The 72,089-nt window shown below is 51.6% G+C and overlaps 1 protein-coding gene across 5 annotated transcripts; it reads left to right on the forward strand.

Moving 5' to 3' along the window:
* Nucleotides 1-11,689: 11,689 nt before the first annotated feature.
* Nucleotides 11,690-45,754, forward strand: LOC133358602 (smoothelin-like). 5 transcript variants are annotated; one of them, XM_061576980.1, is made up of 14 exons: nt 11,690-11,940; nt 16,115-16,184; nt 19,746-19,836; nt 22,527-22,611; nt 26,675-27,492; nt 30,216-30,300; nt 32,180-33,483; nt 35,352-35,439; nt 36,507-37,280; nt 39,067-39,205; nt 39,776-39,940; nt 40,392-40,512; nt 42,127-42,278; nt 42,664-45,754. In XM_061576980.1, exons 2-14 carry the CDS (start codon nt 16,120-16,122, stop codon nt 42,803-42,805), a joined length of 4,029 nt encoding a protein of 1,342 aa, XP_061432964.1. In that variant the 5' UTR covers nt 11,690-11,940; nt 16,115-16,119; the 3' UTR covers nt 42,806-45,754. The 5 variants fall into 5 exon arrangements, with proteins under 5 accessions (XP_061432964.1, XP_061432965.1, XP_061432966.1 ...); XM_061576981.1 differs by having other exon boundaries at nt 16,118-16,184; XM_061576982.1 differs by having other exon boundaries at nt 11,691-11,940; nt 36,507-36,908.
* The last annotated feature ends 26,335 nt before the right edge of the window (nt 45,755-72,089 follow it).

Consider the following 72,089-nt stretch of genomic DNA (forward strand, 5'->3'; position numbering starts at 1 on the left):
TAAAGTCACGTATAAAGAGAAAATAATAAATTGAATACTAGCATACGACGTTTCGATTGCAACACAAGCAATCATCAGGTATAAATGAAATAGAAACACAAATCTAGTATACTTAGAAATGTAATGTTATACAACACAAAGTGCTTGCCACAAATGAACCACCAATACCTCGCTGCTGATCTCGTCAAGGAGCATAAACCACCACGCAAACTCCGGTCATCCTCGCAACAGCAGCAGCAGCAGCGCCTTTTGGTGAGCGATCTACCATAGAAGGTGGTCACCGCACTGCGCAGCGCTTTGATATGCGCTTCTGCGGCCGTCTGGAACGCTCTTTCTTCCAATATTCGGAAGCTGCTGGAGCTACGCACTTTTAAATCATCATCTCGGTCGAAAACGTATTTCTTTCGAACTGCTTTTTGTTATTAGTTATTAGTTTGTTGCCCTTTGATTAGCATGGTTGGCTCGGTACAGTGCGACAGACGTTCACCATACACGTACATACGTATCATGTATGTTGATTACCCTATGCATAACCGAACCGTTAATGATGATCCTTTGTAATTTACATGAATTCATTAACCCCCCCTCTGGTCCTCGCACCTGATTGGCTCACAAGTGATGGCATCAGTATTCACCCCCCATCTATTTAAGACCCAAACAGGTGGAGGCTTTCTCCACAATCCTCTGGCTGTCGCCTGATGATGCTCGTTGTTGTTGTTGTATTTAACGGCGAAACGTCACGGTTACTCGAATTGTAAATGTTCTAGTGGGTTTAACTCTCCAACACACAACCGATGAGTGCTGTACAAGTGTAGTGTAATAATTCACAGACACTAGTAGGAGGTACTCTCTCTCTCTCTCTTTATTCCGGCCCTCACAGCCTTATACCGGGTCGGGACAGCCAACACGCTTCCAGACGCGCAACTTGAAGAAGATAACGACGACGACGGCACGACGAGTTCCGTTCCAGATGGCAGCAGCCCCGACTCCGAGTCGGATCTCGCCTTATATCCTGCCCAGGGTGGCCAGGCTCTGCCCTCGGCCCCGCACACCTCTGGATCCCCCAGAGGGCTCCGTACCTTGCCCACAGATCCAACAGGTAGATGGGCTGTTACCCCTAATGTCATTGTCTACCAATGTCCCAGCGGCACGCGCTACGGTGACTCGTTCAATGTTACTACACTAGAAACGAATCGGCCACGTTTTGTTTATGTAACAAGTCTGACTAATTGGCTGTTTCGGGTGGTGACCGGTTTAACGACACATTTATATTTACGAGATCTAACCCCCCCCCCCCCCAAAAAAAAAACCCCCTCTTATGGATATACGTACACACGTAGACGTCACCTTCCCATCACTCGTCAATTCAAACCGAAACGCTTCTATGCACAGACGTCTCTGTAATCCATGCGAGCAATTGTGCAACCGGTTGCTCCATAATAGAGACACGCGCAACTCTGTTTTGTTGTTGTTGCAAGGAACAAAATAAACTGGTCAAAGACCCCGGGGCCGGCCCAGGACACGCTGGCGGGATTACGTCGCTCGGCTGGCCTGGGAACGCCTAGAGTCTGTGTATCAGAGTGTTGTGTATAGTATTGTATAGTGTAGTGTGTAGTAGTTTGTTTAACATGTAGGCTTTCGTGACCAATGTCATCCATAATACAGGTTATTTGGGTTAGATCCCTTACTAATTGACACAGCCAATTAGTAAGGGTTGTCACGTAAACAGAACATACCAATTCATCACTAGTACAGCACTAGTGTATAGCGTAGTGTATAGTGTAGTGTAAAGTGTAGTGTATAGTGTAGTATACTAGTACAGCACACTGGTGTGTTGGAGAGCCAAGCCACGACATTTACAATCTGAGTACAACGTTTCGCCAGTAATTACAACTAGCTTCATCAGGCGACAGCCAGATTTGTGGAGAAGTCCACCTGTTTCGTTCCTTATATAGAGGCGGAGATGTGGTGACAACACTTGTGCACACTTCTTGCGCAAAGTGGGGGGAGGGGAGATTAATGAATCAACGTATTTAGTGTATAGTAGTGTATAGTGTTACTGTAGTGTATAGTGTATAATAGTGTATAGTAGTCTAGTAGTGTACAATACTGTAGTGCTGGAGTCTGCGTATAGTAGTATAGTGTATAGTAGTATAGTAGTGTATAGTGTTGTAGTGTATAATAGTCTAGTGTATAGTGTAGTGGTGTATAGTAGTGTATAGTGTAGTAGTGTATAGTGTAGTAGTGTATAGTAGTGTATAGTGTAGTAGTGTATAGTAGTGTATAGTGTAGTAGTGCATCGTAGTGTGTAGTAGTGTATAGTGTAGTAGTGTATAGTAGTGTATAGTGTAGTAGTGTATAGTGTAGTAGTGTATAGTCAAGTGGTGTATAGTGTAGTAGTGTATAGTAGTGTATAGTGTAGTAGTGTATAGTAGTGTATAGTGTAGGAGTGTATAGTAGTGTATAGTGTAGCGTATAGTGTATAGTAGTGTATAGTGTAATGTATAGTGTATGGTAGTGTATTGTATAGTGTATAGTGTAGTAGTGTATAGTAGTGTATAGTAGTGTATAGTGTATTAGTGTATAGTAGTATATAGTGTATAGTAGTGTATAGTGTAGTAGTGTATAGTAGTATATAGTGTAGTAGTGTATAGTGTATAGTAGTGTATAGTGTAGTAGTGTATAGTGTATAGTAGTGTATAGTGTGGTAGTGTATAGTGTATAGTAGTGTATAGTGTGGTAGTGCTGGAGTCTGTCGCCAGGGACAGGGAGGTGTGGACCGCCACCACTCAACGCGCTGCCGCCGCGACACTCGTCAGGACAAGCGGATTCGAACGAACGATTTCCCTCCACACGTCCCATATCTGTCTCGACGCGTCAAAAAGCGGCTATTTTTACCCGCCAAAATTTGGTTTAACACAAACAAAAACACAGGACTGGCTATAACATTGAATGTCGAAACTAATCATTGCCTGTACAAACGCGTTGTGTGAACACGCGTGAAGCCACGACTCACCATACTCAGATGCATCAGCATTGGTTCAACGCAAGGCTGCTCACTGCTGCTGCTGCTGATGAGACCCTGAATGTCGAAACCTCCCCACCCCCGGGGCTTACCTTGAGTTCAGGTTTCCACGTGTTCTCTCTTCACACCCCACGAGCTGCGCGAATTTTTTAAAATTTTATTTTGGTGCTAATTTCGCTGCCTTCGGTTCAGCATCGCTCAACTCCCAACGTCAAGGGGAGCTCGCGGCGGTGACAATCTCGAGTCGGTGATCTCGTGAGGTCATTGCTCGCCTGTGTTACGTTGATGGAACACACGAAACCAATTTCTATTCCGCTCGTCCGAATGGTGACAACAATCCACACGGCGCCTGCACGAGGAGCCGACTGCTTTCGCAGCAGCAGCAGCAGCATACATCTGTTCCGTAGCTTGATGCCAAGGCGGAGGAGGTCTGCTGCTGGCCACGACGAAGAGGGCTTCAGGCGCGAGAGAGGGAGGGAGAGTTCGCGTCGTTTTTCTCTTCGCGTCGTCGAAGGAGTGCCGACTTCACGGTGATTGTCCTCTACGGTCCATTGTTTGTGTCACGTGGCCACAATCGCACGACCGTGGATTGCATCTTGAATGCTCCGTTCGCGAAGGAGCTGCGTGACGTCCTGATGATGATGATGCGTTTAATGATTACACCACCAGCAGCAGCTGAGTGCCGAGCGCTCTGCGTGCTAAAGGCTCTCAGCAGGAGGATCAGCGCCATTATAATAATTGTGGTCTCTGCGTCACAGAGGGGCGAACGGACGACCATGAAGCCATTGTCTGCGAAGATAAAGCGCCACGTCGCGTGGGATGGAAGCTGTGTAGATCATTGGCACGCGTCACAAACAACTCCACTGCGTTCGGCCGGTGATACCGCGGGCGCCCCGGGTCAGAAGTGTAAAAACGATGACTTCCTGCTGCTCGACTGAGCAATGGAGCGAGGTATTGGTGCTCATGCTCATGCACCAATGCCGCTGTAGCGAGATGTTAACTCCATCGCGTGGTGGACAGGCTCCGTGGGTTCGATCCCCGACCCTGGCGTCTGCTGTAAATGTGGAGTTTGCATGTCTCTCTCTCTGTGGTGCCGTGGATTTTTCTCCGGGTCCTTGGGGTTTTCCCTCCGCAGCTTGGAAACACGCCTTTAGAGTATTTGGCTGCTATACATTTTCTCATGATAAGCCACTTTGTTGAGTTATCACCTGTGATAGCAAGGTCGCTTCTGAAAAGAGCCACATAGCTCAGTGAGGCCTTAGCTGATAAAATTGTTTTTAAATGATGTCTCGTTTACAGCCCTGCAGAGCCAGTGGTGGAAATTCTACATTGCTATAGCGGGGGAGGCAAGTCTATCCACAGGGCTACCACTGGTGACTTTCCCTTCCCACACACAGAGTGGCACTTGTTTATCGACCCCGAAGATAGGTGTTGATGATTGGCTGAGTCAACCCAAACCCCAAGCCGGATTTGAACTCACAACCTTACTATTGCGAGTCACTCGTTCTACTGCTGATCTTCTGGGGTGAATACAATGAATGCAGCACCACTTTGCGTGGAAGTCGCTGGTTGTCCTATGAATAAACACGCCCCCGCCATGACAATGTGGAAATTCCACCGTTGGTTCAGGGCTGTAAACGGGACATGAGCACCAATGTCTCGTGTCTCGTTTGAGCCAGAAATCACGGTGCCTTATTTTTAATTGTTCAACAATATTTATGGCCTGACTCGACTTTCTGGGTCTCATCAGCAAAGCGTGTCTGACGAGATGTATGTATGGGGAGAAGTAGTGGAGTAATCAAAGCACAAAGACATAGATCTCCCGTATGGCCTGAACAGACTGTTGGGACAAGTGCTGTTAGCGAGCACCTATGAAGGCCGGCACGGCACAAGAGGTGGTGGGTGGTCAACACCACGCCCAGTCGCCTTTATCTCCCCAGTGGCGATGTTTACACACCACACCAGGCACTAATTTAAGGCTGAGTCGACCTAGGGGAAGCCGGTGAACGGTTAAGATAATAGTTACTGGTGTTGGCCGTGAGCGGGTCGCCGGGTTCGTAGCGCAGCGTAGCGCTGACCGCTCCCCACGCAGTGATGAGGGCGCTGTGCTACGAACCTCCGGCGACCCGAGTTCGATTCCCGCTCACGACCAATAAAAAGTGAACCAGCCCTTGGCGACCTCCCCTCGGTAACCTTACATGAGTACCGGGTGCGGTGCGGAAAACATCAGCACTGGGGAGACAAAGGCGGCCGGTCGTGGTGTTTGCCACCTACCCCCTCGTGTGCCGTAGCCGGCCTTAAATAGGTACCACTCGCTAACAGCCACTTGCCTGAACAGTCTGTCAATAGGCTATAGGGGGGACCCCTTTGTCTTTGTGAAGGTGTAGGGGGGGGGGGAAGCCCTTCTCGTTCGTTGCCTTTCTGGCGTGGCACAATCGCGCAGGTGCCGCCCACTCGATCACAATCACGGAGACGCCGACTCGTCACAATGCAATTGCGGCAGCGCGCAATTGAGCTGCAGGGCATTGTCCACGCGGAACTTTGTGGTGGTGGTGTTGTTGATGGTGGTGTCGGTGGTGGTGTTGGTGTTGTTGTTGTTGATGGTGTTGTTGGTGGTGTCGGTGGTGTTGATGTTGTTGGTGGTGGTGTCGGTGTTGTTGGTGGTGGTGTTGGTGGGGTCGGTGGTGGCGTTGGTGGTGGCCCGGGTGTGCCACGGGGACTACGGTACCGAGATGCGGGCGTTGTGTGTGGGTCGGTGACGGGGCATCCAGCGGTCTCGCGTTTCACCGCCCACTCGTTTCAGAGGCTCGCGGTTCAATCCCAGCAGGCCGCCCCCGGTTAATACCGCGTGTGCATGTTTATCCCCTGTAAATATGCCGTGTCTGTTTCACTCGCGGCAAATGTTAAAGATGATCCGGCGGTCATTCGAAACGAGCTGGGCTAGTTGTGTGGTGTCTGCGTTACGGTCCACATTTTTTTTTAAATGCGACAATTTGTCCGCATGTCGATGATCCAGGAACATCACCAGGCCAATGCGCGCCATCTCCTTCGTGAACCAGAAACTCTGAAGAGGCAGGCCACGGTCGCACGACTGTGGCCGTGCAACCCAAACTAGAGGACCGAGCGCATCGTAAAAAAAACAATAACTGCGCTCCTTCGACAGAGGAGGAATTAGCGACACTCCGCGAACGAACTCCATCTCCTCTCTCTCGCCTGAAGTCCCTCTTCGTCGTGGCCAGCAGCTCACCTCCTCCACATTGGCATCGAGCTCCGGAACAGATTTATGCTGCTGCGGCGACCATCGTACGCACGAACGCAGTCCGTAGCTCCCTGTGCAGGCGCCGCGTGGATTGTGGCCCGCGGAGGCATCGCGGGGGGACCGCGAGAGATTCCGACAGCGTGGGCGGGTGTGGGTAAAGGCCTTCACCCAGCAGTGGATCGATCATGGCTGACGACGACAACTATGACAACGGGGCGATTATGGGATTTACTCGAGCTCAAGTCAACGTTGATTGTGGCCAGGGTGAGGCTCGCGCAGCCCGGGGCATTGACACCGATGTGATGAGCACTGCGTGCATTCATTGTCACTCAGCGGCGTCTCGTTCATTGTTCGCGTGTGTTGGAGAGCGATCCACTCGCGTTTTAACATTTGGGTAGTTCCGACGTCTCCGCTGGTAGTTACAGCCAGTGGTGGGAATGGGCCGGAACGCCGTGGTGGGCGTGAACATTTGAAATCATGTGACTGGGTTCTGGAAAGGAGTTAAGCATTCAACCTTTTTTTTATTATTTGTTTGACCACAGATCAACAGGACTCCCCTAGACTAACATAGAGACCCACAGACACGCTCTGAGATTCACGGACACCCTCAGAGACCCACAGACACACACAGAGACCCGCAGACACGCATAGAAACCGCGAGGCTTCGAATTCCGGGTGAATTACGGTTAGGGAAAGGGATCTGGAAGATGAACGTGAGTGTCTTAGCGGATGAGAAGGTGACAAGGGCTTTCATCAAATGCTACGAAGAATGGAGAAGCCTACAGTGCTGCTTTAGCACTATGGCGGAATGGTGGGAAATGGTCAAAAGCCGGACCAAGGGATTTTTTCAGGCACACAGCAAAAGGATGAGTGTCAGAAATGAGTTGAGGGGCCTGCATGATCAGCTAGAGAAGGTGTATCGGCTGCTGGAACTGGGTTTCCCAATGATGGACGAAGTAAGACATCTAAAGGATAAAATCTCCTTGTTGCTTGAAAGATGGGCGCCACAGCTCGTTTTAGGACACGGGTTAGGACAGTAGAGGAGGGGGAAAAGCGCACGCACTTCTTTTTTAAAAAGTGTAGAAAGCCGGAAAGCATAATCCATGAGCTAGCCAGCCCTAGTCTGGGCAGACTGACGCAGACAGAAGGCATCGTTGAGGTGGACCTGTATGGACATAAGACATCGGAGGCAGAAGTCCAGGATTTCCTTCTTGGAGAAATTAAACAGAAGGTCAGTGCTCCTGATGAGATGAATAAGCAAATTCAAATGGAGGAACTGGATGAGGCGGTGAGAGGTCTACGTTTGTACAAGACACGAGGGAATGACGGAATACCGGCCGATTTTTATGTTAAATTCCGGGACACCATCAAGCATGACTTGTTACAACTGTACAGGGAAATTTTGGCGGAGGGTCCAGTACCAGAGTCCAAAGTTTGGGGTAATATCTCTTATATAAGGGGAAGGGGGCCGAAGCGACCTTGGGAACTGGTGCCCAATCACCCTGCTAAATATGGACTGTAAGATATTAGCCAAATCCATCGCAGAACGACTAGGGAAAGTGGTAGAAGAACTAATACATGCAGACCAGACATGTGCGGTCCCAGGTAGGCATATTTCAGACAATCTTATCTTACTAAGGGAGGTCCTAGAGACCATGGTAGATGGGGGAAGACCACTGGGGCTCATTAGTTTAGACCAGGAGAAGGCTTTCGACCGCATATAGCATGATTATTTGTTTTCGGTGTCCGCACACATGGGGATAGGAGAGCGTTATGTGGGTGGGTGAAAGAGTGAAAAAGCTATAAAGTATCTCTCTAGCAGGTTTTTGATAAACGGGGTCCTTTCTGAAGAAATCCCAGTTAGATCGGACGTGAGACAGGGGTGCCCCATGTCGCCAGTCCTATTTGTCGAGTGCATGGAACCGTTTGCCCAGGTGGTCAGAGCCAATCAGAGAATTCTAGGAGTGCACATCCCGGGGTGTAAAGAACAGGCATAGAGCGCAATGTATATGGATGATGTTGTGGTGTTCTACAGGGATGTCTTCTCGGTTTGGGAGGTACTGGAACTTGCAAGACTTTTTCATTTGGCTTCAGGATCAAGGGTTAATCTGGGTAAAAGCGAGATGATGATTTTTGGAGACCCTAGGCTTTTTGAAGGTCGGCCCACACAACTGAGAGTGAAGGAAGGGATTAAGATCCTGGGGGTCACCTATCGACAGGAATCTGCAAAAAAGAACTAGAAGGAAAAAATAAAGGCAGTGAAGGGCAGGCTGGCCAGGTGGACGACCAGAAGCCTCACCATGGAAGGAAGGATATTGATGTTGAAGGTAGAAATGCTTCCTACGCTCAACTACCTGGCGCACATCTTCCCGCCAGGCGCAAAAATGTTGCATCATTTGAATATATTGTTTTTCGAGTTCATTTGGGGAGGCGGGATGGACCAGGTGAAGAGGGAGACCGTGCACAAACACCCTGCGAACTGTGGGAGGGGAGCCCCTAACGTCGTGCGTACCCTGACTACGTTTTTTGTTTGACGCTCCGCTTATTTTTTCAGATGGGTCCCAGGCAAAGGCCTAATTTTTTACAGTTTCGGCTGGCATGGCTCCTTCATAGATTAGGGATGGCTCCATTGCCTCGCGGAAAGCCCCTCACCTGGACGCAAGGGTGGCTATGTGCCGCGGTAAACAAGTATATTGCAGAATACACGCTGACCCTGGTAAGGGAGTCATGGCACCCACGGAGTGTCCTTGTCGAGATTGGCAAAAGGGAAACTTGCGCAGAGGTACCAGGCACACGGAGTGCCCTCCACCATCCAATATGGGAGAACGTGGCATCTGAGGCCTTAACGAAGACGCAAAGGGACATATCTTGGTTGGCGGCCTGGGACAGGTTGCCATGCAGGAAGTTTATGCATTCCCGCCATATGGCCCGCACCGCTAAATGCCCAAGGGGCTGTAATTCGGACGAGTACACGAGTCATCTTTTTGTGCGATGCCCCTTTGCGCTGGAGGTGTGGGAGCTATTCCAGCCTTTGCTAGCCCGGTTTTATCCGCTCAAGGTCACATTGCCAAATGTTATTTGGGGAGTTTTTCGGCGGAAAGCAGGAAGGGCTTGGGCCCAGGCATGTGCCGTTGTGGGAGCTATAAAAGAAGCCTTGTGGAAGGCGAGAGGTCTGATGCTCCAAGGTACCTACATGACGCCTACCGAGGTTTACTACCTGACCTGTATGGCTGATTTGCCGGGTGGTGGAGGTAGACAAGGCAAAAATAGGCTGGGACGCAGCAATAAAGCAATGGCAGTGGCCTCCGCCTCCATGTGGCACAGGTTGACACAAGCAGCACTAGGAAAAGTCCTCTGCCATAGGACCGGGAATTGAGGAACGAGACTAGGTCCGGCAACCGCGGACCTTCTTTTGAAATATAGTGGATGGGCCAGCAAAGTTTTCGTGATCGGTACACTCCATGGTTTAAGGTGTTGTAAAAGACCCTGTATTCGCAGCAATGTTCCTCGTGCTGGTTGTTGTTGTTGGTACTGTTCGGCAATTGTTCCATACAGTGGATCATACATAGTTGGAATAAAACTTTTAAATATGTTGTGATTTTCATCCTCTTGAAGCTGTGGGTTTGGCAGCATGTTGGCTGTCCAGACCGGCAGGTGGTTATCCCCTGAAGGCTGTGAAGGCCGGAATAAAAGAGAGAGTACCTCCTACTAGTGTCTGTGAATTAGTACACTACATTTGGTGTCAGCAGTGTTAACGATTTTTTTGTATATATATCTATAGTAGGGTTGTTAGGAATTTTCTTTTTTTCCTTTCGAATATATGGGGAATCCACGAAGAGGATGTTTTTCAATGGAACGTCCTCGAGCGAAGAGGACGACTGCAAGGAGAGTTCTCGGGCAGCCCTGGCTGTCGAGGCCCCAGCGGGGGGTCCCGGAGTGGCGGTGAAGGATGACGATCCCGCACCGCGGCCGGCTGGAGAAGGGCTGCAGGCACTCAGTGCGCGCATCGTGGAGCGATCACAGCACTAGTGGGGCAGCTGGGCAGGAAGACCCGGTGGAGGGGGCTGTGAATTGGGGGGAGCTGACTAAGGGCTGGTATCGAGTCCCGACGCAGCGGCTGCCATTTGTCAAAGAACTTCCAGCTGTGGGGGGTGATTGGGCGGCCTTCCGGTGGCGGTTCGCCGCCACTTGCGAGCTCGCAGGGCGGTCCGATGCGGAGGCGCTACGTATTCTTCCCACCGAGCTGGACGACACAGCCTTGGCAGCGTTTTTTTCCATTCCCGAGGCGGACAGAACGATAAATCAAGATTTGAAGCATGTTTTATTTTGGGGGGGGGGGGCAGAGCTTAGTGACGTCATATTAGAGGGGGGGGGGCAGAGCTTAGTGACGTCATATTAGAGGGGGGGGCAGAGCTTAGTGACGTCATATTAGAGGGGGGGGGCAGAGCTTAGTGACGTCATATTAGAGGGGGGGGGGTCTGACTTTTTGTGACGCCGTGTGACGATGGGGGGGGGGGGTCAAAATCGTCCAAAATCTTGTGACGTCATTTATAGACGGCCCCACGGGACAGAATCCATGGGTTGACCAACTGAGATGGCTGGCAGATGCACATCATCTGTGCTCCCTTTGCTGTGCCAACTTGCTGCGTTTTAACCGCTGGGCGCTCCGCTCTTTGATGCGAGCGTCGCTCATTCGCCCTCCGTTGTTGTTGGAGTGCGGACTGCCTCCAACTGCCCCAGTAGCAGCGTCCTTCACGAGCCTCCTGCATAGGCGTGGATGATTGCACCATCACCATCACCAAAATCACCACCACATCTGTGCCTTTGCGGAGACAAATGACGTCATAATTCTCTTGTCGAGAAGCCGCATGAGCCCGTGACGTTCCGTGGCGGGTGGAGGGGGGTGTCCCAGCTCTATGGTGACGTCACGGGACCACCAGCGCAACCGCTCGACGAGTTGACGTCACCCACAGAGGAATTAGGCGGGAAGCGAAGAGGGAGTGACGTCACGTGTGGGGGGAGGGGCACCCCCCAACGGTGAGTGATGCGGGGGACGTGCGGTGTGGAGACTGAGGGGGTGGGGGTTGGGAGGGGCTTGGGGGGGAGATTGGGTGGGGCTTGGGGGGCGGGGCTGTGTGTGCTGTATGGGGAGGGGGCGTTGGGCGGGGGTGCCCGTGCCGGTGAAGACCGTTGGGGGTGGGGGGTTGGAGGGGGGCTGGGAGGGGGGGGTGCTGTACGGGGGGTGGGGGCGGTGGGGGGTGGAGACAGGTTGGGAGTCGGGGGTGGGGTTTGGGGGGGTTGGGTGGGTCTTGGGGGCGGGGGGGGCGCGTTCTGGTGGAGACCGTTGGTGGTGGAGGGGCTGGGGGGGAGGGGCTTGAGGGGGGCTCGGGGGGAGGAGCTTGGGGGGGGCTGGGGGGGAGGGGCTTGGGGGGTGCGCGCGAGGCGGGCGACGGTTGGCTGTGGTTGTTGTTGTTGTTTTGTGTTTACGTTGACAGATTTGAATCCGGCCAATGGGGACGCGCGACTCCTCGTATCACTCGTCACGTGACCGCCGCCCGGGCGGGTCGAGATTTCAAAAAGTTCAGGCGGCGCTGGCGGCTCCGGCGGCGGCTTCGGTGGAGCCTGACGGGTCCCGAGCCGCGTGAAACGTTCCCAGGTGATTACAGACGCAGCCTGCAATGTCCCTCTCTTACCTTTGTCGCACAAATAACAAGTTCTGCCGTGCGTATCGCGGTCATTGCAACTGAGCTGAAGCGGCACGTTCGGCTGAGCAACAGACCTAACACAACTCGAACAGCAATGTGGTTGTTGTTGTTTATTACGCAGAGCACGTAAACTCGGCTTCCGTGATATTCTATCTCCCGGCGAAGCATCTTGAAAGGGATCTTAAATGCCCACGCCGCCTCTGTGCACCGGCTGTTTTAATAAAACGACTTTCGTCGATGGGGCAGCTCGCCGTATGTTGGGGGCTCAAATCGTGATTTTTTTTATTACGATCTAAGGAAACAAGACGATGCTCGGTGTAGTCCGGCACTTTGCTTCGTTCATCATTTAGTCTTTTTAGTTTTTTTCATGCTTTTCTTTATGTAACTTCCCCCTTTTAAATGAAATATTTCACAATAGATTTCACGCTCTGCTCTCACCTCTTCATACAAGCACGTACCGTGGAAGAGTAGGCCAAATGCCACGGCAGGGAGAGAGGGGGCATTCTCTGGAGCTCCCTCTGGTGGGTCTAAGGCGATGGGACGCAATTCCAAAGCTGGGCAGTGCCATCGGTTGGCAGAGAGGAAATAACTTAATTCAGTTACAAAATTGCGCGATGCTTCATGGGTTAAGTTGATAAACATTGCCACCGAATGGAATGACATCTGAAGAGAAATGTCTCTCTAGCGGCCACTTGTGCTGTGATTATGATGATTGTTGGCTAGGAGATGACAGCTAACCTCGTCTGGTATGGAGGACGTCTGCTGTATGTTTGAAGTTTGCGTGTCATCTCTATCCCCGTGGTCACGTCGATTTTTCTCCGTGTCCTCCGGGTTTTCCCCCACCACATTTAGAATCAACGTCGTGCATTTCGAGTACCGTTTTGGCATCTATAAATGTCCATTTCGTTGAGTTATCATTTGTGATAGTCAGGGTCGCATCTGAAAAAAGACAGCTCAGTTTGGCCTTACCTGGCTAAATAAAAAAAAATCTCTTTAGTTTATAGTTAATCACAGTCTGAAACCTGGCTTTGAATCTTGTATCTCTGCTGTGCTGCCTCTGACCTCTGTGAACTGTAAACCTGCGTCACTGCCCCCGCGCGTGTCTCGAGATGTTTTTTTGCTTCTAAGAGACCCGCCGCGTGTCCCGGGAGGTTATTCCCGAGGGAGCCCCGGGGCCAAGTTCCTGTTTTGCTTGCGGTGAAGATCGGAATGATGGCTGTAGGGGAGCGGAGTGCACAGGAAGGGGAAGTGCGTTCGTTGCCTCGGTGTTTGTGCGCCACGGTGGCTACGAGATGTTAACTACCTCGCCTGGTTTGCCGGAGGTCGTGGGTTAGATTCCGACCCTGACGCCATCTGCTGTATATTTGGAGTTTGCGTGTCTCTCTCTCATCATCATCACGGTGGCTAGGAGATGTTAACTACCTCGCCTGGTATGCCGGAGGTCGTGGGTTCGATCCCGACCCTGACGCCATCTGCTGTATATTTGGAGTTTGCGGTGTGTCTCTCATCATCACGGTGGCTACGAGATGTTAACTACCTCGCCTGGTTTGCCGGAGGTCGTGGGTTAGATTCCGACCCTGACGCCTACTGCTGTATATTTGGAGTTTTCATGTCTCTCTGTCATCATCATCACGGTGGCTAGGAGATGTTAACTACCTCGCCTGGTATGCCGGAGGTCGTGGGTTCGATCCCGACGCCTGCTGCTGTATATTTGGAGTGTGCTTGTGCTGATCCCCGTGGTCCCGTGTATTATTCTCCAGGTCCTCCGGTTTTTCCCTCGACATTTAGAATCGGCATCATGCGTTTAGATGATTTGTCTGCTACTATACATTTTCACCTGATGATAAACCCCTTTTTGAGCTATCATTCGTGGCGAGGTCGCTTCTGAAGAATGGGGGCTTTACCTGCTAAGGTATAAAAAAAGTTAGTTTTGTATATTTTGTAAAGATATTTGTTTACTTTTCCTATACTTTGCACTCCTATTGCGTTTTTGTATTACGTTTGTTGTTGTAACGTTATGACCCCCATGCCCCCTACTGGACATCTGTGAAGAAGAGCTTTATAGCTCATCGGATTCTTCCAGTATCAATAAATATTCTGATTGTGACAAGATTCATGACTTAATTTTTTTGCTTTGTTTATTAAATTAACCAATGTGTTTAATTGTAATATAATTCACCCGTACAGCAATATGACATTACAGAGATACTTCTGACGTGACTTCAGTAGGTTTGATAAAAATATATATAATTCGAAGTTTCAGTGCTGGACTTGAGCTACTATCGGTGAGAAACTAAATGTGATATGTTTTCTGGTTGTTTTCAACGGGAATCGCCTAATTGGATCCAAACAAAGGAAGATGTGGATACGTAATGTACAAGCGGAAAACACAATTTCTCCTGTGTGCGACTGTGAGCTATGAACACCAAACCAGCCTTGCATTAGCGCCCAGTGTGGTGCGTACACTTCAACACTGGGGGAGATAGCAAGGCAGCCACGCGTGGTTCTGGCCACACCGTTGCCGTAATGTGCCATGCCGGCCTTAATGTGCTTGCGAACATAACTTTCCCAACAGCCTGCCGTAGGCTCCGCAGGGAAGATTTTTTTTCTCGTGCAATCACAATACACTGGATATGTAGAGTCTCCAATTGCAACCACATTCGCCACTAAGTGGCGGTGACGTCACCGCGACACTTGTGCCAGGCTATATGCACGTTAAGGCCGCGCGGAGTGTCGAACGCCCGCCGGCAGGAGGTCACGGCACAGACCAAAGTGCCATGGCAATGGGATGTATAATGGGGGGAAGAAACAGGTGTATTTAACCAATTAGCACCTGGGTCTGTCTCATGAGCTCCTGCTAACAGCAAGCCTTCCCGTACCTTCACATCAGCCTCATCAGTGCGATGTCTCAAACACTGGCACTGCCGGCCAGACCCAGTGCTTGCCACATCACCCTCTCTCGTGCGCTGTGCTAGCACACCGAGGGAGATGGTGGCGTGCTTGTTGCTAGCAGCACTTTCCCCAACAGCTTGTATAATAGCTATCTATGCAGGGGCGGGGATCTTTGTCTTCATGTGTGTGTGTAACACTATTGTCTGCGCTACGAGTCCAGTGACCCGAGTTCGATTCCCGCTCATGGCCAGCACCAGTGATGATTGTCTAAACTAAACTTAACGTTTTATTTTACCAGATAAGGCCCACCGAGCTATGTAGCTCTTTTTCAGAACCGACTTGGTCACAAACGATAGCTTAACGAAGTGGCTTATGTGGAAATCTATAGTAGCCGATTACTCTAAACGCATGTTTCTAAATGTGGAGGGAAAAAGCGGAGGACCCGGAGAAAAATCCACGTGATCACGGAGAGAACATGCAAACTCCAAGTATATAGGTGTCAGGATCGCGATCAAACCCACGCCCTCCTGAAATACCAGGCGAGGGAGATGACATCTCTCCGCCACAGTGCCTCATTATCTGAACCGGTCCTACGCTTCCTCTAGTTCGACTCGGCATCAAATGAGTACCTGGTGTGGTGCGTAAACGTCACCACTGGGGAGACAAAGGAGGCTTGACGTGGTGTTGGCCACCCAACCTATTGTGTTCTGTGCCGACCTTGCTAGATAGTTTCTAACATAACTTGTCCAAACAGTCTGTTAAAAGGATATATGGGGGATCTTTGTGTGTCTATGCAGTGGTTAGCGTGTGGAGCAGTGGCACAGTGGTTAGTGCCCTGCGTGACAAACCCGGCGACCCAAGATCGATTCCTGTTCACGACCAATAACAAGTGACGAATATTTGAACTGGTCATTGGCCTCCCCTAGGTTTTTTTTCAGCCTTCAATGAGTACTGGTGCGGTGTGTAAACATTACCACTGGGGAGACGAAGGTGGCCGGGTGTGTTGCATTTTCCCTGACACTTTGCTGAAGGCTACATGGAGGATCTTTGAGTTTCAGAGTCAGTGTGTGAGTGGGAGTTTGTATGTTCTCCCCCTGCTCTGCAGAGTGAGTGTGTGAGTGGGAGTTTGAATGTTCTCCCCCTGCCCTGCAGAGTGAATGTGTGAGTGGGAGTGTGTATGTTCTCCCCCTGTTTGTTTGTAACACCCCGTATTGCCCGTGTGTGTGCGTGCAGCAGAAATGGAGGACATTCCGAATCGTGAAGCCAAGAGATTTCGTCCAGAAAACAAGGAAAACGACAGCAGGTGATTTTTTTTTGGCTCGCGAGTTCCCCGTGCGTTCGTCATGGACGGACGAATGAGCTGTGTCTGTCACGTGGCGGCTGGTAATTCCTGCCCCTTGCTGATGGACAAATAGGACTTGCCACAAATGAAGCACGATACCTTGACGCCGATCTCGTCAAGGAGCATAAACCATCATCACGTGAACTCTGGTCTTCCTCGCAGCAGCAGTGGCTTTAGACGAGCCGTCGAACAAAGACGGTCACCGGCATCGCGCGGCGCTTTCAGGTGCGCTTCTGCGGTTGTCCGGATCACCCTTCAGCACTGCACATAACTAACCTTGCTAATCGGAAGTACGGAGGAAGGACAACAAACTAATCACAAAAAGCAGTTCTAAAGAAATGAGTTTTCAATCGAAATGATTTGAAAGTGCACAGCTCCAGTGGCTTCCTAATATCAGAAGGAAGAGCGAACCAGACGCCCGCAGAAGCACATCTGAAAGCACGCGATGCGGTGACCGTCTTTAAGGATGACCGGAGTTCGTGTGATGATTTATGCTCCTTGAAGAGATCAGCAAGGTATTGTGGTTAATTTGTGGCAAGCACTTTGTGTGTGATTTATCACGACCTTAGGCTCAGAACTACTTGAAAGACTGGCGCGCGATATAATTGTAAACACAGCGATGTTGAATTTCGGAGTTATTAAAGAAACGTTTGCATAGTGGAAGCCTGCACAACCAGGCCCCATTTATTTCTGTGCGATGACACTTGGGGCACTTCTCAGCCGTATTCAACAGCGAAGTTGTGTGTGCCTAAATGGGAGTCCTCTCATGAATTTGAAAAAATAATGGCCAGAACCTTAACCTAACCCTAACCTTTATACTAACCTAACCCTAAACCCTAACTAACCCTAGAACTAACTCTGACGAGTCACAGCAAGCGTTTCGACATCGAGTGTTTCCGTGTATATATTCAGCCCTTTTAGTGGCCGATTAGTGCGGCTGGAGATGTTGGGTGCAGTGATGGATCATTATCGGTTGCTTCAATGTGGTGTCGGGCCTCGCATGTTCCGCGGGCCGTTCGACGTGAAGCCGTAGGCCGTAGGCTCGCCACCACCACCATCCCACCCCGAGTTTACCACCAAGAGAGTGAGTCCAGAGAGACCAGCAGGTTTTCTCCCTCGCTAAGGGAGAGCTGGGTCTAACTGCAAATGTATCTCTCGTGCTGTCTCCATGAGACTGGATTGACAGTGGCTCACGAACGCATTCCTCAATAACGCTGACCCTGAAAGGGAAAATAAATAAAGAATGGTTGGTGTTTCACATATCTGTGCTAGGGTAGCACAGTAGTAACACTTGTGCCTCACAGCAAGTGGTGCTTGGATTGAATTCCCGACTTTGGAAAAATGTTAACTACCTCGCCTGGTATACAGGAGACCGTGGGTTCGATCCTGTTCCTGACGCCTCCTGTATATTTGGAGTTTGCGTGTCTCCCTCTTTCCGCGTGGTCGCAGCGATTTTTCTCCAGGTCCTCCGGTTTTCCCTCCACATTTAGAATCAACGTCACACGTTTAGAGTATTTGGCTGCTGCTATACATTCCCACACGATGATAAGCCACTTTGTTGAGCTATAATTTGTGATAGCCAAGTTTGCTTCTGGAAAAGAGCTACATAGGTCAGTGGGCCTTACCTGGTAAATTAAAAAAATATCCATAAAAGAGGTTTGTTCGTTAGAGCCTGAAAAAATAAATGTTTAGTTAAACTCGTCACCACCCGACACAGCCGTATAGTTAGGGTTGTCACGTAAACAAAACGTGCCAATTCGCTACTAGTTCAGCATACCGTTGTTGGAGAGTAAACCCACTGCAACATCTACAATTTGAGTACTCTAATTGTAAATGTTGTGACTCTGTGACCACCAGGGCTGAGTGTGAGAGTCCTGTGTGACTCTCTTACCACCAAGTGTGAGAGTCCAAGGACATACGACCCCGGGTGAGGATGAGGGAGGCTCCTCCCGCCCCCTGTGCTGGGTGTGGGATTGTGTGTTATCAAAGGGTTGTGGTGAGTGGGGAGGGGGCTGCACGGGTAGACACAATCCCCAGGGAGGGGGTGGTGAGGAGTCGTGAGGGGAGGGGGTGGTGAGGAGGGGTAAGGAGTCGTGATGGGAGGGGGTGTTGGGAGAACACCTGTGCTGCCCATTGACTCCCACCCCCCAGTGTTGCTGCGTGCTGCATGGTGGTGAATGGGGCAGGGGAGGGGAAGGAGGGGAGGGGAGGGAGCTTTCTGTGCGCCAGTGTGGCGACGGCACTGCAGTCGACGGACCCGCGGCGTACGGAGAGGTACGTGGTCTCCGGCGAGCTTGCCTCCGTCCGTCCCTCTGTTAGTCCATCGATTCGTCGGCCCGTTCGTTCGTCCGTCCATCTGCACATTTGTCCGTCGGTCTGTCCGTTTGGTCCATGCTGTCCGTTTGGTCCATGCGCTCGTCGGCCCATGCGTTCGTCTGTTTGCCGACCCGTGTTCGTCCACTTGTTCTTGTGTTGATGGATGTATCTGTTCATCTTCTCGTTCACTCTTTAATGCAATGTTCATCAGTCGGGTCTTCAGTTCGTTCACCTGTTGCGTTTACATGTTGGGCAGCAGATTTGCAGTGCAGTTGTTACACTTTGGACTCGCAGCAAGAAGGGTCAGGGTTAGATTCCCTACTCGGATACCTTTCTGTGTGGAGTTTGTGTGCTCTCCCCCTGTTTTGCATGGTGTAGCGATTAGTGCACTGTGCTTCGAACCCGGTGAAACGAGTTCAATTGCTGCTCATGGCCAACACCAAGGCTGAGTGTGAACCGGTCCTGGGCCTCCCCTAGGTCGACTCAGCCTCGAAGGCGTGTCCGGTGCAGTGTGTAAACATCGCCACTAGGGAGACAAAGGCGGCCTGTCATTGTGCTGGCCATGCTGCCCTTCAAAGGTGCTCGCTAACAGCACTTGCCCCAACAGTCTATTAAGGCTATACGGGGGTCTTAATCTGTATATGTGACGAGTGATGGCGCAGCGGCCGGCGTGATATCTGAGTTTCTATGTTCTCCCCCTGGTCTGCAGAGTGAGTGAGGTGGAGTTTGTATGTTCTCCCCCTGGGTCTCCCCTAGGTCAACTCGGCCGGGCATGGTGCTTGCCACACCATCCCTTATTATGCTATTCTGGCATTCAAGGGGCGCCGTAGTGGCTAGAAGATGTTAACTACCTCGCTTGGTATACAGGAGGTCGTGGGTTCGATCCCAACTCTGACGCCTGCTGCTGTATATTTGGAGTTTGCGGTGTTTCTCTCTCCCCGCGGTCGCGTGGATTTTTCTCCTACATTCAGAATGAACGTCACGTGTTTAGAGTATTTGGCGTCTCTGAATTTACACGTGATAATGATAAGCTACTTTGTTGAGCTGTCATTTGTCGCCAGGTCGCTTCTGAAAATGAGCTACGTAGCTCAGTGGGCCTTACCTGGTAAAATAAAAATTGTTTAGTTTTTAGTTGAGCTCGCTTAACAGCACTTGCCCCAACAGTCTGTCCTGTCTACATTGGGGGTCTTTGTGTCGCCGGGCCAGGATGCGGATGAGTGGGCAGGAAGGGGACGGATGTTTGCCGCTCGGGGAGAGGCTCGAGTGCGAGACGGATCTGCTGAAGCTCACCAACCTGGTGAGTTCGCTCACCAACTCTCACCCCGGCTCCGAGGTCATCCCGGAGCCGGTCACTCAGGAGTCGGACACCCACGCCGGTTACCCACGCCGTTCTGCATAGTGAGAGTGAGTGAGCAAAGTTTGTATGATCTCCCCCTGGTCTGTAGAGTGAGTGAGCAGAGTTTGTATGATCTCCCCCTGGTCTACAGAGTGAGTGAGTTGAGCTTGTATGATCTCCGCCTGTTTCTGCAGAACGAGTGAGTGGAGTTTGTATGGTCTCCCCCTTTTCTGCAGTGAGTGAGTGGAGTTTGTATGATCTCCCCCTGTTTCTGCATAGTGAGTGAGTGGAGTTTGTATGTTCTCCCCTTGTTCTGCAGAGTGAGTGAGTGAGTGGAATATGTATGTTCTCCCCCTGTTCTACAGTGTGAGTGAGTGAGTGGAGTTTGTATGGTCTCTTACCCTCTTCTGCAGTGTGAGTGAGTGGAGTTTGTATGTTTTCTCTCTGTTCTGCATGGGTTTGCTCCGGGTTCTCCGGTCTCCTCCCACAGCTAAAAAAAACCAAATGCAACTGGTATTAGCCCAAACAACATTCCAATGCTGAAAAATTGCCTGCAATAACTTAATTTGGGATTAGACCCAGCAGCAACAGCAACAGCAACATCGCTCCCTACTGCAACAACCGACTCGGGCGCTATTTCTTTGTGGCGTTTGTACGTTCTCCCACTGTTCTGCAGAGTGTGATTGTGTCAGTGTGAGCATGTGAGACTGTCTAAGTTTACGGAGTTTGTACGTTTCTCCCACTGTCCTGCGTGAGTTTCCTCCCCAGTTTCCTCCCCATCGCTAAAAAAAATACCCATACAATGTAACTGGCACGACCCGCCTGGAACAGTCTTGATCCTCTGCTTTGTGTGTTTAGCTTGTTGTCCTTCCCCCCGCACCTCTGATTTAGCGCGGTTGTGCTTCGTACGGTGCGAAAGAAGTTCAACATAGTCACACGCCCTATATGAGAGAACCCTGGTGTAATAGTGGCAGCGCTTGCTTCTATCTTGCGCCCTATGCAACATTCGGGAAACGTACGACACTCGGTGGTGAGACTTTCCTGGCTAAAATGCAAGCGAGACAGCAAGTGACGTTGTGAGGGTGGCCGCTACCGCAGCATACAATATACACTACACTTCTATATAATACACAACTACATTAAATTTAAAACTAATTTCTTTAGAATTGCCTTTTGTGTGCTAGTTTGTTGTACTTCCTCCATCCCCTCCCACGCCTCCGATTTGCGCGATTGTGCTACGCGCGGTGCGAAAGAAGTTCAGCGTGCACGCGTACGTGTGACACTTGCCGGTGAGACTTTCCTGGCTAGACGCAAGCCGAGCGGCACATCATTTTGCGAGCGCACCGCTGGCGGTGCTGCTGCTCGCGGAGCGGGGCATGCGTGTCGTGTCGAGTAACGATTGATGGGAGAGTCGTCGGCCCCCCACCCGTCAGTGGCGCCACGTTGGAAGCGGAGGCGTTCCATTGTGCGCGAGACACGGGCGCTAAAGCTAAAGTGTTGAGCAAGAGTGAAAACCCATTTCTTTTAGAGCTGCTTTTGTGAGCGTTAGTTTGTTGTACTTCCCCCCCGCCCCCCTTTCCCCGCCGTGCCTCCGATTAGCACGGTTGTGTTACGTACGGTGCGAAAGAAGTTCTACGTACATACGTACATACACGCACACATGGTGGGGGGGAAGAAAGGGGTGGTATGGAAGGGGCGAGCCGGTTTCACACACCCATGCCCGCTCCGACAATGGCCATATTAAGTATTGATGCGGGGCAGGTGCGCACGAGGAGGAGGAGCGGACGTCGCTGTGCAGATGTTGCATGGCACTCGAGTCACTCCAGGAGAGCGACTCGCAGCACGCGCATCTGCATTATCATCGCCATCGATCTACAGTCTCATCGTTGATATCGCGATCAACCCACCGCTCTGGCGATAGACCTCTCTTCCCAAGCGGTTGCCACTTCTCACTATAAAGCGATTTACAAACTATTAGTTTGCAAGGTAAAGCCCCACTGAGCTGCTAAAGTCGCTGTTTTTCAGAAGCGATCTGCCCACAAATGATAGCTCAACGAAAGTGGCTCATCATCACGTAGAAATTGATAGCAGCCAAACACTCCAAACGCATGTTGATTCGAAATATGGACGGAAAAACCGTCGGGCCCGGAGAAAAATGAACGCGACCACAGTTGGAGAGACACAGCAAACTCCAAAAATACAGCAGGTGTCAGGGTTGGGTTTGAACCCACGACCTCCTGTATACCAGGCAAGGTAGTTAACATTTCGCCACCATGGCCATGCAACAATCAGTCCGTCAATGAGTTTCATGATTCAAACTTAGTTCGTGGGTTCATAGCGCAGTTGCGCTAACCACTGCGGCGCCACACCACTCTTATATAAAGCTCGTCGTTATCGATCATGATTAGTCCGCTCCTGGACAAAGGCCTTCCCAAGTTACCGCCACCCTATATATGTTTTTTTATGTTGAACTTCTTTAGCACCTTACTTAGCCAACTGAGAGCGTGGGGCGTGGTGAATTATACCTGGGCAGGGCGAGGCCAGAGGAAACGCTGGTGCAGGCCCCGTAGTAGCGGTTCTGACATGCAAAGAGATTGTCCGACCTGACTGACGCCCGCGCGCCCGTGTGCCCCCCCTCCCCTCCCTGGCAGCTGCTGTCTGCAAGCTCCTATGAGGAGCGGCGGCTCATCCGCGCTGCCATCCGCAAGCAGTGCCATGACGAGACACCCGCGCCAGGTGCACCTACCTCCACCACCTCACACAACGTCCCATCGGAATCTGTAACCACAATGATAATCTCAAGTGGTGGTTCTCAAGGTGTGGTCACTTGGACCACCACATCTCATTGGAATCCGTACTTCAATAATAACCTAGTGCGGTGGTTCTGAAGGTGTGGTGCACAGACCACCACAACCCATCAATTCGTAACCACAACGATAATCTCGTGCAGGGGTTCTCCAGGTATGGTGCACGGACCCTCACGTCCGATCGGAATCCATAACCACATCGATAATATAGAGCAGTGGTTCTCAAGATGTGGTGCACGGACCCTCACGTCCCATCGGAATCCGTGATCACAGAGATAATCTAGAGCGGTGGTCCTCAAGGTGTGGTGCACGGAACCTCACGTCCCATCGGAATCCATAACCACAGCGATAATATAGAGCGGTGGTCCTCAAGGTCTGGTGCACGGAACCTCACGTCTCATTGGAATCCATAACCACAGCGATAATCTCGAGCGGTGGTCCTCAAGGTGTGGTCACCTGGTACCACCGGTGGGCTGTAGCGGTCCTTCCATGGTGGTTCTGCGGTGGCTGTGATGCAAACGCAGCTTGATGTGGAAATAATAATAGCAATGTTTTATACCTTTTGTTTCGGACGTAATATTTTACTAATATTTAATATGTTACGTAAACTACCCTGATTAAAATACCGTGACCCTAAGATCTAAACTAAAACTAAGTAAATTAAACTTTTAAAATGTTTTACCAGGTAAGGGCCACTGGGCTATTTAGCACTTTTTCAGAAGTGATCTGCCCATCACAAATGACAGCCCAACGAAGTGGCTCATCATCGTCACGTGGAAATTTATTGCAGCCAAATTGCTCTGAACGCGTGATATTGTTTCTGAATGTGGTGGGGAAAATGGAACAACCGGAGAAAAATCCACGTGACCATGGGGAAAACATACAAACTCCAAATATGGCCTGTATACCAGGTGAGCTAGTTAAGAGAGTCGGAAATAACAGCTGACATAGGCTGGTAGGATGGAAACATCACAGTCAGTTAAGACTTTACCTGGTTAATAACGTTCTTCCAATGATTGCTCATTTCCGACTCTGTGTCTCTCTCTCTATGCCTCTCTCTTAGATCTCTCTCACATTAACATGATGCTCATTTCTCACATTAACATAGCCACTTCCGTGCCCTCGTCGAGGAGGCCGCTCTCCTCCTATCTTACAGTTACATGCTAATCTCTCACATTAACATCATGCTAATCTCTCACATTAACATAGCCACTTCTGTGCCCTCGTCGAGGAGGCCGCTCTCCTTTTCTCCAGTTACATGCTAATTTCTCACACTAACAGCAGTGGTTCTTAACCTGGGTTCGATCGATTGTTTTTGCGTGAAAATCATGTTTTACTGGTTTTGTTCTTTGAACACAGTGATGTTGATGCACGGTTCATTTTGTGCACCAGTAAAACATACCTGTGTTTTGAATTTGAAAAAAATATCATATTTTATTTTTCCAATTAAGAAGTGTTCGGTGAATGCGCATATGAAACTGGTGGGGTTCAGTACCTCCAACAAGGTTAAGAACCACTGCACGAACATCATGCTAAACTCTCACATTAACATAGCCACTTCCGTTCCTTTGTTCAGGAGGCCGCTCTCCTCCTATCTTACAGTTACAGTGAGGGAAAAAAGTATTTGATCCCCTGCTGATTTTGTACGTTTGCCCACTGACAAATAAATTATCAGTCTATAATTTTAATGGTAGGTTTATTTGAACAGCGAGAGACAGAATAACAACAAAACAATCCAGAAAAACGCATGTCAAAAATGTTATAAATTGATTTGCATTTTATTGAGGGAAAAAAGTATTTGACCCCTCTGAAAAACATGACTTAGTAATTGGTGGCAATCACAGATGTCAGACGTTTCTTGTAGTTGGCCACCAGGTTTGCACACATCTCAGGAGGGATTTTGTCCCACTCCTCTTTGCAGATCTTCTCCAAGTCATTAAGGTTTCGAGGCTGACGTTTGGCAACTCGAACCTTCAGCTCCCTCCACAGATTTTCTATGGTATTAAGGTCTGGAGACTGGCTAGGCCACTCCAGGACCTTAATGTGCTTCTTTTTGAGCCACTCCTTTGTCGCCTTGGCCGTGTGTTTTGGGTCATTGTCATACTGGAATACCCACCCACGACCCATTTTAAATGCTCTGGCTGAGGGAAGGAGGTTCTCACCCAAGATTTGACGGTACATGGCCCCCGTCCATCGTCCCTTTGATGTGGTCAAGTTGTCCTGTCCCCTTAAAAGAAAATCACCCCCAAAGCATAATGTTTCCACCTCCATGTTTGACGGTGGGGATGGTGTTCTTGGGGTCATAGGCAGCATTCCTCCTTCTACAAACACGGCGAGTTGAGTTGATGCCAAAGAGCTCCATTTTGGTCTCATCTGACCACAACACTTTCACCCAGTTGTCCTCTGAATCATTCAGATGTTCATTGGCAAACTTCAGACGGGCATGTATATGTGCTTTCTTGAGCAGGGGGACCTTGCGGGTGCTGCAGGATTTCAGTCCTTCACGGTGTAGTGTGTTACCAACTGTTTTCTTGGTGACTATGGTCCCAGCTGCCTTTAGATCATTGACAAGATCCTCCCGTGTAGTTCTGGGCTGATTCCTCACCGTTCTCATGATCATTGCAACTCCACGAGGTGAGATCTTGCATGGAGCCCCAGGCTGAGGGAGATTGACAGTTCGTTTGTGTTTCTTCCATTTGCGAATAATCGCACCAACTGTTGTCACCTTCTCACAAAGCTGCTTGGCGATGGTCTTGTAGCCCATTCCAGCCTCGTGTATGTCTACAATCTTGTCCCTGACATCCTTGGAGAGCTCTTTAGTCTTGGCCATGGTGGAGAGTTTGGAATCTGATTGATTGATTGCTTCTGTGAGCAGGTGTCTTTTATACAGGTAACAAGCTGAGATTAGGAGCACTCCCTTTAAGAGTGTGCTCCTAATCTTAGCTCGTTACCTGTATAAAAGACACCTGGGAGCCAGAAATCTTTCTGATTGAGAGGGGGTCTAATACTTATTTCCCTCATAAAAATGCAAATCAATTTATAACATTTTTGATATGCGTTTTTCTGGATTTTGTTGTTGTAATTCTGTCTCTCACTGTTCAAATAAACCTTCCATTAAAATTATAGACTCATCATTTCTTTGTCAGTGGGAAAACGTACAAAATCAGCAGGGGATCAAATACTTTTTTCCCTCACTGTACATGCTAATTTCTCACATTAACGTCACTAGCCCCGGCCACTTCTTCGACCCTTGGGCTACACCCATTTCAAACCTTTTAAAACAGTCTGCTTCAGCAGCAGACCATGCTTTCCCACCTGATGATGGACGCTTGTGTTGCGCCCGAAACGTCGTGATTTATTTTACACCTACGTGACTTTACCGAAAGAACCAAAGAGTAAGCAATCAAAATATTAACCTGCCAACATGTTGCCGTCTCAACAATCCTTTGGGCATTTTGCCGATAATCCAAATCGATTGGCACCCTTGGCCATGTTGGCAGCTTAATTTGGTTGGCTTTGTGGGGCCTTGGGAGGGTTAAGGTTCGAAGTAAACATTGACAGACCTCCACAGCCATCTTACCCAAAGGAAGCCAATTATGAGTCGTAACCACGGAGCTTTCCTATTGGATCACATGTGCGTTGTCAGTACGGCGCGCAATTACAATTGTCCCTATCCGTTTATTACGACGGAAGACACTGCTGTGTTTCACAGACGTGGCCTGCAAGGGTATCCCCCAGTGGCAGCTGTATGGCACAAGGTGACTCAGCACCCGGCCTGCAAGTGTGCATAAGTTTGTCAGTAGGAGGCCGATGATTGCTTCTGTGTGTGTGTATATATTTGTTGAACTTTTTTCGCGCTGTACGTAGCCATACGTGCTAATCGGAGGTGCCCAATTGTGTACTTTTGCGGTGTTATTTTTCCGAATTTGGCAAAGAAAAATGTTGTGGACTGTAACACCGGCGGCACACAATACACGGCACCCCTCCCCCAGGTTTCTCGCGCGCATCTCTCAGGGCTCGCGTGGCGGAGGCCCTCGGGGCCTGCCAAGGGCAGGGAGAAGTGCACGGGACCCCGGGGGCCCGAGTGGGGCGCGGCGACTCCACCTCCAAACGCCACGGGGATTGTGCGGCGCCAGAGAGGGCCGAGCGGCAGCAGCCGCAGCTGCCACGGGGCGTTGCGGGGGGGCGGCCGGCGGAGGACAGGGACCGCCGTGAGGCAGTGGCGGATCTCCACGCCGGCGCGAGGCCGCGGGGAGGAGAGGGAGATGAAGGCGCGGCCGGCAGGGGCGGCGGGAAGCCGGAACGAGGGCGGGAGGAGCCCGCGAGCGATGGAGGAGGTGGTGGAGGAAGTGAAAAAGAGGAGGAGCGAGGGTTGTTGGCTGCAGGTGCTGGGAGAGGAAGACGCGGGATGGGAGAGGAGGGAGGCGGCGCCCGAGAGTGGAAGAAGAAGAAGAATAAGAAGCGGGAGAGTGGTGACGTGGGGCGGAGGCGTAGCAGCAGAGTGAAGCGCGAGAGAGGGAACGACGACCTGAGTATGGGTGGTGCCAAGAGGAAGGAGGAGGAGGATGGAAGCGAGGGAGGAGAGCGAGGAGGAGCCGTCGGAGGAGAGGAAGGATGTGGGGCGGCGAGGAGGGGTGCAGCACTTGGCCTGGTGGGGAGGGAGGGGGGCGGCTGCTGGAGGGGGAGGGGCTGGGAGGGGCGCTCCCGGTTGGGGGTGAGAGGTGGGGGCCAGGCGGGGGGGAGTGTGGCCGAGGTGGAGAGCGGAGACACGAGGGGGAATGGAGACGACGATGGCGCGGCAGCGGTGCAGGTGAGACGCGGTGTGGTATGATGCGGTGTGGTACGGGTGAGACGCGGTGTTGTGCGGTGTGATGTAGTACGGGTGAGACGCGGTGTGGTATGATGCCGTGTGGTACGGATGAGACGCGGTGTGGTGCGGTGTGATGTGGTGTGATGTAGTATGGGTGAGACGCGGTGTGCTGCGGTATGGTGCTGCATGGTGCGGTGTGGTGCAGGTGAGACGAAGTGTGGTATTTTAGTGTGGTGTGCTTTGGTGTGCTGTGTTGCGGTAGTACATGGAGAAGCAGTCACACGGTCGACTCGCTCACATCGACTCACTCAGCTTCCCGCTGAGCAGGCAGGCTCCGCAGTGGCGATGTCATCTCCCTCGCCTGGTATGCGAGAGGTCGTTGGTTCGATCCCGATCCTGAAGCCTGCTGTGTATTTGGAGTTTGCATGTTCCCCCCGTGGGCGAGTGGATTTTTCTCTGAGTCCGCCGGTTTTTCTCTCAACATTTAGAATCAACATCACGCGTTTAGAGTATTTGGCTGCTCCTATAAATTTCCACCTGATGATGAGCCACTTTGTTGTTGGCCAGGGTCACTTCTGAAACACATTCCTGCGGAGGGAGCTGGTAGGAACGTTGAGTTGCTCGGTCAATGGCCAGGGTCAACGGCGGCGTGGTGTATTCCGCAAATATGCCCAACTGTGAGGGCGGACACAAGCCGGCGTGAGTAGGTTAAACGTTGAGTTTTTAGAAGGGCACCACGGGGTGACCAGCCCCTCCCCACCCAGTCCCACCCCTCCCACGCCCCACCCTCCCCACCCAGCCCCTCCCCACCCCAGCCCCACCCTCCCCACCCAGTCCCTCCCCACCCAGCCCCTCCCTGCACGACGGACACAATAATCCCCTGTGGGCTGGTGTAACCAGGAGGTTCCTACCAGTATAAGAGCTCCATAGCTCAAAAAAAAATAAAAGAGAATTCCCAGATCTGACACAGTCGGACACACCCAGGGTGATTATAATCGCCCTGAATAATAATTATTATCCAGCTCGTTTACCCAGGGAAACCTCACTGAGCCTCAAGAGTAATTTACAGGAGAGCCCTGCCAAGTTCTTTCACAGTAATGGGGAGATGTTGCTGCTGTTCTGTGTAATCCAAATTCAGTAATTTCAGAACCTTCGAACAGGTTCTCAGAGCTTCCCGACTGACTCTGTTTTTCACCTTTACCCCAAATATGCCCCCCTCATAATTAGACATGACGTAGCATGCCCATAACCGCGGTTACCCCTTCAGGCCAACAGGTGGCACCCTGTCATTACACATGCATACGTTGCGTGGTCTTTTTCTTTTAGCTTTGGGAGGAAAGTGGAGCATCCGGAGGAAACCAATACAGAACAGGGGAAGAGCATACAAACTCCACTCACTCCTACTACAGAGACAGAGATCCCCAGTATAGCCTAAACCAGGGGTCGGCAACCAAAATAACAAGAAGAGCCATTTCTTTCCAATTCGGTACAAAATTCAGTATTTCAAGAGCCGCAATGCATCTGAGTACATACTGTACATACGTACATATCGTCAAGAAGCAGCCCGTAAAGAGCCGCATGCGGCTCCGGAGCCGTAGGTTGCCGACCCCTGGCCTAAACAGACTGTTGGGGCAAGTGCTGCTAGCGAGCAGCATCTATGAAGGCCGGGACATCACACAAACGGGTCGGTGGCCAGCACCACGCCCAACCGCCTTTGTCTCCCCAGTGGAGACGTTTACACATTGCACTCGGTACTCATTTGAGGCTAAGTCGACCTAGCAGAGGCCCATGACCAGTTCAGATAATCGCCACTGGTGTTGGCCGTGAGCAGGAATCGAACTCGGGTGGCCATGTTCGTAGTGCAGCACGCTAACCGCTGCACCGCCGCTCCCCACACACCCTCACAATCGCACTCACTCACTCAGAGTCTGTATGTACGTATGCTCAACTTCTTTTGCACCGTACATAGCCGACCGCACTAATCGGAGTGTGCAGGGGAAGGACAACAAACTAAACACAAAAATCTATTCTTAAGAAATGAGTTTACAATCTACATGATGATTTAAAAGTGCATAGCTCCATTGGCTTCCTAATATATCGGAAGGAAAAGCGTTCCAGGCGGCCACAAAAGGGCATCTGAAAGCACGCGATGCAGTGACTGTCTTTGGTCGACGGCTAGCCAAAAGCCGCTGCTGTGAGGTTCATTTTCGGCAAGCACTTTGTGTATAATGAGCACGAAGTTATCATGGATTTGTTCAGCAACCGGGAGCCAATGCAGCTTGGCGAGCACTGGACGGACACAGTGTTAGCTCTCACTCTAAGCTAAACTAAATTATTTAAATTTTACCAGGTAAGGCGCCACTGAGCTAAATAGCTCTTTTTCAGAAGCGACCTGGCCACAAACGATAGCTCAACGAAGTGGCGTATCATGTCTTTAATGTATCGCAAACCAAATACTCTAAACGCATGCTTTTGAATGTGGAGGGAAAAACCGGAGGACCCAGAGAAAAATCCATACGACCACGGGGAGAACACGCAAACTCCACATATACAGGCGTCGGGGTAGGGATCGAACCCACGACCGCTCGCATACCTGGCGAGGTAGTTAACATCTATCCACCGCCGCCCCTATTGTTGTTGTTGTGCTCTGCCCCTGTAACACCGCCCACGGATTCCCTTCCCTCCCTTCCCGTTGTGCCCCCTCCCCTGGCTCCGTGAGCCAGCGGGGACGCGGCGCCGCCTCTTCCTCAGATGGAAGCTCTGCAACACCGGCACGGGCGGCACGGGGGCAGCGACGCAGCACAGCCGGTACGGCACGAAGACACGGCACGGGCACGGCACACGCACAGCACACGCACGCAGCACATGCACAGAACACTGCTGGTACGGCGCGGAGACACAGCACGGACACAGCACGGACACAGCACGGACACAGCACGGACACAGCACGGACACAGCGCACGGACAGCACACGCACAGCACACGCACACGCACAGCACACGCACAGCACACGCACAGCACACGCACAGCACACGCACAGCACACGCACAGCACACGCACAGCACACACACAGCACACACACACTGCACGGAGACAGCACACGCACAGCATGGGTACAGCATGCGCACGGCACACGCACGGCATGCACAGCACAGCCAGTACAGCAGGGAGACACAGCACGTGCACAGAACACAACATATCACCTTGTTGGACAAAGACAAAACGCCTCTTACAGCCTTGAACATACTAATGGGGCAGGTGCTGTTCGCGAGCATCTGAAGGCCGTCATGGGGAACAAGGGGGTGGTGTGGCCAGCAAACGCCACACGCGGCCGCCTCTGTCTCCTCAGTGCTAAGGTTTACACACTGCACTGGGTACTCATTGAAGGCTGAGTTAACCTAGGAGAGGCTTGAGACCAGTTCACCGGTTAGTGTGGCTAAGATCCTTGCAGATTATAATTCGACCGCAAGGCCAGAGGTTCTACTGCCAACGACGTTTGATCTCTCCCGCTAATCGACGTACAGATCCTCTGCCCTGCCGCTAACCCCTGCGCAGCATTAACTATAGCCGGCACACGGCACTCCCAGAGCGATCGTTTGCAGCGCCGAAAGCGCGTCCTGTTTGTTTGTCTTGTTCCTGGTGGCGCCGGTCCTCCTTCCTCCTCTCCGCCGATCGTGTGGAGCCACCGAAGCCGCACTTCCACTCTTCCCCCCCCCCACCCACCGCCACCCCCACCACACCCTTCCTGCCGTCTCCCCCGAGATGCCACGGTCTCACGCAGCGTCGCCAGCTCTCCCCGCGCTGTCGCGACAGCGGCCACGTACGCGTGCTCGCTCGCAGGGCGCACAGAAGCACGCGCGCGCCTCTGTCTCCCGGCACGGCGATTGGATCAGTGGCACAAGTTTCTCAAATCCCTTCCTCTCTTCGCCGCCTCTGTCCACCCAGCAGCAGCAGCCGCCGTACAAATGGGGACAGCCGAGTTCCATCTGCAATGGGCAGTTGGCGTGTGGTGGTGCAAAGCACCATGGTGGCTAGATGTTAACTACCTCGCCTGGTATACAGGAGGTCATGGGATTGATCCCGACCCTGACGCCTGCTGCATTTTTTTGTCCCCGTGGTCTCACATATTCAGGTTTGCACCCATTCAGCATGTTCAAGTTCTCGCATGTTCAAGCTGCCTTAAGAGAGGCTCTGAGCTCTGGCTCCGCACCTCCGAGTTCTCGATCAAACATTGAGTTTGATTCACGAAATATGCGAGCGTTTATAATTTTCGTTTATTATTGTTACTATGTCACAGATATAATTGCAATCCGGTGAAAAGAGATCCTCCGCCGATTTTTTTAATTTACAGACGTATTCACAACCTCCGCTGTCCTATGAAGCAGTTCCGTCCAATACTGTGAGCCGCTGTAGCGCATGTAACTTTTTTCAACGTCAAGATTCAACGTGTACATGAACTTCCAAAAACCCCCAGTGTCTTAATCTGAATCGCTCGCATCATCGGCCACCATTGCCATAGCAGTGCCACTCCGACGGCTGTCACAGGGCAGCTATCGTCTTCGCAGACCCTGTCCGGGCGATTTATTTTTCCATAAAACCCCCTGGGTGTTGCTGTCCTATGACCACGAGCCATGTCTACTGCCGCCTCCTCCTCCTCACCCCCTTTTCGCCGCGTGTCGTCGTGCAGGCTCCACCCCGCACCCGCTGCTGCTGTCCGTACGTGAGCGCGCGCGCCAGTTCTGTGACACCACCGACGCCGCGCCCGCCGCCCTACGGGCTCCGTGTCAGACCCTAAGCGTGAATCTCTGGCCGAGCACCGGCTCCCCGGTGTTGCCCGTGGTTCAGCGCGCGTCCCGGCGGCAACAGCAGGAACAGGAGCAGCAGCGGCAGCAGCAACAGGAGCAGCAACAGGAGCAGCAACAGGAGCAGCAACAGGAGCAGCAACAGGAGCAGCAACAGGAGCAGCGGCAGCAGCGGCAGGGATCTCCCTCCCCACCGCGTCGCGACGTCGGCAAAGCCCACGGCGCGATGGGAGACGCCGCGCCGGGCCCGCCCAAGGAGTGCACAGCCTCCTCGCTCGTCGGGAGGGAGGAGCGGTGGGCCGAGAGAGCGGGCCGGGAGCTGCCGTCTACGAGCGCGGGGCGGCAACGCAGCGCCGCCACGGCCGCCCCCCTCGCAAACGGGGCGGAGGAGGAGCGCACGGCCGCCTGGGGCGTGTGGCAGGAACACAGCGCCGCCGCGGAGGCCTCGCCCACCAAGAGCGGTGGGAAGCGCACGTTCACGCGTGCGGTGAGGGAACGCACGAGCGCGCGGGAGCAGCGCGCGGCCTTCCGCGGGGCGCAGGAGCATGCGGAGGAGGAGGAACGCACGTCCTCGCAGAGAGTGGAGAAACCCGCGGCCTCGCAGAAGGTGGAGGAACCCGCAGCCTCGCAGAACGTGGGGGAAGGCCCGGCCTCGCAGAAGGTGGAGGAACCCATGGCCTCCGGCACAGAGGGGGAGTGGGAACACGCGACTAACAAAGGGGAGGAGCGCACGTTTGCGCGTGCGTGGAAGGAGCGCACGGCGGCGAGCGCGACCGGGAGACGCGCGGCGTTTCGCGGGGCGCAGGAACGTGCGGCATGGAGAGCGGAAGAGGAGGAACCCTCGGCAGCTCCGCAGCAGCAGGAGGAGGAATCCACCGTCTCCACAAGCTCGCAGGAGCCGGAGGAGGAGGATGGGGGGAGTGGATGCTCCTCGTCCGCCGATCATCATCGTCTCCTCCGGTCGCGCGAGGAGGGGAGCGTGGGGTCCGGGCCGGACCGAGCGGGCAGCAAGGGAGGGAGCAGGTGGGGAGGGTTCGGGGATGGGGATCGCGGTCTCCGCAGCGACACGACGCCAGCTCGGAGCGGGGCCCCGGGAGCCAGGGGAGCGGAGACGGAGGAGCAGCAGTCGGGAGGAGCCTCGCTGGCTCAACTGAGCCAGGTGGAGGATGAGGACGCGCTCACAGCCATGGTGAGTGTTGGCTTCCCACGAATATGTACGGTGGTGCCACGGTGGCAGGGAGATGTTAGCTACCTCGCCTGGTATACAGGAGGTCGTGGGTTCAATCCTGACGCCTGCTGTATATTTTGAGTTGGTGTGTCTCTCTCTCTCCCTGTGGTTGTGTGGATTTTGAAGAGGCGCAAACCGCTGCCCTCTGTGCCATATTTGTGGTGTAGATTCCACAGGATATGCACGTGTGTGTGTATGGGGGAGCGTTAGCAAAGTGGTTAGGGCGCTGCGCTTCGAACCCCGTGACCCGAGTTCACCTGTATATTTGGACTTTGCGTGTTCTGCCCGTGATAGCATGGATTTTTCTCCGGATCCTCCAGTATTTCCCTCCACATTTAGAATCAACATCACGCGTTTAGAGCATTTGGCTGCTGTTATAAATTCCCCCGTGACGATGAGTCGCTTCGTTGAGCTATCATTTGTGATAGCCAGGTCGCTTCTGAAAACGAGCTATATATAGCTCAGCCTTACCTGGTGAAATAAAAATAGTTTAGTTTTAATAGTTTCGTTTATATATTATGCACGCGTGTTGTCCAAGTTATTTTATCACAGTAGCAAAGCACAGGCCTAACAGTCCATGCGGCCAGCAACAAACAGCACAATTATAGTTGCAATCGATAATACAGGTGACCGCCGACTTATGATGGCTCTACTTGCAACCCACTTGCATTTTCGACCTTATCGTAATTAAGACCCCCACAGTAACGACGAAATCTCGTATCTGCGACCGCCTAACGACTGCTACCCATGCCGAGTAGATTGGCGCTGCTTTGCTCTTCTTCCGTATGGGTATGCACAGTGGAGCCGTCAGGCTGCAGCTGTGCCTAGAGCGAACGCAGCAGCGTCTTTCACAACGCTCCTCACTTTTTTGTAAATTTTATTAAAATGTAGCTTTTTTTTCGCCTTTCGCTACATCTGAGAAGAGGAAATATAAGTTTGACTGAATATAAATGTTTATAAAAGTTGTTACAATAAATGTTTGCTAGAGTTATTTTCATTTATTTTTGTTAATTTCGGTTTTTTTTACGGTATGTGATGGGTTTCCAGAAACAGAACCCCAATGTATAACATTACACCTATGGGAAACTTATGATGGCTCAACTTGCGACCGTCCAGGAACCAATTAGGACATAGGTACGGGGGTCGCCTGTAGTTTGTTTCAAGATTTGAGCAAGGCTATATTCGTTAAAGAGCTCGGTGTGGGAGGAAAGAGACGATGCTCGGAGGGAGTTCCATCGTGGAACAACTGCCAGGAAAGAGAAGTGAGGTGACTTACATCTTTGAGTCGGGGAGTGAATGGGTGGGTTGAGTGCGAGTGAGGGAGTGAGTAAATGTGTGAGTGGGTGTATCGGTGGGTATGTGTGAGCGAGTGGGTGGGCGAGTGTTTGTATGAGTGAATCGGAGTGAGTAGTTGAGGGTGTGGGTGGGTGGGTAAATGTGTGGGTGGGTTGGTGGGTGAGTGGTTGAGGGTATGGGTGAGTGAGTGGATTTGTGTATGAGTGAGTGTGTGGTTGTGACCGGCAGTGTATGTATGCGTGTTGAACTTATTTCATACCACCATACGTACCAACCTTGCTAATCGGAGGTGCAAGCAAAGGACAACTACACTAAACACAAAGTGTGGTGGAAGTTGAACACTGTGTGGATTAGACAAAAAGAGTCATTGTCTGGTAAACTGGGTGCTCAACATGGGTGAAGGAATCGATATGCAAACTCGATCACAGCCAAGACAAACGGAGTGTGCATACGCTTCCCGCTATAAGGCCACGTCGCGAATTTTTATAGTTGCCGTGTTGTCGCCCCCCCCCCCCCCACCCCCTCTCTCACAGCTGGAGCAGACTCAGGAGTGCGAGCAGAGGCTTCTGATCCGAGCGGCGCGGAGAGCACTCAGGAGGAAGCAGGAGGCCCTGGCTACCCGTGAGTCAGTGAGGAGGCAGGAGGTCCTGGCTCCTCATGAGTCACCGAGCCAGCACTTCTGAGATCCTGCGGGGTTTGAGCTGTGGCTCTGGGCAGGGAGTCGAACCGATTGTTTAAACTAAACTATTCTTTTTTTGACCAGGTAAGGCCCACTGAGCAGCTGTATAGCGCTTTTGTCACAAGTGACCTGGCCACAAATGATAGCTCAACGAAGTGGCTCATCGTGTGGAAATTTATAGCAGCCAAATACTCTAAAACGCGTGACGTTGGTTGGAAATATCGAGGAAAAAAACGGAGGACCCGGAGAAAAGTCCATGTGACCACAGGGAGAACATGCAAACTCCAAATATACAACAGGCATTAGGGTTGGGATTGAACCCACGACCTCCTATATATCAGGCGAGATAGTTAACATCTCCTCGCCACAGTGGACGGTTTCAAATGCTGCTCCACTGTGGAAGAATGGACACACAGTGGCTTCTGCGTTGCACTTGCAGCGTAACAAAGACGTTTCCCACCCGGACGCAAAATGGCACCTCCCCCCAATGCTTTGAACATCTCCACCAATCGGAAAAGCCGTACCATCTGACACGAACCTTGCTAATTGGCTGTGCCGGGTGGTGGCGGGTTTAACGACACATTTATATTTACGCGATCTAACCCAACAAACCTCTAATGGATACGTACACCATGTTAGACGCGACTGGTGTTAATGGTTGGCACGCTCGGGTTACAGTCCAGAGGTCGCTGGTTGGATTTGATCTTCCAGCACGGTAGTTGATAACAATTGGAAAAATGTATTAAATCCCCCCCCTCCCCCACCGCCTCTGTCCACCCAGCAGTGTTAGTGGGTTCACCGCGGTCGAATCGGCATGTCCGCGTATGGTGGAGTAAAGTCTGGGCATTTCCATTATCTGGCCAGCGTGAGAGACTTAGGCCTTTTACCCTTCATGGGGCCTCTATATTACTTAGCTTTCCTGACAGCAACGTGAACAAGTAATTGCAGGGCTGCACCTTTACTCCCTTTACATTTGCACTGCGTACGCGTGTGTGTGTATGTGGTGCAGCTGAGACACGGGGGACGTTGATTGGCCATGCATCTGGGAGCTCCTTGCACAGCACCCACACGGGGCTGCTCCCCTTCTCCACACCCAGCGTCAACTCCACACCCAGCATCTCCTCGGCACCCAGCGTCTCCTCTACAATTGCCGGTGTCTCCTCCACACCAGACCGTGTCTCGTCCACACCCAGCGTCTCCTCTACACCCAGCGTCTCCTCTACACCCAGCGTCTCCTCTACAATTGCCGGTGTCTCCTCCACACCCGCCCGTGTCTCCTCTACACCAGCACGTGTCTCCTCCACACCCGCCCGTGTCTCCTCTACACCCAGCGTCTCCTCCGCACCCAGCGTCTCCTCTACAATTGCCGGTGTCTCCTCCACACCCGCCCGTGTCTCCTCTACAATTGCCCGTGTGTCCTCCACACCCGCCCGTGTCTCCTGCACACCCGCCCGTGTCTCCTGTGCACCAGCACGTGTCTCCTGCACACCCGCCCGTGTCTCCTGTGCACCAGCACGTGTCTCCTGCACACCCGCCCGTGTCTCCTGTGCACCAGCACGTGTCTTCTCCACACCCGCCCGTGTCTCCTGCACACCCGCCCGTGTCTCCTGTGCACCAGCACGTGTCTTCTCCACACCCGCCCGTGTCTCCTCCACACCCGCCCGTGTCTCCTCCACACCCGCCCGTGTCTCCTCCACACCCGCCCGTGTCTCCTCCACACCCGCCCGTGTCTTCTCCACACCCCAAGTCTCCTCTGCACAGCCCCTACGCACGCCTGTAGCAGGTGCATCTTCAATGCACAGCCACTCGACCACGCGCACAATCGCAGTTACTCAATCACTCACACAAACAGAAACTTATACACACGCAGTCACAAAGACGCACAATCACTCACACGGTCACTCACATTCACGCGGACACACAATCAGTTACGGTCACTCGCACTTTTACCCAATCACCGTCACTCGGATGCAAACAGCCACACAAACACAACACCAGCCATTTACCACTTGGTGGCGATGATGTCTTCACTGCCCTTGTGCCAGGCGAGGTGCAATTTCAGACCATGTGAAGTATCGAAGGCTCGCTGACAGGAGGTCATGGGACAGACTCAGGTGTTGTGGGTTAACTGCCTGTGATAGCTGACATGCGCCACCTGGTATCCCCACTTTGCCAACTCGCTGCGTTTTAGCCCTCCGGAGCTCTGCTCGTTGTTGTGAGCGTCACTCCTCCTGCCCTCCGTTGTTGTTGGAGGGCGACTGCCTCCCAACTGACCGGTAGCGTCCTTCACGAGCTTCCCCCATAGAGGCTGATCTTGACACCGCTGATACCAGGCTTCAGCAAGTCCACTCAGCTCCATATCCTCCTGTACCATGTCAGACAATCTCTTCTCTAGGCCGTGCTATGCCCGTTTAGCCCCCTCTGTCAGGCCAAACAGAAGCTGCTGGGCATGCAGGCTGCATGACCCAGCTAATTCAGCCTTGCCTGCCAGAGGACTGTGCCCAGATTTTTCAAGGATCTGTGAGCTCACACAATCCAGCCTAGTGTTAAAGCCAGGATGGAATGTAGGCAGGCCAGCTTGAACCGGCGCAGATGTTCTTTTTAAAAGGGGTCCACGTTTTGCACGCATAAAGAAGGGATAGCATGACCGTGGCCGAGAAGAACCCGGCGCTTCGTATGCAGCGACAGGCAGGTAGCTTCCCCACGGCGTTCCACTCTCTCCACAGCTGCACTCCATCACTCATGGGGAGTTGAGGGGGTGCAGTAATTGATGACATAAAATCCACATTGAGATGCCCTGTTTTTGTGGGGATAATGCCCGTGTCTCTTCTACGCCAGCCCATGTCTCGTCCACACCAGCCCCTGTCTCGTCCACATCTCTTTGTGGCATCCGCAAACTCAAAGACAAATGGGAATAAGTAATATTTAAAAATACTTTTTTTTAAACACGCTTTAATGAAATGTACCGTACTCGTAATGGCAGAACTCCACGACTCCAGGAAGTGGCCGCAAAGCTTGCCATAACGTAAGGGGCCGTGGTGATTTGCAGCCAACGTCAGTTGAGCGTAAACAATTAGACCCAAGCCGAAACATAACATAAAAAAAAATGTTTAAAAATATACCTTTTTTATTTGTAATGCTAGAATATAGTATTGTCATCAGTATGACATAAGTATACCAGGTTTGCAGTCGATACCACATTGGGAAGTGGATTAAAATTGAGTTACAAGATTTGAGGATACGACGACAACAACAGAGTGAGTTAATAGAAAGCGTGTAAAAAATAGGGTTTGATTCACGGTTCGTAATATGACACTACCTTTTTATTTGGTTTTATGTGGCTCTACATAAAACTGTGCCTCAATGAAATTGTCAGGAATGGTCAACTCCACGATGGGAAAAGCCCCCTGCGATGGGCCGAAGATCGACTGCATTTGCGTGTGACGCCGGTGTGATTGTGTCGTCGCCAGTCAGGTGCCGTAGCGTAGCCCGTAGCATCACCTTCGTTTCGGTGGGGGGGGGGGGTTGGCCGTCAGTCTTCTCACTGGACCTGTCTACGATTGTTTCAGGCGTCATCGCCTCCAACGCGAATTCTACCGCGACCTCTACTGCGACCTCCACCGCGACCTCCAATGCGGCCTCCTCCATCATCTCCACTACCAAACCATCGACTCTGGGTGAACGGTCCGGTGCGAAGAAGATCGGCAGGTGATGATGATGATGGCGATGCGTGGCTAAGGTGGGGTGGCGGGTCTATAAAATTAGTACCACTGTGTCGGCAAGTCAGGAAAACGAAACAATTTTTTATTTTAGCAAATAAGGCCCACTGACCTGGCCACAAATGAAAGCTTAACGAAGTTGCTTATCGTGTTTAATTTTATAGCAGTCAAATACTCTCTAAACACATGATGTCGATTCTAAATGTGGAGGGGAATAAAACCAGAGGACCAGGAGAAGAGTCCACGCGACCACGAGGAGAGAGAAACATGCAAACTCCAAATATATAGGCATCGTCAGGGTCGGGTCCGAACCCCCGACCTCCTGTATACCAGACGAGGCAGTTAACATCTCCGATTAACACGGTTGGCTACATACGGTGAAAAAGAAGTTCAAACACATGCATATATCTCGCCACCATGGCGCCCCTATGAGAGATGAGAGCACCATTGCCTCAGTTCTTATTTATTTGACTCTCGAGCTACCATGGGCATACTCACCTTCACCTCGCCCCCCCCCCCCCCCTCTGCCCCCCCCCTCTGCCCCCCCCCCCCCCCACAGTGTATTTGACCGCGAGGATGAGACCCCCCGTCGAGCTGGGCCGTCGCGTGACCTCGCGACCCCGAGGCTCGCGACCCCGAGGCTCGCGACCCCAAAGGTCGTGACCCCCGCGGGAGGCCAGGCGCGGTTGGCGCTGGTGGAGAAGCTGGGAGGGCGGAGCGCGTGGTGAGAGCGGCGCCCCCCCTCCCCCACCCCCGTCTCCCCCACCCCCCGTAGGTTAAGGGAGCCAACGCGGAGGGTGGCGGTGGCGCCGCGGTCGTCACACTCGGTTGACGCAGGGTCGCCACGGTGGCTGGGAGACGTTCGCTTCTGAAAAAGAGCTACATAGCTCCCCGTGGTCGCGTGGAGAAAAAATCCACGCGACCACGGGAAGAGAGACGCCGCAAACTCCAAATATACAGCAGGCGTCGGTGTCGGATTCGAACTCGCGACCTCCTGCGTATCAGGTGAGGTCCAGGTATCCCCAGCTGTGCCTCTGAGCCAGGTGGCTACATGCAGGAGCTCACCGGAGCCGACTTAGAGTGTCTGGCAGGGCCCATTGTGAGCACCCCCCACCCCGCCGGTGTGTGTGAGGCTGAACCGTAGGGGTCCATGTGCTGCTTGTGCGCGACCCCAGGCAGGGAACTCCGGCTCCACGGACTCCGGGGGGCGGCGGGGGGGCCGCCGGCGTTGGTGGCGTGGTGAAGGCGAAGCAGCGGCTGCTGGAATGGTGCCGCTCCAAGACGCGCGGCTACGAGGTACGTGACATCGCATGTGCGTGTGTCATACCGCGTGTGTGTGCATGTCACACCGCATGTGTGAGTGTCACACCACGTGTGTGTGTGTGTCTGTCACACCGCTTGCGCGTGTGTCACACCGAGTGCGTGTGTGTCACACCATCGTCATAGGTGCTCACTAACAACACTTGACCCAACAGTTTGTAAAGGCTAACTTTGTCACACCATGTGTCACGAATTGGGGAGCGGTAGTGTAGCGCTTCACTATGAACCCGGCAACCCAAGTTAGATTCCCGCTCGTGGCCAACACCAGTGACGATTATCTGAATCGGTCCTGGGCCTCCCCTAGGGTGACTCAGCCTCAAATGAGTACCTGGTGCGGTGTGTAAACATCGCCACTGGGGAGACAAAGGCAGCCGGGTCGTAGTGTTGGCCACCCACCCCCTCGTGTGCCGTGCCGACCTTTATAGGTGACCGCTAGCAGCACTTGCACCAACAGTCTGGTGAAGGCTATATGGGGGATCTTTGTGCTGTAGTACTTTGTACTGGAGTGGATTTAGCTGTCTTGATTTGTGCTGTGGTGGTTTGTGTTATGATGTTTTGTCCGGTAGTGGTTTGCCTGGTAGTGGTTTATGCGGTAGTGGTTTGCAGAACGGACTTAAGAATCATGGCTTCAATTTATTCCTTGAGCAGCAAGTGGTCGAACATTGGATGATGTTTCTCAAATTTCCACCGCCAGCGGTACAACCGTGTACACCACAAATAGACAATCGGTGGGATAAAATGTGTCCAGGTCGCTTGTGAAAAAGATCTACGTAGCTCAGTGGTCTCAAAATATGTTTTTTTTGTTTAGTTGCGATTACAATAATTTAGCACCGAAAGAATAGGGGCTGCGCGTAAGGGGGCGATGTTTGCTGCTGCGTTTCATCCCAACTTTGCAATGTGCAGATATTTATTCATCAGCACTGGGATATTTTGCCCCAGGACCGGTTTGCATTGTGTGGTGGCTTTTGGCTATGGGAGGGAAGCCGACGCAGAACACGGGGAGGAAAACAGAAGGCAAACTCCACGCAGAAAGGCACCCGCAGAGTCGGGAATCGAACCAAACACAGTCTGTTCTCCTGTAACGTGGTGACAGTCGTTGCGTTCCTGAAGAACACTGCGTTACGTAAAAATCGTGTTGCAATAAATAATATACAATATAGGGGGTAAAGCACAATCCGCAATAACATGTTTGATGTGTAACGCAGGCTGAACAAAGACCGAGGCGGCGTGGATAGCGTCTAGAAGCATCCAGCAGCATCCTGCCTTGTGCGTGTGTGTGTGGACGTGCGTGGACGTGCGTGGACTGCGTGGACATGCGTGTGTGTGTGTGGACGTGTGTGGATGTGCATGGACTGCGTGGACATGCGTGTGTGTGCGTGGACGTGCATGTGTGTGCGTGCGTGGACGTGCGTGTGTGTGCGTGCGTAGACGTGCGTGTGTGTGCGTGTGGACGTGCTTGTGTGTGCGTGCGTGGACGTGCTTGTGTGTGCGTGCGTGGACGTGCTTGTGTGTGCGTGCGTGGACGTGCATGATGTAGCGCGTGGACGTGCATGATGTAGCGCGTGGACGTGTGTGTGTGTGTGCGTACAGCACGTGGACGTGCGTGACCTCTCGGGCAGCTGGAGCGACGGCCTCGCCTTCTGCGCCCTCGTGCACAACTTCTTTCCTGACGAGTTCGACTTCTCTCGCCTGGAGCCGCACGACCGCCGTCACAACTTCACGCTCGCCTTCTCCACCGCCGAGTGCGTGGGCCCACCACCCCACCAACCCCCACCACCCCATACCACACCCCACCACCCCACACCACCGCTCACCGCAACCGCACCTCCGATTAGCACGGTTGGCTACGTACGGTGCGAAAACTTCAACCACACGTACATTGTCTTTTTCCCTATAATGCAAAGCAAAACATGGTGTGGGTTTACTCTCCAACACACCGGTGTGCTGAACTAGTAACTAATTGGCACGTTTTGGTTTAAGTGACAAACCTTACTTGGCCGTGTCGGGTGGTGGTGGGTTTAACGACACATTGATATTCACGTGATCTAACCCAAAAAAACCCCGAATATTCAACACAGAAATAGAAATACGAATGTGCGCGCTCTGCGTTGTGTGTGCGCGTTGTAGGCGGCGTGTGGGCTGCTGCCCCCTGCTGGACGTGGAGGACCTGGTGGACATGGGAGAGCCCGACTGGAAGTGCGTGTTCACCTACCTGCACGAGCTGTACCGCGCACTGGCACAGCACGGACTCGTCTCTCGTGGGGCCTAGAGAGACGCACGCACACACACACACACGGTGCACGTAGACGCGTTGGGTACGCGTGCAGACACGCAGCATGGACAGAGACCCACACACGGTGCACATCAACACATAGGGTACGCATACAGACACGCAGCATGCACGGAGACACACACACGGTGCACGTAGACACGTAGACTACGCGTACAGACACGCAGCATGCACGGAGACACACACGGTGCACGTAGACACGTTAGGTACGCGTACAGACATGCAGCATGCACGGACACGCAGCATGCACTGAGACACACACGGTGCACGCAGCATGCACGGAGACACACACACGGTGCACGTAGACACGTAGAGGACGCGTACAGACACGCAGCATCCGAAGGATATTCTGTTGTAATGCTATGCCGAGGCAGCCGTTACAACCGCTTATTCCTACTCGCGCTGCGACGTAGTTCTGTTCGCTCAATCGCGTAATATCTGATTCGCATCCTATTCCCTATAATACATCCATCGCGTTCTAATCAATGGCAGAGCCAGGATTTTCAGGTCGGGGGGGGCAAGCCCTCCAGCAATGAAATGATAGAGGAGTTGTAAGTAAGGACTTGTCCCTTGCTTTTTATTCGACACATGTGCGACGATAGCGCAGCCATCGATCGAGGGTCGAATTCGAACCATGTGTGGTCGGCATCGCGCTCGCTGAAGGTGAATGCCTTCAGGAAAGTCGTGTGCTGTATACGCAACTGTGCACAATTCTGTGAGTCGCTTATAACCGCTTTTATTACCAATTTTGGACTCAGACTATTGTCCTATCATCTCATGGAGTCCCTGGCACGTAATAATATGCTACACAGTGGCAGTGGGGGTCGCAAAATGCCGATTTATTACTAATAAAACCCAATGATCCGATCGAAATTAGGGATTTCGATCAGATCATTGGGGGGGCACGTGCCCCACCCCCCCCCCCCCCCCCCACTGGCTCCGCCAGTGGTTCTAATCCAATTCGCGTTAGGAAAACACAAGGCTAGTTACAGGAGAACGGGACTGTACACACATAGTACACACAGACACAGTAAACACGGCTTTGTCATACACAGGATACACGCGTAGCAGGAAACAGAAAACAAAGCACATTCGCACCTCCAATTAGTACGGTTAGCTATGCCTTAACAGACTGTTGGGGCAAGTGCTGTTGGCGAGTAGCACCTATGACGGCCGGCACGGCTCACAGGGGTGGGTGGCCAGCACCACACCCGGCCGCCTTTGTTTTGCTAGACAGGATATACGCACACACAAATGCAGATTCGCATCACGTACACATAGAAAGACGCCTTGTGGCACAAGATGCAGAAGAAGACCCCCATGCCTCACGGCGCTCGCGGCACGGAGAGCACCGAGCTTCCTTGAGAGTTGTCGTCTGTCAGGGTTCCGTGCACTCTCCCCTCTGCGTGTGTTGGTGTGTGCGGGAAGCGGTGGCGTATCTGCTAGCGCTTGCGCTGCGCTACGAACCCGGCGACCCGGGTTCGATTCCCGCTCACGGCCACCAACACCGGTGTCGATTATCTGCACCGGTCCTTGGGCCTCCCCTAGGTCGACTCGGCCTCAAATGAGTACCTGGAGTGGTGTGTAAAAACATCACCACTGGGGAGACAAAGGCGGCCGGGCGTGGTGCTTGCAACCCACCTCCTTGTTTGCCGTTGCGGCTGTCATAGGTGCTACTCTCTGCAACAGCACTTGCCCCAACAGTCTGTTAAGGCTATACGGGGGATCTTTGTTTTTTTGTGGGGCTTTTCATTGCACTGCGCACTCCAACCCCCACCCCCTTTATGAAAACACTACAGCATTGTAAGCTTGTAGCAGGACCCTCTCGATAACAAGAGTCTAAGGCTCAGTGGGGCTCTCCTGGGTAAATATCACGCTTTTTTAATTGATGTTCGAGAGGTTATGAATGTCGTGCGTCCCCGTTCGTCAATCTAAATGATTTAAAAGTGCGGCGTCCTAGTATCGCAAGGAAGAGCGTTCCAGACGGCCGCAGAAGCGCCACACGTAAGCGCCGCAACGACAATCCGTTGGTGACCGTCTTGGTGTGACCGCACCGTCCACGCAGACCCCCCTCGGAGCCGTACCCCTCGCGCCCCATCGCCAAGCAGACACCGGCGCACTGGCCTCCGCCGCGAAACGAACAAATCCTGACCCTGCCATCGACGCGTTCTCGCTCGACGCTGTGATGCGGTCGCAAGGGGCAACGCTGCGCACCTGGTCCCAGCAGGGGATCTCTGTTTAACTCCTGGGTCCGCATCGCCAAGGTTGAACGCAGCCTTAAATGAGCACAGTCTGTTCTCCTATAACGCGGGAGTCATAGTCGTCGCGGTTGCTTTCCCGAAGAACACCGCGTTGTGGAAAAATCCCGTTGTAATAAGTAATATAGGTGGTAAAATCACTGCCCACGGTAACGCGAGATGCGTCACGCAAGATGCGTAACGCAGGCCCAACAAAGACTCAGACGCCGTGGGTAGCATCTCGGAAGCATCCAGCAGCATCCCAATGCCTTGTTCGATGATGATGCTACGCCGAGGCAGCCAAACGACGGCTTATCCCTACTCGCGCTGCGACGTAGTTTTGTTCGCTGGATCGCATTATATATCACCATTCGCTTCTGCCTTTAAAAAAAATTCGTTCCCTGATACATCCATCGCATTATTTATTAAAACAAGGCGCTGTATGAGAATAGACTGTACTTGATGCAGTGTGTAAACGCCAGCACTGGTTCTGGTTAACGGTTCTGGTTAACGGTTCTGGTTAATGGGTGCTTGCTAGCAGTGCTTGCCCACCGTGGGGTTTGTCTGGCTGAACTGGGTGGAATCTCTGTGAGTTGTGTGGAATCGCCTTAGTGCCGCGGCACTCGTTTAGATCTTGTTTTAACTGCTTTAGCGAAACAATAAAAGTGAATTTCTTTTTTTAAATCGAGAACGAATCGCGCCGCATTCAATCCTCTCCGCCACCGCGTCTGCTGGTAAAATTTGTTGAGCCTCGTTTTGTGTCCCTTAGCCCGGCTCCCTTTTGATTCGAGGATAACCGTGGCTTAAACTCGCCCACCTTGTCCACAACTCCTCAAACAAGCAATCACCCCTGGAGGTTTGGGATTCGCTCGCTCAATGTTGAGAAGTCACGGGGTTGCCACGGTGGCGAGATGTTAAACTCCGTCCCCCGGTATGCAGGAGAATCGTGGGTTCTATTCCGACTGAACACCTGCTGTATATTTGGAGTTTGCGTGCCTCTCGCCCCGTGGTCGCGTGGATTTTTCTCCAGGTCCTCCGGTTTTTCCCCTCCATAGATTATTTGGCTGCTATACATTTCCACATCGATGATGATAAGCCACTCCGTTGAGCTATAATTTCTGATGGCCAGGTCGCTTCGGAAATAGAGCTACATTGCTCAGTGGGGCCGTACCTGGTAAAATAAACATAGTTTAGTCTATAGTGTTCCGTGGCGAGTTAAATAGTAACTCGTGATCACGAGGAATTCTACAAGAGTCAATCATTCACAACGCCAAGACTACACAACCCCACGCACGCCCGGCCACATTTGTCTTCCCAGTGCTGATGTTTACACAGCACACCCCACCAGGTAGTGCTGTTAAGGCCAAGTTATCCTAGCGATAGGCACAGTACCGTTTCAAATAGGGGTGCCGCGGTGGTGAGATGTTAACTCCCTCGCCTTGTATACAGGAGGCCGTAGGATGGATCTCGACCATGACGCCTGTGCATTTGGAGCTTGCATGTCCCCGTGTTCGTGTGCATTTTTCTCCGGGTCTTCCGGTGTTTCCCTCCAAATTTAGAATCAACATCCTTGCGCTTAGAATATTTGGCTGCTATACATTCCCACGTTGATGACGAGCCACTTCGTCAGGTTATCATTTGTGATAGGTCACTTCTAAAAAAATAGCTACACAGCTCAGTGGGGCCCCTTACCTGGTCAAATGAAAACAATTATTTTACCTCACCGGCACGCGACCTGCCCCCATCGCAGACTAACTGTGGTGCATATCGCTTTCTCCTGCTGCTGCTGGAGATCGAGTCGCGTGGGCTGCTACCATCACACCCGTCGCGGCATCGCGGAGCTCCAAAGCTTCCCTCGTGTAGCCTGTAACAGACTTTCGGGGCAAGTGCTGTTAGCGAGTAGCGCCTCTGAATGCCGGCAGGACACAGGAGAGGAGTGGGTGGCCAGCACCGCTTCTGGCCGCCTTTGTATCCCTAATGTCGATGTTTACTACACACTGCACCAAGCTACTCATTTGAGGCTGAGGCAACCTCCACCTCACTCATCACCATCACCACGTGTCCCGTGGGGGATCGATAAAAAAGCAACCACTTCGCGTGGAAGCCAAGGACGTTTGACACATGGACGCAAACTGCCATGGGAATGTGGAATGTCCCACCCTGGCTCATGTTTTGAAGGACGCTGCGTGACCTTGGCGTTGTAGGTACTACCGTCGTCGGGCACGAAAATAACAAAACAAAAAACATTTTTGGTACGCGTGGCGACGTGTCGGGGTTTAAAAAAAAATTCCGTAAAAGAATGAAAACATCCGTGGAGTTAATTCTCTCATCCGTTCCTTCTCCACGGGCTTACTCGACTGAACCTGCCACACCATCAAATACATAAAATGTTAAAAATCTGCGCAAACTTCCTTCTCGCTCGGCTGATGACAAAAAAAATAAGAACCGGCTCGACTCCCCGGTCTGACGGGAACCTATCTCGACTGTCAAGAGTTCTTTAGAGCTGCCTTTTAGTGGCGAGATGTTAACTACCTCTCCTGATATTCAAGAGGCATAACAAGAAGGCTTTCGCGACCAAGTGAAGGCTTCACTATTCTGGAAAATTGCCCGATGATGCTGGATGTAATTACCAGCGAAACGTCGTACTCAAAAATTGTAAATGTTGTGGATTCACTCTTCAACACCGGTGAGCTAAAGTAGTGAACTATTTGTCTTTTGTCAACGTGATACTTATTTACTGATTGGCCGTGTCGGGTGGTGGAGGGTTACGACACATTTATAAATAACGCTATCTAACACAAAAACGTTTATTATGAATACAAGAGGTAGTGGGTTCCATCCCGACCCTGAAGCCTGCTGTATATTTGGAGTTTGCGGTGTATCTCTCTCCCCGTGGTCGCGTGGATTTTCTCCGGTATTTTTCCCCTCCACGCTGCTGCTGTGAATGTCCACAGGATGATAAGCCACCTGGTTGAGCAATCATATGTGGCTGGGTCGCTTCTGAAAAAGAGCCACAGAGCTTAGTGGGGCCTTACTTGGTAAAGCACGGTTAGCTTCCTATGGTGCGATAGAAGTTCAACATACGCGGCCCAGATCTACGTCATTTAAACAATACCCCCTGTTGAGTAAGAAGGATGGGTCAGGGCATCCAACGTGTATCAGCCGCAAACGCCGACGGGCATCCTTAAACAAGGGTCGCCTCGACCGAAGTACAGATACCAAATTCCGCTCTAAGCCGAGGTTACAGACGCACAGGCTCAGACTCGCACTGAAAGACTCGCACTAGTTTAGACTAAAATCACGTACACAACAAAGACACAAAGACAAAAGACCCACCGTATAGCCTTAACAGACTGTTAGGGCAAGTGCTGTTAGCGAGTAGCACTTATGAAAGCCGGCACTGTGGCACACGAGGGGGGGGGAGGGGGGATTGCTAGCACCACGCCCGACCGCCTTTGTCTCCCCAGTGGCGATGATTTTACACACTGCACCAGGTACTCATTTGAGGCTGAGTCGACCTAGGGGAGGCCCAAGGACCGGTTCAGATAATCGTCACTGGTGTTAGCCGTGAGCGGGAATCGAACTCAGGTGGCCGCGTTTGTCGTGCAGTGCGCTAACCGCTACACCACCGCTCCCCCCCCCCCACACTCCGCACGCAGACTCACAGACTCACACCATTTGCACACACACTCACTCAAACACCACACCATTCACACACTCACTATCACACACACCATTCATTCTCACACAGAGTCGCCATTCACACTAACTTCCACACACCATTCGCACACTCATACATCATTTACACACCATTCACTCACTCACACACCATTCACACACCACACACACTCACACACCTTTCACTCACTCACTCACACACCATTCACACACCACACACACTCACACACCTTTCACTCACACACTCTCGCACACCATTCACACTCTCAACACTCCCGAACGCAGTCACCTTATTGGCTGCGACGCCGCGAGTGTCACCGCTGCAGCGCCACCCTTCCGCCCATCACGAGTGTTGCAGTCATTGTCCAGGGCGGCCGCTGCGGGACTTCTCTATCCCTCGAAACCTCTGCGAGATGAACCGTCACGTGACACGCGGGGTGCCCCCCTCTCCCATCCTCGGGGGGCAGAGAAGGGGGGGGGGAATTCCCCCCCTCCCCCCCGTCATGGCACTGCCTCTCAGTGTCGCAATTGCCAGCGAAGCCCTCGTAAAGAATTCACTGTTGTGCGGATTCGTGTCAACACTGCGACCCGTCACTATAGAGTGAGGCGTGCGTGTGTTTAGTTTGTTGTCCTTCCCCCGCAACTCCGACTAGTATACTTGGCTATGCAGGCAAACCTGTCAAGCTATTCATTATTCATCAGTGCCCTACCTTATCTCAGACCCATTCAGACTTATTGGCTAACCCCGTGCCCCTTATAAATCACAACGTTCATCGTACAAAGTCCCATCACAAGGTGAGAAACACAAACACATAGACAAACACAAATGTTGTTGCCCGTGTTGAAGCGGCTGTACGTCGTATGGACCTGAAAACTCAATTTCTCTGTACAAGAATACGGCGTAAACCGTATGGGTGGACAGATATGCGTAAGTTTCGAAAGAAGTTCAACACACACATTACGTTACGTGTGGAGCATGTGCCAAGAGTGGGTGGTGGTGGTTGTTGTACAGGCGAGAAATCTGCGTTTGGCCGGGTCATGTCGTCTCGCATGCCCAGGCACCGCATGCCCCAGCAGCTTCTGTGGGGGCCGGATAGAGGGGGGCTAAACGGGCGCGGCACGGGCTGGAGAAGTGATAAAGCTGATGCAGTGTGGGGGGGTGTGGAGTTGAGTGGACTTCTCGATAATTACCGGTTCCAGCGGTGTCTAGATCGGCCTCGGTGGAGGAGGCTCGTGAAGGACGCTGCTGGGCAGTCGTCTTCCAGCAACAACGGAGGGCGGAGGAGCGATGCTCACGTCAACGAGCGGAGCGCTGGTGGGGATAAAACCCAGCGAGGTTGGTACAGGTAGTGCATCTATCTACAAGTCATCTTAGTTACGACACCTGAGTTTATCCCGTGACGTCTTACCAGCAGCGAGCCTTCCACATTTCATTGTGACGGACCTGAGGTGCACCTAGCCTGGACAAGCGCCGTGGCGGCTGTTGTTGTTGGTGGTTACGCGGCTGTGGACAGCGGTGGTGAAGCGGTTAGCGAGCTGCGCCTACGAACCTAGCGAGTTTGATTCACGGTCAACACCGGTGACGATTATCGAAACCCGTGCCGGACTACCTCATCGAGGTCAACTCAGCCTTAATTTTTGAATTCCTAAATGTATTTATTTAATTTGGTAAGGCCCCCTGAGCTATATAACTCTTTCAGTGTGGTGTTTTAACAACGTAACACCTGTTTTGTTGCCAGATAAAAGGGGAAACCCTATTCTCATATTTTGGTACTGGCAAATGAGGTCCCATGATGATATATAACTCTTTTTCAGAAGCGACTTGGCCACAAATGACAGGTCAACGAAGTGGCTTATCATCATGTGGAAATGAACAGCAGCCAAATACTCTAAACGCGTGACGTTGATTCTAAATGTGGAGGGAAAAAACCGGAGGACCCGGAGAATACTCCACACGACCATGGGGAAAGAGAGAGACACGCAAACTCCAAATATACAGCAGGTGTCAGGGCCGGGATCGAACCCACGACCTCCTGCATACCAGGCAAGGTAGTTAACATCTAGCCACTGTGGCGGCCTAAAATTAGTTCCAGTTGCTGGCCACACTCATCCCTCGTGTGGCATGCCGTGCCCTTCGTAGGTACTGTTACTCTTTTTTTTCCAGTTTTCAGTTTCATTTATTTGGTATAGCCCTGTGAGCCATTCGGCTCTTGAATAGGGTGCAACCACAACAAACAAAAACCAAAAACATGAACAAGAGAACATCTTAAAGTGACTAAGTGCAAACAGAAAAATCCAGGAAAAAACAGCAAAATATTTCAGAAAAAGCACCGTACACCAACGCTGTGTGCAAAAATCCCAGTGGGATGCGAGTCAAACAACAACAACCACAAGACAACTTTGATTAACGCCATCAGTCTAACTCCGTACTACAACAAACAAACATGGCCAAACCAAAAAACGTTTTCGAAAACACCAAAATAAAGCCTTAAAAGCAATGTAACAGTGGTCATAGGAACTGTGACAGAAATTTCACAATAAACGACATAAACAACATGTACCACCAAAACCCTGTAGCTGGCTGCATGAGTCACTCGCTAGCAGCACTTGCCCCAACAGTCGGTTAGAGATTCGTCTCTGTTGGGGATGGTTGGTGGTGGTGGGGATGGTGTTGGTGGGGGTTGTGTGACACCTCGGGAGTTTGGGCCACTAAGAACCTCAGCCTCCCGCCACCTCGTCGTGCACGTGGCCTTCAAGACGAGCGACCAGGTCGACACAATAACTTGGCAGATAAATGCCTCCTTCTCACACGTCTTTTAAGCGGCGTATAAACATATTAAGTCACGTATCATTTTCTTCTGGTGCCGTCCATAAATGACGTCACGCACCTGGGGGGCGGGAGGGTCAGACATTTGTGACGATGTGTGACGATGGGGGGGGGGGGGGTTGAGAAATGTGACGTCACATCAAAATGCGCAACTTTTAATAAATATAGACAACACGTTCTACTTAATTAAATATACTTTTTAATAAATGTTTATCCTACAACATCAGAGTGCAGCGCCACATTAAATACGCACTACAATGACAATCGTTTAAAGCGGTTTGAAGCATGTTTTATAAAAAAAGAATTTGGGGGGGGGGGCAGAGCTTTGTGACGTCATATTTAAGGGGGGGGGGGTCTGAATTTTTGTGACGTCGTGTGACGAGGGGGGGGGTCAAAAATCGTCCAAAATCGCGTGACGTCATTTATGGACGGCCCCTTTGCACATCCCTTCATCCACCACGCACAAGGGCTTTCTGGAACGCGCGCGTACATTTCAGCAGCGTTTCTGCCACACAGAGCGAAACTCCGGACCGTCTTCGCGACGTGCAGTTGTCGCATCGACAGGGTCAGCCTTGCGTGAGCCAACGCAGAGGAGCCGCCACATGTCCATTATAGGCAGCAAGAGTCTCTGTCAAGATGTGGGCACTCGGTCAACAGCAAAACGAAGAGAATACACAGCACGAACTTTATCACGGGCTCTTACAATGAAGGCGATTGACCGATAATGATCTTTAAACTAAACTGTTAAACTAAACAAGGGGCCGTCCATAAATGACGTCACGCGATTTTGGACGATTTTGACCCGCCCCCCCCCCCTTCGTCACACGGCGTCACAAAAAGTCAGACCCCCCCCCTCAAGTATGACGTCACAAAGCTCTGCCCTCCCCCCCCCAAAAAATATATAAAACATGCTTCAGACCGCTTTAAACGATTATCATTGTAGTGCGTATTTAATGTGGCGCTGCACTCTGATGTTGTAGGAGAAAACATTTAATAAAAAGTCTATTTAATTAGGTAGAACGTGTTGTCTATATTTATTTATTGTTGCGCATTTTGATTTGACGTCACATTTCTCACCCCCCCCCCCCCTCGTCACACATCGTCACAAATGTCTGACCCCCCCCCAGGTGCGTGACGTCATTTATGAGCTGTAGAGTTCTTTTACAAAGCGACATGGCCACAAATGATAGCCCAAATTAAGTGGCGTATCACGTGTAAATGTATCGCAGCCAAATACTCTAAACACGTGACGTTGATTCTGATTGTGGAGAAAAATCCACACGACCACAGGGAGAGAGAGAAACACCGCAAACTCCAAATATGCAGCAACAGGCGTCAGGGTTGGGGTCGGAACCCACGACCTCCTGCATACCGGGCGAGGGAGATAACATCTCGCCACCCCGCCCGATAATGGCTCGCGGAGAGATACCGAGACAATGTACGAGAGGAGGTACAACATAGATAAGCAAGAGGAAGTGAATGAGAGGACCGTAAACAAGCGATGAAGATTACAGTCAAAGTATTTATCGTGACGTCTGTTTGCCCAAGAAAGCCTCACTGAGTCTCAAGACTCTTTTTCTCAGGAGGGTCCTGCCACGTTGTCGCAGGAGGAAGGCCACGTTGCTGCTTCTGTGTGGTCCCAGTTTTAGTAATTCTGGTAGGAACCACCTGGTTCCACCAGCCCACAGGGGACTATTGTGTCCGTCCGTCCGTCGTGCATCCAAAAATGGGAGGCGTGGGGCTGGGTGGAGAGAGGAGGGGAGGGTGGGGAGGGGCTGGGTGGGGAGGGTGGGGAGGGGCTGGATGGGGAGGGTGGGGCTGGGTGGGGGGTGGGAGGGGTGGGGCTGGGTGGGGAGGGGCTGGGTGGGAAGGGGCTGATCACCCCGTGGTGCCATTAGGGAGAGAGCGATTAGGGAGAGAGGCCTCCCTGCGCCCATCAGAGGTCTCGACACGCTTCCCGACTGTCCGGTTTGCACGCGTGCCACGTCAGGTGAGTTGGTCTTGTTGTTTTCGGTCGTTATAATTGTATGACCCACCAACGATGCTCACCTGACGTAGTGGACACCACCGCGTGCAACGTCACGCGATTTTGAACGATTTTTGACCCCCCCCCCCTTCGTCACACGGCATTGTGCGTCCATATGTGCATCACACGGCGTCGTGCATTTTGATGTGACGTCACATTTCTCAACCCCCCCCCTCGTCACACATCGTCACAAGTGTCTGATCCCCCCCTAGGTGCGTGACGTCATTTATGGACGGCCCCTTGGAAAAAATAAATACGATTGTTGAAGACTCCTGTGTCGGTTGTCACTGCACTGGTAATGCACTGGTATTAAGCATATACACATCCCAGTGATGAAGAAAAAAAAACCCGCTCATAAACACATTCCTACGGAGGGAGCTGGTAGGAACGTTGTTGGGTTGCTCGGTCAATGGCCAGGGTCAACGGCGGCGTGGTGTATTCCGCAAATATGGCCGACTGTGAGGGCGGGCACAAGCCAGCGTGAGTAGGTTAAACGTTGAGTTTTATAATGCAACTGAGGTGCTTGCGTCCGGGGGTGGAATTCCTTTCCAGCTCAGACCCTGCTTGCTTGCCCATTGCCACATATATAGCCTTGTTGTAGCTGCTCTCTCGTTAGTTCGGCAGTTCCACTGCTGGATTATATGTTTTCTGCCTGAGGACGACCGCTTGTGTTGTGATCGAAACGTCGTGATTTATTTTATTTGATACCTACGTGACTTTACCGAAAGAACCAAAGAGTATGGATTCCTGCAGTCATGAAAGCTTCAAATCAAGATTCAAAGAGAATTGGCTGAGGGCAGAGGTTTGAAATTATTGGGAGAGAAATTCAAACGTAAACGGTGGGAAACGAGGGTTGGCTGTCGGAGAGACGTTGACAGCCGTTGGAGGAGGACGGGGATTGGCTGAGGGAAATGGGGGTGGAGCGAACCTTCCAGAAGGGGGGCTCGAGGGATATAAAAGGGGAGAGAGAGAGCGCACGAGGGGAACGGACGCTTGGAGAGACTTTTGACTTTTAAACAACATTTATTGCCGCCAGCAGCAACAGCACTGGAGGCGATTCCGATATCAAATACACAAAGTCACCATCAAACAAATAAACGCTATAAATCCACGCGCTGTAGCGCTAAATGCAGCGCGCACAACACGAAAGAAAAGTCACGTGGTCATCGCGCACGCCACGGTGACGAGCGAGCGCCTCAGAAGGTGAACACCACGAGGGTGCCGTCCACGCTGGTGCAGCGGGCTTTTCCGGCTCCCCAGCGTTTGAAGAAGACGTGCACATCACCGACATGTGTGTGGTACGCGTGCTCCAGCCAGAGAGAAGGCGAAATCCGTGCGTCGAAAACCGTTGGTGTCCACAATGAAGGCTCTTAGTAAAGCGAGAACGTGTGTCGGCGTCACTACACAATCTCTACACCAGTAACACTGTGTGTGTGGGCGTGTTGTTGGTCTTGTTAGAGCGGTGTTGTAGCGGTTAACGCGCTGCGCTACGAACTCGGCGACCCGAGTTAGATTGCCGCTCACGGCCAACACCAGTGGCGATTATCTGAACTGGTCCTGGGCCTCCCCGAGGTCAAATCATCGCCACTGGGGGAGAAGAGCGACCGGGCGTGGCGCTTGCCACCCACTCCCTCGTGTGCCGTGCCGGCCTTCGTAGGTGCTACTCACTAACAGCACTTGCCCCAACAGTCTGTGAAGGCTACACGGGCGATCTTTGTTGTTGTTAGCTTTGGGAGGAAACTGGAGAAATCGAAGGAAATCCATGCGAAAACAGGGGGGATAATAATATAAAGTACACGCACTCATACACTGCAGAACAAGGGGACAGCATACAAACTACATACACTCAATGTCACATACACACTGCAGAACAGGGTAGGGAAGATACCAACTCCACTAACTCACACTCATTCACACTCTAAAACAGCGGGAGTACATGCTAACTCCACTCACACACTGCAAAACAGGGGAATAAGTAATATAAAAAAAAAAATTTTTTTTTAAACACGTTTTAATGAAATGTACCGTACTAGTAATGGAAGAACTTCACGACTCCAGAAAGTGGCCCCGAAGCTTGCCATAACGTAAGGGACCGTGGTGATTTGCAGCCAATGTCAGTTGAGCGTGGACAATTAGACCCAAGCCAAAACATAACATTTAAAAAGAATGTTTAAAAATATGTTTTTTTTTATTTGTAATGCTAGAATATAGTATTGTCATCAGTATGACATAAGTATACCAAGTTTGCAGTCGATACCACATTGGGAAGTGGGTTAAAATTGAGTTACAAGATTTGAGGATACGAGTTAATAAAAGCGTGTAGTAATAAAATCATACAGACTATACTCACGCCCTCTCTCAAGACAATTACGCACGCACAAAGATCCCCAGTATAGTCTCAACTGGCTGGAGCAGCAAGTGCTGTTAGCGACCACCTATGAAGGTTACCACGGCACACGAGGGGGTAGGTGGCCAGCACCACGCCCGGCCGCCTTTGTCTCCCCAGTGGTGATGTTTACACACAGCACCAGGTACTCATTTTAGGCTGAGTCTACCTCGGGGAGGCTCAGGACTAGTCAGATAATCGTCACTGGTGCTGGTGGCCGTGAGCACGCTAATCGCTACACCACCGCTCCCCACGACAGCTCCACACTCACACCCACTCACACCACTCGCACACTAATTGATTCACACACGCACTCATTCACTCACGAACATACTCACCCACACGCTCATTCACTCGCTCAATAACACACTCATTCACTCACACAGACTCAATCACACAGGCACTCACACACGTATTAACTCATACACACTGAATCACACACGCACCCACACCACACATTCACTCACACACTCACACACATGCATTCACTCACACACGCACACTCATGGCCTAGGGGGCCGTAAGTTCCCCAGTCTACTTCTACGATGGGTGACCCAACAGAATTGTTCTCACGAAGGAGGAGACCCCCTTAGGATAGGGACTCAAAGTGACGACTGGACATGCTGGTTTGGGGCTCTGGGTTTCAGGATGGTACACGGTTACACCCAGTCAGTCGCCAGGCAACGAACATACACAGACAAACACACGAGACGAGCCCTACCACGGACAACAACAGCAGCAGCAGCCACGGGGCGTGCGTTGCCGGGCGTCAGTCATCCGGGGGGGGGGGGGGGGGCTGACGTCAGTCCTGGAGGAGGGGGAATCTCGCAGCCAAAGGTCACGAGCCAAGGAGTCAATCCACCACATCAGCCAGAGGTCACGAGCCAAGGAGTCAATCCACCACATAAGTCAGAGGTCACGAGCCAAGGAGTCAATCCACCATATCAGCCAAAGGTCACGAATCAATGAGTCAATCCACCACATAAGCCGCAGCAGGTCGTTTTTTGTGTCTTGATTTGAAGCTTTCGTGACTACAGGAATCCATACTCTATTTTTCTACCTACGTGACTTTACCGAAAGAACCAAAGAGTATAAATGTGTCGTTAATCCGTCACCACCCTACGCAGCCAATTCGTCGGGGTTTGTCACGTAAACAAAACGTGCCGATGAGTTTACGAGTTCAGCACTCCCCGGTTGTGTGTTTGAGAGTAAATCCACAACATTTACAGTTTGAGTAGTGTGACGTTTCACAGGTAGTTACATCCAGTATCAATCGGGCGATTTTGCCAGGATTGTGCAAAGCGCCTTGCTAACGCTGCGTCGACAAGATACATGGACACGTGATCTCTCTCTGTATTGTCGCCTGGGGTGCAAGTGCCCAATTCTGGGGCTTACGCAATTCTATTAATTGCGTAGAACCGAGAAGCTTGTTCTGTTTCCGAATCCCTACGCGATTTACGCAAGGGGACTAATTTACGGGAGTGGCTTATCACGTGGACATTTATAGCAGCCGAATACTCTAAACGGGTGATGTTGATTCTAAATGTGGAAGATAAAAAAACCGGGGGACCCGGAGAAAAATCCACGTGGCCACGGGGAGAACATGCAAACTCGAAATATGCAACAGGTTGGGATCGAACCCCACAACCTTCTTCATACCTGACGAGGTAGTTAACATGTCGCCACCGCGGCGCATGGCACGCGTACTCTGGTGGAGCGAGTGGACTGCTCCACTCAACTACCAACCCGAGATGCCGTGGAATGGCGAACAAGATTTAAGCACAACAATTGTATCTTTAAATGTTGTTGGGTTGTGATCGAACCCACGACCTCCTGCATACCAGACGAGGCAGTTAACATCTCGCCACCGACATTTAAACATAAGAACTGTAGCACTCCTGTTTGTTTTTGTATTCGTTAATTTATTACTAGCGTTACTACCCGGCTTCGCCCGAGACTTGGATTGTTGTCTTGGATTAATACACGGCCTACGCGGAGGGTGGGGGGGGATGCGTGACGTCAGCAGGCACACTGCGTGACGCTGCCGCATGCGGGTGACATGACAGATGTGACGTCACCACTCACTTGCCGTACAAAATATATCCATTATTGCGCCCCCCCCCCCCCCCCCCAAAATACAAAAGTCTATTTTTATATTTTTTGCATTGTGTACAGTCTGGAAGCTACCCACATGCCAAATTTCAAGTTTGTTGCATGTTGGGAAGTATGCTAAACATTTCGAACAGACACACATATTCACAATTTTTTTATGTATATAGACAACGCCACACGAAAGGAGAAAACCGTCAATCAATAAACAGTGCTGCGTTAACTCCTCAGTCGATCCCTCCTTCACACTCAGTTACTGGAAGTGTGGCGGGGGGGGGTGTACAACTTCGGCGACAGGTGAGTGTGGTGCGTAGCGGGATCGGCGGCTCGGACACAACCAACGTGGACGTGTAGGACCGTAGCGTTCTGCGGTACGTGGTGCGTCAGATCATTTTTCCTCAGAGAAGGAAGGGGGGGAAGAGAGGGTACTGAGGGGAGGGAGTCAGTCTCATTTCAAGTCCAGTCAAGTAAACTCAGGATCTCTGGAGTGGCATTCACGAGGGGGCCCCAGATCTCGATGAACTCCCCTTCCATATTCCTCAGTTTCTCGCTCAGGTGTTCTAAAGCACTGGACGTGTTTTCAATGTAATAGGCAGTGTTAGTCAAACTTGTGAATGCTTAGGCGGGGCACCGCCCCAAACTTATTCTGGTCTTCCCGTGATTCACCGTCCCCCCCACCTCCACAGGTACCACCCATGAGTGCGGCTGGCTATGTACGGTGCGAAATAACTTCAACATAACTACATACACAGAGGCGTCGTGGTGGCGAGATGTTAATTCCCTCGCCTTGTATGCAAGAGGTCGTGGGTTCGATCCAGACCCTCAAGGCCTGCTGGTCGCGTGAAATGTTCTCCGGGTCCTCCAGGGTTTCCCTCTACGTTTAGAAACACGCGTTTAGAGTATTTGGCTGCTATGCATTTCCACGTGATGAGCTACTTCAATGAGCTATCATTTGTGGCCAGGTCGCTTCTGACATAAGAGCCCCATAGCTCAGTGCGGCATTACCTGATAGAATACAAAATATTCGCTTTTCATAGTAGTTTACAAACCTCGGCCGTGATCAATTCTACAACAACTAACTCAGATAAAGTCACAAGCCTTAGCCATGATCAGTCCACTGCTGGTTCAAGACACTTCCATGCTGTCGCTACCTCTCAAATACCCTCGCAATTATGTGTCCGCATTATGCCTGCAGCCCGCATTAGTCATGGTGGAGCTGTGTGATCATTTTGTTTCATTGTTGCGTGGTACCAAGAAACAATCACTTTGCCCTGCAGTGAAATCGTCGAAAGCATCGCTGACTTCAGTGTTCATGATTGGAATGCTCCAGGGTTGGCCAAGCGTGTAATTGATGTATATGTACACGTACACTGTCATCGTTACCTGGACTTCACGATCAATATTAAAAGTAATGACAATTATTTTTGGTCACGATTAATAATAAAGGTATTTTGTTATACAGGGTACTGCAGTACAGTCAGTACTGTACTCTTTTCTAGTGTTTACTGAAAGCATAGGATGCGTAGTTGGGCTTCGATTAGAGTATTAAACCGTGGCCGTGGAACCTAACCCCCTATTTTCCATAAGCCTTTAGTCTTGCCAACCACGGTTGGTTTTCAGGAACCTAACCCCCGCGGTTGGCGAGGGATTGGTGTACTCTATATAAAGGTAGGGGGATGAGGGGAGGGTGGAGGCGAATGGGGGGAGCCGAAAGGGGGGAGGCGAGGTGAGAGAAGATGGGAGATGGCGAATGCTCAATATTAGAATTAGAATCTCGATTTAGACCGGAGGAGGAGGAATCCGATAAGCTATGAAGCTCTTCTTTTACAGATGTCCCAGTATGGGGCACGGGGTCAGCAAAGCTACAATAGCAAACACAATACAACAACAATTATAGGAGTTCAAAAATAAAGAAAATGGTAAGCAAATTAATAAATATAATTAAATTAATCACATAAGCACAATTTATCAAGCTTGGGCAAGGCATAAAAAACTGTCCCAGACCACACCAAGAAAAACACCGCACAGCAGGAGTCGTTTCTCAAGAAGATGGCACGTTCACATTGAACTATCGATACTATAGAGTGGGTAAGGATCAGAGTTACAAATCGCATTTGCAAATGTGACTGCCGTATCCAAAACTTAATCTTCTGCTTCGGGAGATCGTTTGGAGGAAGATATTTACATGGAAGGGTGATGAGCCCGCACATGCTGGCCTGAGAGGTAACTCACGTGGCCAGTAAGGGAGGTATGGATGGGGAATTAAAAGGGCTATCAATATATCTGTCCTCAAACTCTTGCTGTAACCTTGTTGCGGTGGTGCGGCTTGCGTGCTTTAAAGACCCTGAGAGCTATACTGTTGGGGGGTGTCTGGCTCCCGGCAGAGTTTAACCATACCGGACTGTTCTCAGGCGAGGGGCGTGACAAACCACAGCATACTGGCACCTCCAAGATGGGAGTTGGTAGTAGTGCTAACAACGCTGACCTGTAGAGACAACACTTGGGGCCAAAGTAGGGCTCCAGCCCACCTACATGCAGTATGACCACTCCCGATGAAAACCTTTTGGAAGTCAGGAGTGTGAAGGAGAGCCTACTGGGTCCTAAAGCCAAGATAAGGATCGGTACGTGGAACGTCCGCACTATGTAGAGAGATTCAATACACGTTGCGCAGGACTGTGAAGGCCGAGCTGGCATCAGCAGTCAAACTCTCTTGGGCGCGAGGTTTAACGAACTTGCCAAGGACAGGAAGACGTGGAGGATAACTCATTGCGGCCTTATGTCCCAGAGGGGATGAAGAAGATTAACTAACTAACTCTCCATATATCTGTATGTATGTTGACATTCTTTTGCACCGTACATAACCAACCGTGCTAATCGGAGGTGTGCGTGGGGAAGGACAAATAACTAAATACAAATAGTTTTAAAGAAAGGAGTTTTCAATCTAGATTATTTGAAAGTGCATAGCTCCCAGTGGCTTTCTATCATCGGAAGAGCGTTCAAGATGGCTGCAGAAATGCACCCGAAAGTGCATGATGTGGTGACCATCGTTGTCCGATGACCAGCCAAAAGCAGCTGCTGCGACGATGACCGGAGTTCGTTCTTCGATGTAAGAAAGGGTCCCCATATTTTCTTGAAGTCTGTCTGCTTTCCTTTAAGCGCGTATCCCAGACGGTCCAGACAGGCGAATGTGTATGGGGGTTGTTGTTCCAGGGCACAAGTGATATGCCTTTTGGACCCATGCACTTATCCTTCGACGATGCGAGTTCAACCCCGATGAAGGTTGGAGAGCTTAATGGAGTTCAAAATAACTCACAAACTAACAAACACCACCTTGTTGTGAAAACCCCAACGCAGAAAATCCCTGGGGTTTTATCTTCCACCAAGCTCATGGTCTACCCTAAATCACGTCCACTGCACAAACGATGCGGATACTTGATAATGGACAAATGGAAAAATTAAAACTCTTCAGGAGTGTGTGACTGTGGTCATCCAGAACAGACCATAACACAACGTATAACGACGCAATGCCCTGATCCACAAATACAAAGAAAACATCACAGCGATACACTCCACGACTGCTCCTGACGTGGTTATCTGGGCTTGACCACCTGAATGTGAAATTCTTGTTGTTGCTCTGCATCTACATCAGCCATACAAAAAAAAATAAGTGATAGAAATTCGTTCAATATCCAATGACCCGCTTAACACGTGGGCTTTCCCGACCAATATTTAATCATAATAAAGGTTTTTGGGTTAGATCGCGTAAGTATAAATGTGTCGTACCTCTCCATCACCCGACACAGCCAGTAAGGTTTGTCACATAAATGACGCGCCAATGAGTTACTACTTCAGCCCACCAGTGTGTTGTAGTAAACAAAATTTACAATTTTAATACGACGTTTAGCTGGTAATTACATCCGGTATCGTCGGGCGATTTTCCAGAATAGTGAAGAAATCCACCTGCTTCCGGTCTTAAATAGAGCAAGACAACATCATCACCTGAACCCAATGACTCGGTATGAATAGTTTTACGAGCTGCTACAGTATTTGGAGTAGAGCAGGCTGGTATTTATATTTAACACGAGCATAGTGTGAGTCGAATCAATCTAATGCGATTCTAATCCCGCACCATCCAATGCGTGCGATTGGCTACATACGGCGGTGCGAAATAAGTTCAACATACGTATATGCCCTAGGCAGAGCCAGCGTCCCGAGGGTACACGGAGAATCGGGGTGGCTGCCCCGAGCCCCACGTTTTGGGGGACCCCGCACTTCAACGTCACAAGTGTCAGATGTAATCATCTTTATCCATAAAACAGTTTTTTTTGGGTTAGATCATGTAAATATATAAAAGTGTCGTTAAACCCGCCACCACCCGAAACAGCCAATTAGTAAGGTTTGTCATGCAAACAGAACATGCCAATTCATTACCAGTAGAGTGACATAGCACTGACTGTTGTACAGCAGCTGCAACTGCAGTTGGGCACTTAGCGCACACGCCGCTGAGCATATACGCGGGTGTGCCGGCAGGGTGGAGGAACTGGGGCAAGGGTCATGGTAGACCTCATGGGGAAGCCCCTGGAACCCTCTGGAAGGTTTGAGAAGGGAGGCGCGGCTTGGGCGGAGCCAAGTCGCTGTATATATTCCAAGGAGAATAAAAGCAGCGGAGAGTGAGAGCTCCTGGCTGCAGGTTCTGGGATTGGACTCGTCTCATTGTCGCTGTCATCGTCGCCGCCCTCGTCGCTGCCGCCTTCGCCCAATCATTGTGCGGCCAGAGAGTAGATAGCTGTCCCGTCACTGCCATCGGTGCAACGCGGACAAGGTCGTGTCTGGGCCGGGTCGTGCGGCAGCATGGTTGTGAGAAAGAGGGGGCCCAAGTGGTGGCTTGAACTCAACAATTATAAAAGGGGAGGACGGTGCCTCCTGCGACCACCTCGCCTCCGACTGAGTGTGTGTGCGATGCGCGTCACCCGCATGCACACACAAGCCTCGAGCGTCGAGCAGAAGAGAACAAGCAGAAGAGACCCACACTGACACTACATTAGTGTACTGACAATAGAGCCTGCACGCGTTGTGAGTGGACTAGTGGCCATGGGAGGTAATGACAGGGGAGTCAGCCTTCAGTGCGATTGCACTAGTGGCCACGGGAGGTAATGGCAGGGGTATCAGTTGTGAGTGCGAAGGGACTGGTGACTACGAGAATGATTGAGAAGGGAGCGTGGGTCAGGTGACGGAAGAGGACGGTTGAGTCTGCCGGTGGAGCGAGCGTCCAGAGTCTGCGAGAAGGTTCGGGAAAGAGGGCATGGCCTCAGTTAATATATAAGGGAGATGCGCGGGAGACTCAGGGCTGTTGCAGTGGGGTCTCCGCCTGATGTCAAGTGAACGTGTCTTCAATAAAGTGCCATCGCAAGTGAAGTGTGTCAAGTTGTCATGACACGAGTACAGCATACCGGTGTGGTGGAGAGAAAAGCCACACCATTTCGAATCTGAGTACGACGTTTTGCCAGTAATTACAACTAGATTCATCAGGCAACTAGCCTTTAACATACTGTTGGGGAAAGTGCTGGCCTGCCACACAACGAGCGATGTGTGGCAGGCCATACAGTCAGACGTACAGACAGACAGACCGACACACACAAGGACAGAAATCCCTTACACACACTACATACAGCACGGCACACACACGCGCAGTGTAATTTGCGAAAAACAGGTGCAGGAATGTTGCGGGTCTGGGCGTAAGGGAGCGGTGGCGCAGTGGGTTAGCTCGCTGCGCAACGAACCCCGGCAATTTTTTTTAGTGAATTCAATCCCAGGCACGTTTTACGTGTCACAACCAGTGCCGGATTACCGTTGTAGCAAAAGTAGCTACATATGCTACAGGCCCCGCACTTTCAAGGGCCCCGCGCTAAATGCTTTCAAGCCATCAATTCCGGTTCAGTGATTCTGCACTTGCTCTATTACTATAGTACTATACTGCATTCAAGTTTTATGAACGACTGGGTGTTTAAGGTTAGCGATTTGTCGTATTATCTGGATGTATAGGAAATGAAAAAATACAATTTACTGTGCAAGTAAAAAATGTGTGTTTTAAAATGTATGTTTTTATCTTATTTAGGGCCTGTTTATAACATATGCTACAGGCCCTGCACTAGCTTAATCCAGCACTGCTCACATCGCAGTGGCGAGAGATAATCTGAGTCGTTCCCTTGAGGCTCTCCACCTCCCCCGATCCCCTCCTCTGCATTCATCACTGACCCGCATTGACCAGCGTGGTGAAGTATGGCAAAAAAACAACCCCCCTACCCCCGCCTCCTCTTCCAAGACCGATTAGTGTGGTTGGCTATGTACGGTGCGAAAGAAGTTCAACATACATACACTACACTATACACTACTATACACATACACTACACTATGCACAACATTAATATACACTATACTACTGTACTGAGTGACTTCCGCAACACGTCATGTAGAGTGTACTTCTTTTATTTCTCACACGGGCACAACACAGGCCAACCTGTTTCTTACCACTCTGAGTACAACACTTAGATATTAACGTCTCTACTGGCTACACACAGCCGATCACTCGGCGTGGTCCCACCGCCCTCACTCGGCTACGCCGCTGGCTGGCGGCGTGACGATGGCGATGGAAACCCCGCAGGAGATCTTCCACGTGGCCGGATGATGGAGTGAGATGACGGCGAGCAGCGATGCAGTCCAGACCCACGAACCCGAGCCCCAGGTCCACTCGCTCTTATATCTCCCCAGGCGTGGCTAGGCCCCGCCTCCGGCAACGCCCTCTCGCGGAACCTTCGAGCAGGTTTCCGGAGCATCTCGGCCAACCCCGCCCATTACCTTTGCCCCAGATACCTCTCCCTCTCCGATTGGATGTTATCTTAACCGTGCCCGTGCTTCTCTTTCCCAGCCAGCAGGTGTCATGTCATTACACGACGATATGACCATACTATACTAGATTCAAAATTAATTTATTTCTAACTGCTTGTTGTGTTTAGTTAGGTGTCCTTCCATACCCACATCAGATTAGCACGGTTGTCTATGTATGGTGCGAAAGAAGTTCGACATACAGATGTAGTGACATAGAATGAGTCACTAGAGTACGTAGCATGGGATGCTCGGAGAGAGGAGGATTATGGGTACAGCAGCCCGGTCTGCCAGTGAGACACGTGGGCAGAGTCTGGAACCTTCTGATGAGAGCCAGAAGGGGGCGTGGCCGAAGGCGGAGCCTGGCCACGCCGTCGAGAATAAAACAAAAGGCTCTGACACTCAGTCGGGGCTGTCGTCTGGGAAAGGAACTCGTCATGCTGCTGCCGTCCTCGTCTTCACCTCCTCGACGTCGCTGGTCGGGTAGCGTACGGACCATGTATAGATATCCCCTGTGACTATATGGAACGGAATAAAGGATGCGCCTCCAACTCTTAGTTCATTGCAGATTGATACACTACACATACGTGGTGTGAAGAATCCTTCATCCAGCAGTGTATTGAGCCGGGTTCGCGAGCAGATGCTGAAAATACTGCCACCCCACGGGGGCTACCACAGGTGTCTATTCGCCCAACTCCCACAGACTTCACTGTTTGTACGTATGTTTGTTGAACTTGAGGACCTGGAGAGGCTTCCCCGTAGCGACCTTCCACCCAACCTTCAACTTTTAAGAGACACTCAAAGACCTCCCTCGAACTTAAAGTCCCCACGTGGTCTCTTAAAGACCCCACGTGGTTTGCTAAAGGCCCCCACGTGGTTTCCTAAAGGCCCCACGTGATTTCTTAAAGGCCCCACGTGGTTTCCTAAAGACCCCACGTGGTTTGCTAAAGGCCCCCACGTGGTTTCCTAAAGGCCCCACGTGATTTCCTAAAGGCCCCCACGTCCTTTCCTAAAGGCCCCCACGTGCATTCCTAAAGGCCCCCACGTGGTTTGCTAAAATACCCCACGTGGTTTCCTAAAGGCCCCACGTGGTTTTCTAAAGGCCCCACGTGATTTCGTAAAGGCCCCCACGTGGTTTCCTAAAGGCCCCACGTGGTTTGCTAAAGGCCCCCACGTGGTTTCCTAAAGGCCCCACGTGGTTTGCTAAAGGCCCCACGTGGTTTGCTAAAGGCCCCACGTGGTTTGCTAAAGGCCCCACGTGGTTTCCTAAAAGCCCCCATGTGGTTTCCTAAAGGCCCCACGTGGTTTTCTAAAGGCCCCACGTGATTTCGTAAAGGCCCCCACGTGGTTTCCTAAAGGCCCCACGTGGTTTGCTAAAGGCCCCCACGTGGTTTCCTAAAGGCCCCACGTGGTTTGCTAAAGGCCCCACGTGGTTTGCTAAAGGCCCCACGTGGTTTGCTAAAGGCCCCACGTGGTTTCCTAAAAGCCCCCATGTGGTTTCCTAAAGGCCCCACGTGGTTTGCTAAAGGCCCCACGTGGTTTGCTAAAGGCCCCACGTGGTTTGCTAAAGGCCCCACGTGGTTTCCTAAAAGCCCCCATGTGGTTTCCTAAAGGCCCCACGTGGTTTGCTAAAGACCCCACGTGGTTTGCTAAAGGCCCCATGTGGTTTCCTAAAGGCCCCACGTGGTTTGCTAAAGACCCCACGTGGTTTGCTAAAGACCCCACGTGGTTTGCTAAAGACCCCACGTGGTTTGCTAAAGGCTCCCACGTGGTTTGCTAAAGGACTCCAAGTGGTTCGCTAAAGGTCCCACACCTTCTCTATTCCCTGGGTTTCGACAGTTTGCCACTGAGCCTGGGGTCGACAACTGGAAGTCATGGTCACTTAACCCCCCACTCGCCCCCACCTCCCCGTGTGTGAAGCTAGATGCGCGTTACAAGTGATGAGCATTCCAGTGTGTTCCCTCGATGTACGTGACGCAATACGTTCCGCAGATTCTCGCGAGTGGCATAGTTCGTGGATAATGATATTGGCTCTACGAAAACATATACCTGTAATCAATTATGTCTCATCACTTCCTCTCCTATCAATGTATCTTATAATTTTCTCGCGTCACTGCTTTGTGTGCTTCGTGTGTTGTTCCTTCCCCCGCACCTCCGATCAACACAGTTGCCTACGTACGGTGCGAAAGAAGGTCAACATACTGTAGTACATACATCGCATCACTTCATCTCCTTCCTTTATCTCTCATCACTTTCTCTCTCATCACTTTATCATATCACAGTCTCTCTCGTCACGCTTTTTCTATCTCATCACTTCATCTCACCACTTTTCTCTCTCTTTCTCTCGACACAGCAGGCGTGTAGAGTTCCAGATTCGATTCGCGGATAGCCAAAATCGCGCAGAGCAAGTTCGTGAATAACGAGGCAATACTGTACACTGTACAGGGTTTGTCCAATTGTCTTGTGACCCACATTTGATTCTCAAAAACGTATATTTTTGTTATAAGTAAGGTTCATTTTAAACAGAATGCATATTCATAGGGGAAAAAATTAGGGGTCAATTGGGGGTCACAAGACCACCCTGTACATCATAATACGACTCCTCTACTTACAAACGAGTTAGATTCCAGAGGTCTGTTCGTAAGTCGATTTGTTCGTAATTCCAAATTTACTCCTGTTGATTACAAATATGTTGTACGGCATGTACAATAAACAATGTGAATTGTCTTTAAAGGTTGTATAATCTCCTGTAGATGTAGATGCCACTGATTCTTCACGTTCTGCAGATGTAGATGCCACCACCAACATCTATTGCGCGGCGGTTGAACTTACGACTCTCGATCCGAACTCACAACTGGACATACGGACAAGTTTGTTCGTATCTCTGAAAGTTTGTACGTCGAATGTTCGTAAGTCGAGGAGTCATTGTAATAATACTGTGGTGCAATACTCAGGGTCACCACCAGGGATTATCCAGCCCCTCTCCCGTGACCCCCCCTCCCCCCAATGGACCCCCCCCCACACTGTCTCCGCCCCGTCCCCACCTCGCCCAGGTGACTCGCGCGTCTCATGTCACCGCGCACCTATTGCTGCCGCTGCAGTCGTCGTGGTCAGAACTCGGCTGCTGCTGCTGAGCGACTGAGCGGACGGATGCGTCTGTGAATACGATTGTGAGCGAGTGCTGAGTGAGTAGTTGAATAAGTGAGCGATTGTCGGGGTGAGTGAGCGGCTGAGCAGGTGAGCGAGAAGCTGAATAGGTGAGTGATTGACGGGATGAGTGGAGTGGGTGAACGAGTCACGTCGCTCAGTGGATCGACGCGTGCTGTGTGAACAGGCGAGTGGACGATTGAGGCTAAGTCGGGTGACTGAGTTGGCTCATTGAGTAACAACGTGGATTTATGGGTGAGTGAGTGAGCGGTGATGGATTGATTTCAAGTTATCTCAAGTTCACGGCTTCCTTGGTGGATTACCGGGGTAGCTAGAGCGAGCTATGGACTGAGCGAGGGAGTGCCCCGACACGGTGTGGACTTTGTGACGGAGGACGACTCTGCACCTCCTTCATCACCACCAAACATCGGTGGAGATCGCCCGTGTGGCCTTGAACAGACTCTCGGGGCGAGTGTTGCGAGCGACCACTACCACCACCATCATCGTCGTCTGGTCAAATCCTCCATCACCCATTCTCGCACCACCACCACCAAGACCAACCACCCTCTGAGCCTCTTCCGTGGTGAAGAAGAATAACAAGAAGAAGACGACGACGAGGAGGTGACGATGTCGTCGTCTCTGAGCTCCGGGGAGCGCGCCGCTCTGGTCTCGGAGCTGACGTGCCCCGTGTGCCTGCAGCTCTACTCGCAGCCCGTGCTGCTGCGATGCGGCCACAGCTTCTGCCTCGGATGCATCCAGGGCGCGTGGTCAGTGCAGTCCGCTCCATCAGAGCCCCCCAAATCGCCGCCTGGAGCCCCCGCCAACAGGAGGGCGGCGCGGTACGCGTGCCCGGAGTGCCGCGACGAGTACGAGAGGAAGCCGATCCTGCAGAAGAACCTGAAGCTGTTCAGCGTCGCCGAGCGACTGCGCGAGTCGCTGAGCAGAGCGGCCGCGGCTGGGCTCCGCTGTGACTGCTGCCCCAAGGTGGGACACACACACAGACGCACACACACAGACACACACAGACTCTCACACACACACAGACTCACACACACACAGACTCACACACACACAGACTCACACAGACACACACAGACACAGACTCACACAGACACAGACTCACACAGACTCACACACACACAGACACAACAACAACAACAACAACCGCCATTCGCCACTAAGTGGCGGTGGCGTCACCACGATGCTTGTACCAGGCCATGTGCACCTTGAGGCCACGTGAAGTGTCGAACGCCCGCTGGCAGGAGGTCACGGGGCAGACCCAGGTGCCACGGGTCGACTGACTGAGATGACTGAGATGACAGGCTGATGCACCACCTGTGCCCCTACTGTGCCAACTTGCTGTGCTTTAGCCACCCGGCGCTCCGCTCGTTGTTGTGAGCGTCGCTCCTCCGCCCTCCGTTGTTGCTGGAGGGCGACTGTCTCCAACTGCCCAGTAGCGTCCTTCACATACACACACAGACAGACTCTCTCAGACTCACACACACACAGACGCACAAACAGACAAAGATCCCCTGTATAGTCTTAACAAACTGTTGGGGCAAGTGTTGTTAGCGAGCACCAATGAAGGCCGGCACGGCAGACGAGGGGGTCGGTGGCCAGCACCACGCCCGGCCGTCTTTGCCTCCCCAGTGGCGATGTTTTTACGCACAGCACCAGGCACTTATTTGAGGCTGAGTAAAACTAGAGGAGGCTCAGCACCGGTTCAGATAATCGTCACCGGTGTTGACCGTGAGCGGGAATCGGACTCAGGCCGCCGGGTTCGTAGCGCAGCGCTCCACCACGACCGCTCCCCACGCCCTCGAAATCGTCCGCACGTCCACTTCGCATCCCCCTGAGAACAAATCACAGGGTAAGATGCGCATTCACAACCGGTAAATCGATGCTACGATTCGGTAAGCGGCTTTACCGGTAAACAAACCCCGCAGTTACACGAGACGCGCGTAATGAGTTGGATAACGGGGAGCGGTGGCGCAGTGGTTAGCGCATCCACCTCACTACGAACCCGAATTTGTAGTGTTTGTTGTTGTAGCGTTCTGACCCCGTGCCCCGACTGGAGATCGGCGATCAAAGCGCTTCGTAGATCATCGGATTCCTCCAGGGTAAATAAAGACCCCGATTCTGTGTAGACGTCAACATTGGGAAAACAAAGGTGGTCGTGCGTGGGGCCAGCAGAAACCCCCACACCCTCGTGTGTCATGACGCCACGGTGGCGAGATGTTGACTACCTCGCCTGGTATGCAGGAGGTCGTGGGTTCGATCCCGAGATGTTGACTACCTCGCCTGGTATGCAGGAGGTCGTGGGTTCGATCCGGAGATGTTAACTACCTCGCTTGGTATGCAGGAGGTCGTGGGTTCGATCCCGAGATGTTGACTACCTCGCTTGGTATGCAGTAGGTCGTGGGTTCGATCCGGAGATGTTAACTACCTCGCTTGGTATGCAGGAGGTCGTGGGTTCGATCCCGAGATGTTGACTACCTCGCCTGGTATGCAGGAGGTCGTGGGTTCGATCCGGAGATGTTAACTACCTCGCTTGGTATGCAGGAGGTCGTGGGTTCGATCCCGAGATGTTGACTACCTCGCCTGGTATGCAAGAGGTCGTGGGTTCGAGCCAGAGATGTTGACTACCTCGCCTGGTATACAGGAGGACGTGGGTTCGATCCCGATTTTGACGCCTGCTGTATATTTGGAGTAGGCGGTGTCTCTTTCTTCGTGGCCGCGTGATTTTTCTCCGGGTGCTCCGGTTTTTCCCTCCACATTTAGAAACCACACGCGTTTAGAGTTATTTGGCGTGTAGAGTTTATATTTGCTATAAATGTCCACGTGACGATGATGAGCCACTTCGTTGGGCTATACTTTGTGAAGGTCAGGTCGCTTCCGATACAAAGTGCCAAATAGGTCAGTGGGGTCTTACCTGGTTAAAAGAAAGTTAAAGTTGAATAGTTCCATCTTGATTTTAAGCTTTCGTGACTGCAGGAATCCATCCTCTTTGGTTCTTTCGGTAAAGTCACGTGGGTAGAGAGTGATTTGTTTTATTTTATACCTACGTGACTTCACCGAAAGAACCAAAGAGTTTGAATAGTTCCAGTTTAGGCACGCGAAGTTGGAGTCTGTAATCTCTCCCCCCCCCGCCCTCTCTAGGACCGCATTGGTGCGGCTAGGATGCTGCGGCACTGACACACACGTGTTACACATATCGTGTTGCGGGAATGTGGTCAAGGTGGTGGTGGTAGCGGCTTCATATAACAATCGTAAGAAGCTCAACTTGTTTTTTTTAGCGAGCACAGTGAGGGGCCGTCCATAAATGACGTCACGCACCTGGGGGGGGTGGGGGTCAGACATTTGTGACGATGTGTGACGAGGGGGGGGGGGGTTGAGAAATGTGACGTCACATCAAAATGCGCAACTTTAAATAAATATAGACAACACGTTCTACTAAATTAAATAGACTTTTTAATAAATGTTTTCTCCTACAACATCAGAGTGCAGTGCCACATTAAATACGCACTACAATGACAATAGTTTAAAGCGATTTGAAGCATGTTTTATTTGGGGGGGGGGGTCTGACTTTTTGTGACGTCGTGTGACGAAGGGGGGGGTCAAAATCGTTCAAAATCGCGTGACGTCATTTATGGACGGCCCCTTAGAGAGAAAGAGAGCGAGGGAGGAGAACGACGCAGAGGTGCTGGCTGCGTGAAATGAAATCACGGACCCCCAGGGAAGGCCACCGGGTCCCACCCCCTGCTATGTGAGAGGCGCCACGGTGGCTAGGAGACGTTAACTACCTCGCCAGGTATACAGGAGGTCGTGGGTTCGATCCCGAGATGGTAACTACCTCGCCAGGTATACAGGAGGTCGTGGGTACGATCCCGAGATGGTAACTACCTCGCCAGGTATACAGGAGGTCGTGGGTACGATCCCGATATGGTAACTACCTCGCCAGGTATACAGGA

Source organism: Lethenteron reissneri, chromosome 62, assembly GCF_015708825.2.
Source record: "Lethenteron reissneri isolate LAM-NWPU_2019-01 chromosome 62, ASM1570882v1, whole genome shotgun sequence".
NCBI classification, from domain to species: domain Eukaryota; kingdom Metazoa; phylum Chordata; class Hyperoartia; order Petromyzontiformes; family Petromyzontidae; genus Lethenteron; species Lethenteron reissneri.

Excerpts from the sequence above, each read along its gene's own strand:
- LOC133358602 (XM_061576980.1), top strand. The coding sequence starts at position 16,120 with ATGGAGGACATTCCGAATCGTGAAGCCAAGAGATTTCGTCCAGAAAAC. Across the intron at positions 30,301-32,179 it reads GCAGCGACGCAGCACAGCCG|GCTCCACCCCGCACCCGCTG; the intron begins GTACGGCACGAA and ends GTCGTCGTGCAG. Across the intron at positions 39,941-40,391 it reads CTGGGAGGGCGGAGCGCGTG|GCAGGGAACTCCGGCTCCAC; the intron begins GTGAGAGCGGCG and ends GCGCGACCCCAG.